Source organism: Zingiber officinale, chromosome 3A (genome assembly GCF_018446385.1).
Source record: "Zingiber officinale cultivar Zhangliang chromosome 3A, Zo_v1.1, whole genome shotgun sequence".
NCBI classification, from domain to species: domain Eukaryota; kingdom Viridiplantae; phylum Streptophyta; class Magnoliopsida; order Zingiberales; family Zingiberaceae; genus Zingiber; species Zingiber officinale.
The window spans coordinates 135,379,296-135,450,754 of record NC_055990.1 but is presented as its reverse complement, the minus strand read 5'-3'; the positions used below and the strand labels follow the sequence as shown (position 1 = coordinate 135,450,754).

Below are 71,459 nucleotides of genomic sequence, written 5' to 3'. Positions count from 1 at the left end.
ACCGCTCAGATCCTCTCCAAGATCTCGAAAGGGCCAATGTACCGCGGAGCTAGCTTACCTCTGAGGCCAAATCTTTTCACCCCTTTCGTGGGTGAAACTCGCATAAATACATGGTCGCTAATAGAGAACTCTAGTGGTCTGCGTCTCCGATCAGCATAACTCTTCTGACGGTCCTGCGCCTCTGACATCCTCCGTCTGATAGTACGGATCAACTCTGCATCATGCTGAGCTCTATGAGGTCCCAACAACTGGGCCTCTCCAACCTCATCCCAAAGGACGGGTGTCCGACAAGGTCTACCATACAACGCTTCAAACGGTGCCATCTGGATAGCCGAATGAAAGTTGTTGTTATAAGCAAACTCTACCAATGGCAGATGGTCCTCCCAACTGCCTCCAAAATCCATAACACATGATCTCAGCAAGTCCTCAAGAGTCTGAATAGTCCGCTCTGACTGTCCATCTGTCTGTGGATGGAAAGCTGTACTAAATCAGAGCTGTGTGCCCAAGGCCTGCTGCAGACTCTGCCAGAAACGAGACGTAAACCGTGGATCTCTATCCGAAATAATACTCAACGGAACACCATGTAGTCTGATGACCTCTCGACAATGCAGATCTGCCAATCGATCCAGGGAATCAGTCCTCCGGATCGCTAAGAAATGCGCGGATTTGGTTAATCGATCAACGATTACCCAAATCGCGTCATGGCCTCATCGTGTCCTCGGCAAACCCACCACAAAGTCCATAGTGATGTGATCCCACTTCCACTCAGGAATAGGAATCCGCTGAAGTAATCCTGCAGGTCTCTAGTGCTCAGCCTTCACCTGCTGACAGATAAGACATCTAGCTACAAAATCCGCGATGTCTTTCTTCATACCGTTCCACCAATAGGAACGTCTCAAATCTCGATACATACGGGTCCCGCCTGGATGGATCGCAAATCGAGAATGGTGAGCCTCCTGAAGTAGCTCCTGTAAGATTGGATGAGACTGAGGTACGCATAATCTGCCTCGGAAGTATATAACACCCTCCTCGTCTCGTGTAAACTCGGTCTGTTGCCCAGAAGCTATCTGACTGCCAATGAACTGACAATGCTGATCACTGGCCTGGGCCTCTCGGATCCTCGTCCTGATCGACGACTGAGCAACCATAGTAACAAGAATACCCTGCTCTGTAGATCCCTGCTCCTCAAGGTCTAACTCAGAAAAACTCTGAATCAAGTCCGTGACTGAAGTCCGGTGGCAAGCCAAAGTCCCTCTGGACTTCCTGCTGAGTGCATCTGCAACCACATTAGCTTTCCCCGGGTGGTAGCTAATGGTACAATCATAGTCCTTCAGGAACTCCATCCATCTCCTCTGTCGGAGATTAAGCTCCTTCTGAGTGAAAATGTATTTGAGACTCTTATGATCAGTGAGAATCTCAAATGTAACACCGTATAAATGATGCCGCCAAAGCTTCAGAGCAAAGATGATGGCAGCTAACTCCAAGTCATGAACTGGGTAGTTCTTCTCATGCTCCTTCAGCTGACGTGAAGCATAAGAGACTACTCTACCGTGCTGCATCATAACAGCACCCAAACCCTGAAGAGAAGCATCGGTGTAGAGTACAAATCCGTCCTCTCCAGAAGGTAGAACAAAAACTGGAGCCGACACTAATCTCCGCTTCAGCTCCTGAAAGCTGGTCTCGCAATCCTCGGACCATGTGAACTTCACGCCTTTCCTGGTAAGGCGTGTCAGTGGCATCGCAATACGCGAGAAACCCTCGACAAAACGTCGGTAATATCCGGCCAATCCCAGAAAACTGCGGATCTCCTGAACTGACTTCGGTTGCTCCCAACTGGTGACAGCCTCGATCTTCTGAGGATCAACTGAAATACCTCTGCTAGAAACCACGTGTCCTAGAAAACCGACTGAGGATAGCCAGAATGCACACTTGCTGAACTTCGCGTACAGCTGATGTCGTCGAAGAATCTCCAAGACTATACGAAGATGCTGTGTATGCTCCTCCTCGGAATGCGAATAGACTAATATGTCATCAATGAAAACGATAACAAACTGATCTAGATACTCCAGAAAGATGCGGTTCATCAAGTCCATAAACACCGCTGGAGCATTGGTAAGCCCAAATGACATTACCAAAAACTCATAATGACCGTGTATTGCGGAAAGTCGTCTTGAATATCCGAGTCTCGACTCTCGGTGATGATATCCGGATCGCGGATCAATCTTAGAATACACTGATGTACCTCGAGGTGATCAAACAAATCCTCGATCCGTGGTAAAGGATATTTATTTCGACGGTCACCGCACATTCAGTGTCCGTAGTCAATACATAACCTCATGGTGCCGTCCTTTTTCTTGACAAATAATACCGGAGAACCCCATGGAGAAACACTAGGGCGAATAAACCCCTATCCAAAGCTCATGGAGTTGAACCTTCACTCGTTCAACTCTTTTGGTGCCATACGATACGGAGCTTTTGATGCTGGTTCCGGAATCAACTCAATAGCGAACTCCACCGCCTTCGGGAGGCAAACCTGGCAGTCCTCCGGAAATACATCCGGGTACTCCGGACTACAGGGAACGCTTGAGGTCTGAATCGTCATTGTCCTCGATCGATCAAAGATAACGAAAACCGACAGCGCATGTGGCAATGACACGGCTGTATCGAAATGATCGATAAGCCATCGTCTCTGATGCCAGTGAAATCCCACGAGGGTTGGTTCGGAGGCCGAAATGTGACCACCCTCGTCTGACAATCAACTGTGGCATGATATGCTGACAAAAAGTCCATGCCAAGAATAATATCAAAATCGACCATTTCTAATACTAAAAGATCCACTATAAGTATTAGGTTGCCAAAATCTAACGGGCAACCTCTGACCTCCTGGGTGACTTCTAAAGTATCACCGGACGGTAGGGAGACGGTCAATCGCTGGGGTCTGAAAGTGGGTAATCTACCAACCTCCCGCATAAAAGTACGAGATATAAATGAATGCGAGCTACCAGTATCTATCAGTATATCTGCAGATAAGGCATAAATAGAAATCATATCGCGGAAAACGGATCCATCGGCTCGCTGCGCATCCTCTCTGGTTATCGCATGAACACGTCCAGTCTCTGGCGGAGGAGGAGGTAACGCTGGCAGCGGCTGCTGCGGCTGGGCAGAAGCCTGCCACTGAGGCGATGCTGGATACTGCGCCAGAGAAGGCTATACGGTGCAGCTGGCTGGGACTGAGTCTGGTATTGGCCTAAAGGCTGAGGCTGCATCTGATACTGCCCCTGCGTCGGATAATAAAGTCCCGAAACAGAACTCTGAGGTGCTATGGAAGCACTGGAGTACTCCTGTCTAAGCATGACATATGCCGCTGCTGCAGGTGAAGTACTCCGCTGCTGGCCATGCGAAGGTTGGGCTCTTCGCCCTCCTCGATAAGTTCCGGATTGACCGGACTGTCCTCCATGATCAGACCCTCCGGAAGTCATATGCTGAGTCTTCTGCGGACAATCTCGACTCTGGTGCCCAGGCAGTTTGCAATGAAAGCAAACTGATTGTCCCAGAGCACAGGCTGAAGTGACATGATCTCTGGACCCACATATGAAACAGCGAATGTCGCTGGCGGGTTGTTCCGGCTCTGCTGGGAAGACCGGAAACGTCCTGAAGAAGACTGCCCTGATTTCTGAGGTTTACGTGATACTCCAGATGTACCCTGATCTGACCGACTACGCCTGCTCTGCTGTGGTGTATCCTGTGACTACTGGATCTGTCCAGATGTCTGACTCGGCTGCTTCCTTTTCCTATCCGGAAAAACTCTCTGCTGAGCTGACTCAATAATGAGGGCTCTATCCAACATCTCCGCATAAGATGTGATACCAAGACCGACAAGTCTTAGTTGCAAATGTCCATCCAGCCCCTGAATGAACTGCTGCATACGTGAACTGTCCTCAGCAACAAGCTCTGGACAAAATCTGGCCAATCTATCAAAATCTGTATTATACTCTGTCACCGACCGGTTGTTCTGTCGCAAACTCAGAAAATCCTGCCGGCGAGCTATCTGATAAGCTCGTGGAAAGAAACGGCTCTCAAAAGCCTCTCTGAATCTGGCCCAAGTGATGTTCTGCTCACCGATGATGGAACGCTGGGTAAGCCACCAAGTGTCGGCCTCATCCCGTAAGTGAAAAGCAGCCAGCTCTGCTTTCTCCCACTCGGAGCAAGCAATATAAAAGAAAGTCCGCTCTATAGTCTCAATCCAAAACAAGGCCACACTCGGATCTCTGTCTCCTCGGAAGAGTGTGAATCGACTCTTCATCGATTCTGCCAACACTGGAATCCTGGCTCGTGCCGCGGCAATGTTAGTGAGGTGTGTCGAAACGGCTGTCGGAACTGGCGGAACCACTGGAGCTGGTGCTACAGGTGGTACTGCTGCATAACCTGGAGGAGGTACTCCCGGTGTTGCTGGGTAAACTGGAGCATATGCTGTCGGTGGCACTGTAGGGTGAGCATAGGTGGCCGCGACTGGAGGTACAGTAGGTAATGGTACCGGATAAGGAGTAGCCGGTATCCCTAATGCAGGTGCTGCTGGGTACACCGTATGTACTGGGAGCACAGGTGTCGCTGGTGTCGGGTACACTGTAGGCCCAGGTGGCGGTGGTGCCACGTATGCTATAGGCTGGGCTGGAGCTGGTGTTGGGAATGTCAACGGTACCCTTGATGATACCGGAAATACAGTAGGAGTAGATACTGTCGATGCAACTGAGGTAGGTACCTCTAAGGAAGCCATCAGGGTCTGAGAGCCCGACGCGCCCGCAGCATGCTGAGTCTGTCCCTGGCTGATAGGCTCATCAACAGAAGGCATCTCTGGCGTATCCAGAGATCTCGCGGTCCTCGTACGTGGTCATCCAGCACCACGTCTCACAGCAATACGTGTAGATCGCCTCATATATGTTAAATTATATTACAGATATTACTACCAGTATAACCAACTACCAAAATGACATCATACCAAATTGCTGTCTGGAGATGTTCCGTCGCTGTCCAGTCCCTAATTTGACCTCAAAATCCCGAACGAGAAAATCATCGGAAATCCATAATAAAATCGGAAACGAAAGTCCAAAATATATACGTAATGGAAAATCCGTACAACCAAAAATAACTACCCAGTTTGACTCGCAAACTTGGGCTAGCACAATATATCCAAAATACTAAAAGCAGGTATCACACCCTGCTCTGATACCAATAAATTGGTATCAGATAAATCTCAAAAATCCAACACACAGAAACCCAACAAATATCGCCAAACTTTGGCGCTCTGATACCATATAAATTGGTATCAGGTTATCCCAAATATCCAAAATACGAAAACAATGATCGCAAAACTTCGCTCTGATACCAAATAAATTGTCACGCCCCAGAGGAGTCCCTGTCCGAAGAAATTTCGGCAGCATCTCCCCTGTACGGTGGACAATCTGAAACTTCTAAATAACACATATACCTCAGCCACAGGCGGCTGGAATTATAACAATAAGTAAAAACAATCACCACGCAATTTATATAGATATTCAGCCTCTGGCTGTCACAACCACACAGTTAATAATAGTAATCACAAACAATAGTACTCTGACTCGAAATCCACCCTACTCAACTACACTCGTAAAGCTCAAATTCGACGAACTCATCTCTTCTGCCGTCCAGGCAAGCATGTAGTAGAATAAAATCCAAATCATTCCAAAAGTCCATCAAACGGAAGGATTCCATACAATATCCATATGAAAAATCCAAAACAAGACTAAAACAAAGTTTGATAGAGAAAAGCTAAAATAAAATAAACAACTCAAAACTAGCAGAGGACTAGCACTACGTGCTGTGGGAACCAGCGACTGGAATTGCTCCTGACAGCCTCAACCTGAAAATATATCAACAATGGAAGCGGGGTGAGTCCAACACTCAGTAGGTACAACTGATATGCATAATAAAACAAATAACAGACAACACTAATCATGCGTACAGTCTCCTGAATACGAGAAGGATAAATGCAACTGAAACGAAATCAGGAGATAACTGTACTAACCCGAATCAAAGTACAAAGGTAACAGGGTCGTCAGACCGAGAAAGTCATAATCCTGTATGCATGTCAATCATATGCATCCATATAAATGCAGCAAGTAAATGCAGCAATCACAAACAATAAATGCAATAAATGCATATGGTGACCGTGCACTCTGACATCACTGCTCCTGATGAGCGACCGAGTGGACGGGATGTTGTCGGAGTACTCCTGTCCTCTGACCCCAAATCATAAATGGGGGAGCTCAATGCTCTCATCTCCCGATACACGATGACGGGGAGGATATCTCTGTCGGCTACCACGCTGAGTCATCTGACCAACGGAGCCAAATAGAGTCCACCATCTGCCGGCTACCACGCTGCTACACTAAATGCCAATGGAGCCAAACAGAGCGGAACTGACTGCCGGCTACCACGCTGAGTAAACAGCAGAACCGCCACACACCTGCCTGATATACCACTAATCCATGGGTGGTGGTGTGTGCAGTACATGTAACTGGCGATGCGCTCACAATAATGGAGCAGACAACCGCATAGCATGCAATCATGCAAGATGATACATGACTCTAAACATGGCAATATCATGAATAGCATAGCAAGATCCATACATAAATAAAAGGTGTACCACAAGTCAATGTATCAGATGGAAGGTACACAAACAGATAGGGTATCATATAAACCCTAGGTCCTGATCATGATGTATCACATGGTTGGGTCACTACCGAAAGCATGTATGGTCAGATAAATAATAACATGCAGTGCATAATAAATAAACAAACAACATGTAACAGATCATGTAGTGACCAACCGAATCAAATGGAAAACACAATCATTTCTATATGTTAAACACTTTATTATGCATATCAAAAGACATAAGTCAAAGTACCCGCCTCCAATGAGAGGATCGTATCCGAATAAATCCTCGTCGAGACACCGTCTCGAATCAAAGTCATGTAATAACCATATTTAATTTAGCTACATACATACCATATAGCTAAAAATAATTTCTTATTTACTAGAATCCTAATTCGTTCCACTATATAATTTGATTTAGGTCTAAACCTAAATCAACTTGAACTCTTCCAAATATGAACCTAATACCAAAACAAATTTATACACCTTACCTCTATTCACAGCCTTGATTGTTGATCCACACAAGGTTTTGTTGCTGCCAGCAAAGGTTAATTGCTGTTGGAAACCAAGAAACACCACAATAACCAATTAACTCACTAAGCACAAAAATTGGAAATCATATTTCTACCTGTATCCTCTTCGACAGTAGATAATAACAACCGATTGGAACCAAAAACCTGTGGCCAACAACCAAGGCACCAAACTCTCTGTCCTTGAATCAGTCTTCCCTGTGGAGAAGGCAAAGCACATCAGGTGTGACCACAGTGAGGTGATCGGCGGCATTCCGACCAGTGTTGGCCGTTGCAACCGGGACGACGCGAGGGGAAGGAAAGGTATGCGATGCTGTAACAGAAGAAAGGAGGAGATAGGGTAGCAGAACCTTGGTCGGCGTCGCGAGAAGTGACGCTAGGACTGAGGAAAAGGACTGTGGTGGCACCGGCTAGGGCAGATTAGGAGAGAGCTCGGTACTCCCTCTTCCGGCCAAAGCTTGCTGACGAAAGGGGCGGCGATTTGAGTCCTCCACGGCGAGAGGCGACAACAGAGGAGAGGAAGAACCGGCGCTAGGGCTGAGTAGGAACGGTAGTGGCGTCGGTGTGCGGCTCAGGAGGAAGAAGGAGAAATGTCGGCACGGCTTTGTGCACTCGGGGAAGAAGGAAACCGCCGTGGCAGGCGGTTAGGGCTCGGAGGAGAAGATGGTGTCGGCACCGAGTGAGGCTCGGGAGAGAAGGAAGTTTAGGCACGGGGAAAAAGAAAATAAATGAAAAAGAAAAGGAATAAGGAATTTATAAAAGAAACAATTCCTCGCTTAAATGGGTCGCCTAAACAGGCTTTTTCCCGGCCCGGTTCTTGTCCCCGTTAACTCGTCCATACGAGCTCCGAAAAATTCTCAAAAAATTTCCAAAAATTCTGGAAAATTCCCTTATTAATATTCGTATATTTTCGGTATTTTACACTTCCCCTATTCTTCTTATTAAGTGGCCGGAGGCATCATCTTCTTGGAGAGATATTGGTGGCCGGATGTTGCTTAGAGAGGAAGAAGAGATAGGAGACATTGTTTCTTTGCATCCCTTGGAGCTTGGTTGGTGGCCGAAGTTCTTCATCTCAAGGAGTTTGTTGATTGGCCGAAACTTGCTTGAAGAAGAAGGAAGTTTGGGTGGATTCTCGTCTCGGTAGATCGTCTCGGACAGCTCCGGGCGCCCCAGAGGGAAAAGTCAACCCTATTGACCTTTTCTAGCCCGGGTCTTCTGCTCCAGCTCCGTTCGCCTCAGACCGAGTCTTCCGCTCGCTTGGGTGATCTCTGTTATCTGGAATAGGGCTCACCCTAACCCAACTTCCGGTCTTCTCGAGCAGGCTTCCACTCCGACTTCTCGTCCCTCGGAATCGCCGCGTGCTTCCTTCTATTCCGTCAGCGTACTCATCCACAGTCTTCATCCCTCGGTCGCACCCCGTGGCGACCTTCTCGCTAGCTGCGCCTCTTGCTCCTCGAGCAGTCTTCCGCTCCAGCTTCTCGTCCCTCGGAACCACCGCACGCTTCCTTCTCATTCGTCGGCGTACTCTTCCGCAGTGCCTCATCCCTCGGATGCACCGCGTGCCGTCCTTCTCGCTAGCTGCGTCTTCCGCTCGACTACCTGTGCTCCTAAGCTCCTGCACACTTAGACACAAGGTTAAAAATACACAAGACCTAACTTAACTTGTTGATCACATCAAAACAACCTTGGGGTTCCTACAAGGAGCACAGAAAGTCGAGCGGAAGACGCAACTAGCGAGAAAGATGACACGAGAGAGAGCCAACGGGCTCGGTGCGTTTGAGGGACGAGGCGCTGCGGATGAGTACACCGGCGGACGAGAAGGAAGCATGCGGACTTTCCGATGGACGAGAAGCCAGAGTGGAAGATTGCTCGGGGAGTAAGAGACGCAGCTAACGAGAATGTCAGCACGGGAGAGAGCCGACGGGCTCGGTGTGTCCAAGGGACGAAGAGCTACAGATGAGTACGCTGGCGGACAAGAAGGAAGCACGCGACGATTCCGAGGGACGAGAAGTCGGAACGGAAGTCTGCTCGAGAATGTCGGAAGTTGGGTTCGGATGAGTCCTATTCCGGATGGCCGAGATCACCCAAGTAAGCGGAGTCGAAGCAAAAGACCCGGCCCAAGGCGAGCTGAACCAGAGCAGAGGGATCAGACCAAAAATAATCAACTCTGTTGACTTTCTTGGTCCAAGCGCCTGGAACCATTCCGGGCGCCCGGACTTGGATGTTGTCCAGATCGTAGTCATGCGCGATCTATGCGAGAAGGGATAAAGTTTTATCCCCTCCCAGGCGCCTGTAACCCTTCCAGGCACCCCGACCAAGACTATAAATATAGCCTTGGTCCAAGAAGATCAACAAGACAAGCGATTCTGATCACAACACTTGTATGCCTTCATTGTTAGTTTAGCTTCTTATTTTCTATGTGCTTGAATGCTGTAAGAGGTTTCTCCGCCCAAAAGGAGATATCTATTGCGCTTCATTCTCCTTAGATTAACAACCTCTCCGGTTGTAACCAAGTCAAATCTGGCGCCTCTTCTTTTTGTAATTTTTTGTTTATTTTATATATGCAAGTGTTTCTTTGAAAGTCCAAGAAGGGTAGTTTTCTTTTGTTTTTGTGCAGGCTATTCAACCCCCCTTCTAGCCGGCCAACGCGGTCTATCAGAGGCTAGGGGTTCTATGTAGGAAGAAGGGCTGATGCAAAGAAGGGGAAGGAGAAGACTGAAGAGGAAGAGGCTAGGGTTGTAGGTTGGATCGTTGGAGAAGGGGAGGGAGAAGAAGGTTTAGGGTTTAGGCATTTACAGCTGAAACTGAAAGTGAAAATTCAAAATCAGGATTAAAAATTTAAAAGACATCTTTTTGTGGCCTTGAATCGATCAACCAATTGATTCAAGGGTTGAATCGATAAGCTGATCAATTTGGAAGGATTCTGTTAATCTGTTCGGAAATAGAACCCTCTCGAATCTATCACCTGATCGATTCAACACTCTAAATCGATCGGGTGATTGATTCGGGCGGGTTTTCACGAAAAAATCAAACAGAATCCTCCCGAATTAATTACCTAATTGATTCAACATACCAAATCGATCAGCTGATCTATTTGGATGAGTTTTTGCAACAAAAAAATTTAGGCGCCGTCGAGAAGGCGACGCCCGATGGTATCCTAGGTGGCGCCCAGCCGCCTAAGCAGCCGACTTATTCAACACCGCCTAGCCTCTTTGCCTTGGTGAAAGGTGGGGTGGTGGGCTGCCACCAACCGCCTAGGAGGCCCTAGGTTGGTATTTTTTGAACACTAGACTTTTTTAGTGATCGATCTTTAATCCGACACAAACTCACCCGAATTCCCCTAGTTACTGATGATCTTCGGAGCAAGAGTGTGTTATCGCATTCATCGACTGGTAGCTTGACCATCCATGGTACTTAGCTGGAGAAAATTGATGTCGTCTGTGGGAACTTTGAGCCAAGATGTTGGTGTAGGAAGCACTAGACAATCGAACCTAAGTTTTGATAATGACAAAGAGTTCAAAAGTTAAGATGTTTTATGATCTAATAAGTGTGACTGAGCTTGCAGGAAAGTCCTAAGTGTTCTTAGGCAAAAGTCCTAGTGGATTCTAGGCAGGTAGAAAACCCTAGAGGGAGGTAACCCTAGGTCATAGGGAGAGGTAACCCTAGGTTATGAAAAGTCCTAACTGTGGTTAGACAATGAAATCCTAGTCTGGGTGACTGGGCGAAGTCTTGGCGGGTCAAGGACGTTAGGCGAAATCCTAGAATCGATGACTTTAGGTGAAAATCCTGGGGGTCGCAGACACCAAGTGGAAGATTGGACGGGTCGAAATCAGACATTCAACATGAAGTCCTGACGTCTCGGACGTTGAGTAAAAGTCCAGACGGTATGAAAGACTAGTCTAACAAAAGGTAATTTCTCCTAAAAGGAATAGGTAAAGACGTGTTCCTAGAAGAGGGAACAGTACCGGACAACCAGAGGTTGTTAAAAAGTTAATTTTTATATATTGTTTGCATATTATTCTAACTCTGTCTCGTAGGAAGACTAACATTTTGCATGGTCAGAATTTACCTTATTCGGTCGACTGAATGTTGAGATCAGTCGATCGAACCCTAGAGATCAGATCAGCTCACAGTGAAGCTTCAACCAAGGGATCGGTCAATCAAACCTCGGGTTCAGTCGACCGAACAGTGGATACACTGCAGGCTAATTGAACACGGTTGATCGGACCAGATAAGCCGAAGAGCGTCGAAGGTTCGGTCGACCGAAAGGCTGGATCGGTCGACCGAACGAAGACTTCTATCCGAAGCGACAACATTTAGATGGAAAGCTAGGTGGATTCAGAAAGATCAATCGATCGATCATAGAGGATCAGTCCACCGATCAGCATCGAGTCAAACCTGATCTCGAGATCAGTGGATCTGGATCTAGATCAAGCTCAACTTGGCTATAAAAGGAGGCCTCGACCAAGCACTTCAATAACGAACTCTGACGATCTTCCTAGTGCACGCTGCTCCTAAGATAAGTCCACGAAGCCGTAACACCGCTTCGACGACCGAAAGCTCGCATCTCCAACTCTCCAAAGTCGTCGGTATAATTGTTCATAGTACTTTAATTACATTATCATTATACTTCATCTCTATATTTAAATTTCCAAAACTATAATAATTACCCAATGAAAGCACTCTCAAGTGTGAGCCTCGGAGTAGGAGTCACCATAGGCTCCGAACCAAGTAAATCTTGACATATTTGTGATTATCTATTTATTTATTTCCACTGTGTATTCTATATTTTTCAAAAAATGAACCTGAAAGCTACAAGTGTTATTCCCCCCCCCCCCCCCCCTAAGCACGTCTCGATCCTACACAAGATGCTACGATAGTTAACACTAGAAGAACCACTGACAGTCGTGACTCCGTCAAGGAGAGAAGCTACAAGAAGGCATGAAAGGCTCAAAGAGGAGAGGTCTATTCCTTACAAGAAACATCTGTTACTCAACAAACCTTAGAAAAACATGAAAGACTCAGAAGCACTCAGAGGAAGATGATCCACTCCTTATCGATCATACTGGTTTTTCAATTGGTCCATGAGAAGAAGAAAACTTCCAATGACCTTTAAATACATTGTTGTATCCTTTTTTCTACACTTGTTGTCATTTCTCCTTGTAAATATTCACATTTTATTAAGAGGAATTGTAGTTTTTTCCTTGTCTATCTCTTCTTAACATAAAAATAAATGTTGAACTTGTGTGATATAATGGACTTGGATTTTTTTTGTACCTTTTCCCACAGACAGTTCCAATTTGATAGTGTCACTTTTAACTCACTCGGGCTCTTCATTCCCTTCCTTCTCTTGGGTTGCAATTGCAAGGATCTTCTAGGAAGCAAGCATATGGTTCGGCAAGTGTTAGTTAGGGGCCGACGTTGTCGGCGTGGCCACTCTAACGGTCAAATCAGCGAGGGGAACAAAAGGAGCATAAAGAGCTCAAAAGAGAAAGAAGAAAAGAGATAGCCTTTGCAAGTGTCCATAAAAGCCATACTTTTCACTTACCATCTCCTGACCGTATATAGACGAGAGAAGAGGACGTCTTGGTAGATCTCTACACGAGTCGGAAACCACAAGTTGGCTAGCTAGGTGGATATAAGTCGAGCGACGGAGGGGACAATGGTGGAGTTGTACCCCTGCTATGGTTAAGCTATTGACTAGGAGTCACCTTTGGTGCAAAATACCTTGCCAGGGGTGGCTGTCTCACAGTGTACGATGACTGTAGTCGTAAGGAATCGTCGAAGGTTTGAGGGCGAATAAGGTGGATGTAGTATGTGATTTGAAGTCGCCGAGCTACCTTTTGCTGCCAATTAATTTTCACACATGATTTCTTTTCATTTAATTAGAGATTAAAAAATAGTTAAAAAAAAACGGACTCCATCGAAGGTGGGGCCATCTACACCGGCCTGCAACTGCAACCCTAGAGAAGAAAGGGAAGGAGGAGCTCAAGCGCGCGAGTGAAAAGAGACACCATCAAATTGGAGGTGTCTATGATAAAAGATATGAAAAATCCATGTTCATCATTATATGACATAGGTTCAACGTTTATTTTCATCTTAAGAAGATATAGACAAGCAAAAAGTTGTGATTCCTCTTGATAAAGTGCGAATATTTACAAGGAGAAATGAAGCAAGTGTGGAAAAAATATACAATAAGGTATTCCAAGTTCACTGGAGTTTTCTTATTTCTTATGGACCGCCTGAAAAACCAATATGACTGATAAGGAGTGGACCATCTTCCTCTGAGTTCTTTTGAGTCTTTCGTGCTTTTCTGAGGTTGATTGAGTAATGGATGTTTCCTGTAAGGAGTGAACCTCTCATCATTGAGTCTTTCGTGCCTTCTTGTAGCTTCTCTCCTCGACGAAGTCACGACTGTCAGTGGTTCTTCTAGTGTTAACCATCACAATGTCTTGGTTCAGACTTCCCATAGACAATGCCAATTTGCTCTTGTAAAATTCCATGGATGGTCAAGCCACCAGTCAATGCACATGGTGACACGTGCTTTCTTAGAAGATCGTCGATGACTAGGGGTGTCAATTTGTGGATTGGAAAGATTCGGATCGGGTTGAAGATCAGTTACTAAAAAAAATTCAATTTGAACTCGAACTCATGGTTATGCTAATAGATTTTGCCTTTAGGATTTAAGGGTTGGATTATTGGTAGGAAAAATTTGCATGCACTCTCCAATCATAATTTAAACTTTGCATTCAGTCCCCATTTCCAAAAAAAAAACTTTGTTTCCACTTTCTAACTAAAAATAATGGATACCAATTTACTTAATTGCCCCTCATATATTTTAGGTATAAAAAGTCTAAAATTGAGTATAATTCTCTTAAATTTAGCATATTAAACTAGAATCTAGTATATTTTCTATTAAATTGAGTAGGACTCTTTTTCTATCTCAATTGGATGGAAAATATACTAGATTCTCTTTAAATGATGTTGAATTTAGGAAGAATTCTATTAAGCGGGGAAAAAACTGTGCTCAATTTTCCACTCCTTAACCAAACATAATAGATATCAATTTGTCTAATTGCCCCTCTTATTTTTTTAGGTATAAAAGTCTAAAAATGAGTATAATTCCTCTTAAATTTAGTACATTAAACTAGAATCTAGTATATTTTCTATTAAATTGAGTACAACTCTTTTTTCATCTCAATTGAATAAAAATATACTAGATTTTTTTTAAATCATGCTGAATTTAAGAGAAATTATATTAAGAGGAAAAAAAAACATATTCAATTTGATACAAAATATACTTAATGTTAATTTAAAGTACTGAATTTAAGAAAAATTATACTTATTTTTAGATTTTTTATACCTAAAAAATATGAGAGGTAATTAGATAATAATATTTATATAAGAGAGTTGAAATAAATAAAATTTTATACGAAGGGAATGAAAATAATTTTTTTTTAAAGATATAGATTACATGCAAAATTGAAATTATATTTAGAGATTTTTCTATAATTTACTCAAATAGGAACGGGTATGCATGGAATTATAAAAACTAAAGCATATCTATTATTTTATTTATTATACAACTGTTCTCTAACAGGGGAAGTAGATGCTCAAACAAAAGTCACGTTATCAAGAAAATCATCTCCTCAGAAACTCCCATGGCCCCCTTGCTGCTCCCATCCTGCACAAAGATGAAAAAGAAGAAACAAAGTGCCGATTTCATTTCCTTTTTTTTTTTTTTTTTTTGGTTTTTCTGCAATAAAAACAATCTCAATTTTAATCTTTTATACCTCCAGGTAGATGCAAGCATCCTGATGGCCATGTAGATGGATAGTGCTATCCAGATTCCTATGAACCCATGTCAAGATCATTAATTAGGTAATGATGTTTGTATGAGAGAATTGAAATAAATAAAATTTTATATGCAAGGAGTGAAAATAAATTTTTTTAAAGATGGATATTACATTAAAGTTAAAATTATATTTAGGAAATTTTCTCACATAACAACGGGTATGCATGGAATTATAAAAACTAAAGCATATCTATTATTTTATTTATTATACAACTGTTCTCTAACAGGGAAAGTAAATGCTCAAACAAAAGTCACGTTATCAAGAAAATCATCTCCTCAGAAACTCCCATGGCCCCCTTGCTGCTCCCATCCTGCACAAAGATGAAAAAGAAGAAATAAAGTGCCGATTTCATTTCCTTTTTTGTTTTTTTTTTTTTTTGGTTTTTTCTGCAATAAAAACAATCTCAATTTTAATCTTTTATACCTCCAGGTAGATGCAAGCATCCTGATGGCCATGTAGATGGATAGTGCTATCCAGATTCCCATGAACCCATGAGCTGGAGCAAGGTATATCAGAGAGGGAATACTAACAGCAGCCACACCAACCTGAATTATATGATTTCATCAACATAAAAATTTACACATTGAAAGCATAAATCAAAGGACTTGCCATAGAATAAGCTGCAAATGTGTAATCAGAGGCTCCAAAATTGATGCCATCGAATACAAAGGCCACCGAGTTGATTGTTTGTGTTCCAGCAACAAACTGCACAAGGAGAAACCATGTCAAGATCAATAGCAACAATATGCAGTCAGCTTGTTGTTTCAGATAACGATTCATACTGGAATAGCTTTGTGGATCAGTTTCTGCACTTCGATATCTTTGGTAAATATTCCTGAACCGAATCGTATCCCTACTCCAAGCACTAGCGAGAGAGCTAACCCCAACACTACACTGTGCTGAAGTTTGCAGCAAATTTCTTGATAAGCAGAATTCCCTTCATAAATACTGAACAAATCGACTGGAGAAGATCTTTTTAGGTACCTGCAATACACGAGCTGTCGCAAAAACAACTTTGTGATGATCTGACTTCGTGAATGAAGTGGCTAGTATTGCCTGCAAAGTGCAAAGATCATATATACGATCAATTTCACAGGGACAACAAAAGGTGAATGCCTTAATTATCTCTCTACCCAACCTGCCCGGCAACAGCCAATCCATCGGCGAGCAGAGACGTCGACAGCCAAAGCTGCAAGCAAATCTGGAAGGCGGCCATTGGAGTTGGTCCTTGGCGTGCAGCCAGGGATGCAGCGAGTGTGACGCAGAATGTTACTGCTATTACTCTTGCAAGAAGCAGAAAACCTTGAACCCACAAAACGAAGGACTGCTCTGAATGGATTTACTCATTTAAGCAATCGAGAAGTTGAGTTTAAGATTCTTACCACATCTGAGAAAACGACTAAACTTGAGGGCATTGACACTCGGTGGCACAACATCAACCTTCTGCACTAGTCTACAAAGCAGTATCAGGGTTATGAGGTACCTGCAAGAGGACCAACATTTTGAATATGCCGACAGTAAAAGGGATCGATCAGAACAGGAGATGAGATTGATGGTTACTGAGAAATAACATGGGCAATGGCTGCACCACTGACGTTCATATGGAAAACAAACATCAAAATCGGATCGAGGATGATGTTTGCAGCATCCCCCGCAACTGCAGATAGAAATTGACATGTTGCATGTTAAGTGACTCCTGTGAGATATTTGTGAGATTTAACAACTAACCAGTCGCATAAAGAGGAATTTTTGTGTCCTTGAATCCCCGGAAAACACCTTGCATTGCCAAAGATAAGAGCACAGCAGGAGCACCGAGTGACCTCAGTGTCAAGTACCTCAGAGCAGGAGACAGCATAGGAGACCCCTGTTTCACATAGAGTAGCAATTTCTTGGCATGGTTATGTTTTACTTATTTATTTATGATCTTTGAAGAAGATTTAAGGAGAAAAAAAAAATGTAGGTCTTGGTTTTGATTAAAAGATCTCGAAAGAGTAATCTGAATAATTAAATATATAGCTGAAACAGCTTTCCTGTTCCTTCTCGCCACGTTGAGTGTGAGTGTTTGTCGTCAAAAGCAAATAAATAAGATTTCTTGTCCGGAATGAACTTGGAAGGTACCTCTTTTGTATTTTAATATGAAGCTCATCATTCATGGCCGACGCATGTTCTGATGGCAAACTTTGTCTTAATTAATTAGTATATTATATGTGTGCTCGTCAGTGATGAATCGACTTACAGGTTTTACACCCATGATCCTCAGCACCAATTTTGCTGCAAAAATGAGGAAGATGGCTTGGAAAAGACCGAGCACTCCTCCAACGATCAATGCCGAGGTGACTGATGGAATGTATTTCTTCTTCTTTCCATATCTTTTGCAAGCAGAAGCAGCAGCATGCGATGTGCTGCTGCTCCCTGCGTTCTCTGAATCTGCAACAGGAGGCGGCTTAGTATCTGATCCGGGAGAAGCCTTTTCCGGATCTTGGACCTTCCGTTCCTCCATGCTTTTACTCATGATGGCATCTTCCTCTGCTACGAACGAGGTCGTCACACTGATGAGAGGGTAGATGCAGATCTTGGACGCCTGGTTGAAGATGGCTATAGACACTCCTACCGCAGCAATCTCAACAGAACCTGCAAAATTATATATGCATGAGCGATATGCATCCTGTTACACGTGAATCGATCATAACCCCGCTGGCCCGTACCTAATCGGCCAATGAACGCAGTGTCCACTAGAGAAGCAAGTGGATCAGCCGCCAAAGCCAATGCTGCAGGGACTGCAATGCGCAGAATCTCTGATCCAAGATCATCCAGCTTGAACACACTCCTGTTAATGAATCGTTCACCCGCCATTAACGTAAAGAAATTAGGAAACGCAAGCAGTTGATCGATTACCTTAAATCTAGAAAGAAGATATGAAGCCCAGTTTTCCTTGGTTTGCCTAACGCGGACGGTGTCTCTTCTTCTTCTTCTTCTTCTTCATCCTCCTCAGTTTCTTGATCCTGAGTGCTCGTTGCAACATATAGAACTGTCGCCGTCGCAGCTTCCTCCGGCGCCGGTTGGCCGCTGACGTTGTCTTCCAAGGAAATGCTCTTTTCGGATTCGACGTCGGGGCCTTCGACTGGCTCCATTCCTCTGGCGGTGAGGGGGACTGACAGTTCAAGAAGAGGAAGTAACTATTTATAGCTCTACAGCTCCATGCAGCTTTCCAGGAAAGACGGAGTGTTTAATTTGCGCGCTTGATTAGGCATCTCGCGCGCGTTAGTTAATACCTGGCACAGCACGGTACGGCAAAGGGTTGCAGGCACAGCAGCGTGCCTTCACGGCATGGAGCCTTCCCTGGTTGATGCCACCTCGTGGCGCCACCACATTTTTTGTCGGTGGCGAGGAAGATGAATCTGCAGGTTGCAGCAGCAGCAGAGATCGACGGACGTGAATTCCAAGATTAGTGAGCGATGGCACCAGATACGACCTCAACGTACGTCCCAACCTAAAGTTGATTAATTAGGAGGAGGGTTAAATTAATCAACCACATGGCAATTGCCAAATTGCTGATGGTGATTCGGTTAGGTTTCGATTTGACAGCGTCGCTGTGGCTAAGGCAAGGAAGCGATGGCAGGAACTGGGGTTAATTATTTAATTATTTTGTTTGTCATTTGTTGACCTGTGCGACCTTTTTCTTCAACCATACGACAGCCACCAGCGCTAGCTTTGTCCTTCTCCCAAGTCTTGTTTTCATACGAATGACTTCATTAAGTTTGAACTTTGAAGAAACCGATTTTGAGCCCTGACCAATGGTGTAGCGAAGATGGTCTTCTCAATTTCTCCGGCATTTAAGAATTAATTTTTAACAAATTAAGGCATAAATTTTTCTAAATGCATAGTTAGTTTAAGAATGCTCAATCTACTGTAATCTTTTCTAATTTATTTTAATAATCGATACAAACAATTTTAATGGACCTCATCACCCCAAAATTAATTAGTTCACCTACTGCACGTTAAAATAAATTAATTTAATTCGATTTATATATATATATATATATATATATATATATATATATATATATATATAATAATTTTATATAAAAATTTATTACCATTCGATTAAAAAATACTTATATTTAATTAAAATCATTTTTACATAATCTGATTAAAAATACTTAAATTTATTCCGAAAGATGTGAGAGACTAAAACTTGCACGAAGGTTTTTTTCTCCTTTTCTCTTTGTTGAACCAGATAATATTAAATTTGGGGTGCATGATCCTATTCTCTCAAGATAAATAATTGATTTGCACATGACAGTATTATCATCATAAGATGTAGGGTCAAATTTTGACTAATAATCGGATATCTAATCTTTCTATACGTTATTCAATTGTATAAAGTTAGTAGTCACTAATAATTTATCTCTTTCATGTTGACTTAGAGGTGAGTAATTGTCTTTTATACCATGGGACGATCAATCCTGCTTCAAGAAAATTTTTCATCGGCTATAAATAAATAGAGAAACACTTATAACGAGTGATCCAGAAATTCAATATCTCATGAATATACATTTCATTGAAAAAAAAAATTCTTATAAATATATTGTAGTCAAGGATCGATGGATGAAAACTTGCAATCTGCACATTGTTGTTAATGTATAGATGTTATATCATTTAATTCTTGAATACAGTTAATAAATAAAATTTTAAAAAAAAACATATGTTTAAGTGCACGGATCAGCTTAGGTCAACCGTATCTATAAATAATGAATGGCCGTGAACTCACAAATAATATTAAAATGAATATAAATGTGTTAATAAAAAAATATTAATATAATAGGTAAAAAGATGATTCGTTCCCTTCTAATGCCCAGTCAACCCATCTTTAGCCAACACGGAGAGATAAAAAAAATATTAATATAATAAATATATGATAGGTAAATTCTATATTTTGTTAAGACAGATTAAGAAGCTTTTGTAAAATCAATTTGTTTAATTAGAATTTCAATTTCTCTCGTATATTACATAGATTTTGGATTTTCTTCAAAAAGTAGACTTGCACCTGTAAAATCAATTTGTTATTCTGTGTATTTGTGTCACAGGGAAATATCTTACCCATATGATTATGTAGCGAAGACAATCCCACATTCTATTGGAATTAACATAAGATTTATACGAATATGATTTCAAGTAGGGTCTACCTCCATTTAATTGTATTAGATAAACATCTTGGGTCCCAACACAATTAATTGTATTAGAGCATGTGTAATGCTCTGTTAATAAGGATGTTATAATATCTCGTGATGTTAACATATGTTGCGGAGAGTGTTATAACACCCCTCCACTTAAAAGTGTTCAAAGAATTGAACGCGTTCAAGCAACACACGTTGGCCCACTCCACTCCACGTGTGTGTGGTTTTTTTTTTTTTGAATTTTATTTATTAAAAAATTAAAATTTTAAAAATATTAATAATTTTAGAAAGTAAGATTATTATTAAAAATATTAATAATAATTTCAATATTCTAAAATATATTTATTTAATATAATATAATTTTAAGATAATTGAGTAGATTATGAGACCCATAAATAATTAATGTTAATTGATGCGGTAATAAGGAGGGGTCTCACCCCCGTGGAGGATAGCGACCACGGTGGAGGTCAAAGTCAAGGTGGTCAACGCGCAAATAGCATCGGTCGGTCGGGCGAGCATGCCCGACTGGGGGAAGAAGGTCCCGATCCGATCCCGCCTTCGACACGAGGAGATGTCAAATGATCGACGCTCAATGAATTATTGGGCGTCGGACGGAGGAGGAGACGATGTGCTGAAGTCGGGTTGAACGGCTACCCTGCTCGGCCAACCAGCAGGACTCGATAGGTAGAGTAGAATTTCGGCCAAGTGGACACGACACAAAATAGTGGAGTTCCGGCCAAGCAAACAGGATGCAAGAATAGTGAAGTTCCGACCTAGCGGCCAACTCGCTCGGCCTAGCAGCATACCCTCTCTGATATCCATCAACATCCTTTTAGGAGTTAGTGTCGCTGACACCGGGCATGGACAACCAGAAGATCGTATAGCGAAAGCTTCCACTGTCACTTTAGAGATATGTTTGGCATGTTAAGGTACTTTGTCAATGACACTTTACTGATAATTTTTTTCTGAGAAAACTTTGGGGAGTGTGCTCACCTTGGGGAGCGTGCACGTGTATTACAGGAGTTATATATAAAGGGAGTCCAAGCATTGGCGGAGATACGCAATATGCAAGAGACATTATTCTCACTACTGTTCATTCTTGTTGCTCTGCCTTCTACTTCATCACCGGTGACTAACTTGAGCATCGGAGGGATAACGTCGAGGACCCCTTTCTTGGCTCGACACTAACGTAATCTGTGTTGCAGGTTAGAGCGGAATCTACAGACGATCAACGGGAGCGTCATATCCCCAGCTTTCCATCTTATTGACTTTCGGATAGGATCATTAATGTTAAAAAAATATGGGTGAAAGAGATATGTTATTATAATGAATATGTGACAGTGGACTATATTTTTTAATGAGATAGTGAATATTATAATGATGATAGTGAGTATTATAATGGCGATGCATTGTTAATGCCATTAGTTGAGAGTGATGGAGAAGAAAGATACAGCAAATGATTTGAAAGTAGCCATTTGATTTACATAATTTGCCTTTTTATTAATGTTTTCTAATCCAAACGTTGATGCATTTTTAATGATACAAATATAACATATGATTTGAGAATTAATTATAGTTAGCTTAGTTATCATTTGGGCAGTTTTTCAAACTACATAGAAAAAATGGTACACCATCATATTAGGTCATCTTCTCCGTCCTCTTTTCTACCCAAGTGACAGCTAAGTGAGAATCCATACCGACAAACCTCCATGACTGCCAGCACTTGGCCCAAGCCATCAACCATTTGAGTTGTTATAGAAGTACAACTCTTGTTCTCTTTCAAACCCTTCACATCACTCATAGACTCTCAAAAAGACAATTGGGGTTCAGGACAAAGTTGTCAAAGCGCTAGGCGAGGCCAAGGCGACAAGTTGGAGCCGAGCGCCTGAGTGCCTAGGCGACAAAAACCAATCGCCTGGCCACGAGGTGATAATGCATAGAAAATATATTATATATTTATATTCTTCTAAAAATCAACTATTAACAATAATAAATTATATAAACATCTAAAACAATAAAGTTTCAAGCAAAAATAAAATAAAAAATAACTCAATATTGTCAATAAAACAACACATCTAAATCTTATGCTAGACAATTTTATTTTTCCAAAACAAACTAGACTCAGATCAATCATTTTCAAATTCAATCATTTCATCCTCATCACCATCCTCCACGTTTTCATCAATGTCCGAATAATAATCTTTTAACACGTCATCATCAAACTCTCCGTCGTCAGTAGATTCTTCATCTTCATCCGCTAGTGATTGTAGAGTACGAGTAGTTTGGCTTGTTGCCCTACCTCTTCATCCTCCCCTACCTTTGCCTCTAGAAGTTGAAGTTGAAGCTCCCCTATAAATAGGGGTTGATCCGGTGATAAGGACGGGGGACCCTCGCTGGCGGAAGGTCAACGACACGTGGAGGTCAAAGAGATTCAACCCTGAGACCCGACCGACCGGACTGAGATGGCCGACCGGTCGGGAATCCCCCATGGAATAAAAGACAACCTGACTAGGGGTCGGGTTTCCGATGCTCAGGTAAAATGGTTTCAGGGCCGATCGGGCTGTTCGTTCAGCCAGGGCACAAGGCAACAAAGACAGGCAGAAGCGATCTCATCCAAGCATACGACCGAGACAGAAGTGATATGCCCGTCGAGCGGCCGAACCGCTCGGCCCTGGAACAGACAGGAAGCGCAAGAGGACAAAGGAGATAGGGATAACATCATCCTCGAAACGTCTGCCGCCAACAGGCAGCATGGTTGGCGGGCGAGCCGTACACAGGATCATACGGTGGAAGCTTCTACCGTCACATCCGGGATATGCTCGGACGATTGCGGAATGACGTAGAGGTACTTTTCTGACAGGGGCTCGTTAAGGTATGTTTGGGGAAGCGTGCACGCATAGAGAAGCATGCACGCGCCTTCCCGGGGTCCTATATAAGGACCCCCAGACGTCGACGAAGGTATGAAAAATCTTCACTGTAGCCACAGTTACGCTGTCTCTCTCGTTGCCTGACTTGAGCGTCGGAGGGCCGTCGCCGGGAAACCCCTCCCGGCTTGGCTTCTTTGCAGGTTCGCCGGATATCTACACCACCAGTCGGAGACAGCGGAGTGTGTCATGTCCCCAGCGTCCGTCGACTCAGCGCTCGGACAGGATCAAATTGGCGCCGTCTGTGGGAACGCACTTGAATCCGAGCCAAGAAGATGGAAGAAGCTGGACGTCAACTTCTGGTAACGCTCTCTCCTGAGGAGCTCGAAGCACTCATCCAGGCGCGAGCAGCAAAAATCGTGGAGCAGCAGCAGAAAGCTCAGGCCGAGCGGGCAGCACAGCAGGCGACATCAACCTCGGGGGGCCAAGCGCCACCCGAAGATAGGCAAGAGCAGCTCTCAATATGGGGGCAAAATAAGGGACTGGTCGGTACCCAGATGGGGGCGCCGCCCGCCCCGATACCTTTTCATCGAGCTCTGTTCCAGACGCCCTCGGAGGTAGCGCAAGCTAATCAAGACAAGGGATCTTCATCGGACGAAGCACCCGCCCGGGACGTCAGAAAAGGAAAGGCACCCCGAACGGACGCGTCACCCGAGCGGATCAACCGGCAGTTTTCAGATGCCATCCTACGTGATCCACTGGCGAAGCATTATGTGCCCCCCTGCGATCGGGGAATATAACGGGACAACCGACCCAGACAATCATCTGGGTAAGTTCGACAGCACTACCACTCTGCATCAATACACAGATGGTGTGAAGTGCCGAGTGTTCCTCACCACCCTTTCGGGATCGGCGCATCGGTGGTTCCGGAGGCTGCCAGACGGATCTATCACCAGCTTCAAGGAATTTCGAACGGCGTTCCTCCACCATTTTGCGAGCAGCTGATGTGCATAGATTATATACTCTTTTATGCATGTTTTTACGCACATTTACATACTTTGAGGATGCTTGATCTATGCACTTTTATACTTCCAGCTTTCCTTTTAGCATATTTACTCTTTTGGTTCGGAGATATGCTTTTTGTACATTTTCTGTACACAGAAGTCGAAATTGGTGAAGATTATACGTCCTCGGGCAAGCTTGGAAGGAATTGAAAGGAGAGAGCATCAGGCCGTGTACCACACACGACCGTGTAGTTTTAACAGGAAGGGAAGAGGACATGGCCGTGTGAATCTCACACGACCGTGTCTTGATTTGAAGAAATTAGAGCAGATGCCTTACATGGCCGTATAGATCTACACGGCCGTATGAGGTTTCCCGAGGCTAAGCAGGTGGTGGTCGTGTGCACCACACGGCCGTGTAGCATTTCCAGAGAACAGAAGGGTCCTGGCCGTGTGAGTCACACGGCCGTGCAGCTTTGGCAGAGGAGTGTGAATCTCACACGGCCGTGTCATGGGGCCGTGTGGCACCCGATTTCCTCCTCTATTTAAACCCTCCTTCATGAATTGAAAGGAGATCTCTTCCCCTTTGGGGAGAAGGCAAGATTTGGTGGTTTCCTCCCATTCTTGGGAGGATTTCTGGGCAATTCGAGGGGAGTTCTTGACGATTTCGACTCCGGAGCGAGGATTGGATCCGAAGACGAGGCTTCTTCGTAGATAAGTTTTCTCTTTCCCCCTTTTCTTGGTTTCTTGGATTGGGGATTTAAGAAATGCTTGTAATCTTTATTTCTTCGGGTATTCTTCCTCGATTCATGGAGTAGATATTGTATTCTAGGATTAAGGGAGTATTTGTATGATGGATTGATGTAATCTCTTATGGATTTGCCATTTTCTTGTTTCAATGACATTGTCTTGCTTGTATCAATTAGATCTTGAATGATTAATGGTGATTTGTGCTTAATTCTCATTCTTGATTGATTGTTTGGATTTCTTGTGAACTTTGTAAAGATAAACTCTCACTCGATCATCCGAGGGATCCATGTGACAGGTGCAAGCCCGTGTAAGGACGTTTGAGAGATAATCTTGAAGAGGAAATAGGAATATTCAAGAGAGTAGGATGGATCTTATGATTAGTTTCTTGTATCTTAATAGATTAATAAGTTGTTGGCTTCTATGTTGATATCCGAGGAAGGCATAATAATAGGTGCGCTTCTGTGTAAGGACAACGTAGGTTCACGTCTAATTGATTATATTTAGATACATTTCTCAGTCCTTAGCCGGTTATCTATTGCAAGAGAGAACCGACAACTTTCTACAAGTGTTTGGCAATTGAGGGATAAGAATTGGTGAACCATTTACATTCAAGAAATCTTACAAAGAAACCGAAACTGCTAGAATCTCCCTTTATCATAACCCAAAACACTAAACTCTTGTTTGTTGATCTTTAATATTAGATTTGTTTACCTTCACTTTGCATTTGAAACAATTGGATAGTTATTTAGCTAATTCGCATTGAGACATTTCTAGTGCTTATTCCAGTCCCTATGAATACGATAATCTTTTATATTACTTGCGACATTTCCATACACTTGCGGAGCGTAACAAGTTTTTGGCGCCGTTGCCGGGGACTGCGCTATAACATTAGGAATTATCAATTGAGTTAGACTAAACATAACATTTGTTTTCCTTTCATATTGAATAGTTGTAACTAATCATTAGATTTCTGTTTTTACTTTCTTGTATAACTTTTACTTCTTGTTAATTCTTTTTGTACAAATTCAATTCTGCATTTTTGATTCTTTTATTTTTTTCTTTTTCTGTTGAATTGTCATTTGCTATCTTGTTCTTGTGTATGCGAAGATCTAACTTTGCAGGGGAATTCTTTCCTTTTGACCCTGAGATTGACAGAACTTTCCATAAAAGAAGAATTTTGCAAAGGCAAATAGAAGAACAAGAATATCTAAACATGGTGTGCAAGTCACTAGTAGATTATGGAGCTCCGAAGTCTGCAAAACAAATGGGAGCAATTGTTTACCCTAACATACAAGCAAGAAATTTTATGCTCAAACCATCTTTTGTTTCCATGGTTCAGAAAACTCAGTTTGGAGGATTGGAGATTGAGAACCCTTATTCCCGTTTGATGGAGTTTTATAGATATTGTTATACTTTGAAATATGAAGAAGTTTCATCTGATATTGTTCAGCTGCTTGCTTTTCCATTTAGTCTGAAGGATGCTGCAAAAAGATGGTATAATTCTCTAAAGTCTCAAAGTATCAAAACATGGGATGAGTTAGAGCAAACATTCCTTGACCAATATTTCCCTCTAAGGAAAACTACTTATTTGATAAGTCAAATTTTAAATTTTAAGTAATTGGATGGAGAAAAATTATACCAAACCTGGGAAAGATATTCTTCTCTTCTGCAGTTATGTCCACATCATGGAATTGAGAAATGGTTAATTATGCATTTGTTCTATGTTGGGCTTTCTTTCTCAAATAAGAATCAACTGGATTTAGCATCTGGAGGATCATTTTTGAAAAAAAGTCTAGAAGAAACTTTTGAGATAGTTGGCAGAATTACGCAAAATTCCAATGATTGGACAGAGCAAGATAGCTCATTCTTAACAATGGATATCATTAGAGAAAAGGATGATGTTGAAAAAGGGCTTATCTTGAATCAAAACGATTTCCAAACATTATTTCCTTGGTGCTGTGAATCATTATCAAAAATGTTTGGTGAAAAAGCATTTTCAACAGAAAAGGGGGTATGTCTTGGTGATCATAAGGAGGATGATCTGTCTTTAGATAATGAAGAGTTTTTAGAAGAAAACTTGGCTAAGGAGAAGACTATGTTGATAGAACAAGAGCCAGTTTTACCAGAAACAGTACCACCTCAACTTGAACTTAAACCATTACCACCAAATCTTAAGTATGAATTTCTTGGGCCGAATTCTACTTATCCAGTTATAATTAATGCTCAGTTAAATGAGTTTGAAATAAAGAGACTGTTGGATGAGTTAAGGTTGCATAGAAAGGTCATTGGATATACAATTGATGATATAAAAGGGATTAGTCCATCTCTCTGTATGCATAGAATTTTACTTGAAGGGGGGTACAAGAACTCAATTGAGCATCAAAGGAGACTAAATCCAAATTTAAAAGAGGTAGTAAAGAAGAAAGTGATTAAACTTCTTGATGCAGGGATTATTTACCCAATTTCGGATAGTGAATGAGTGAGTCTAGTCCACGTGGTTCCAAAGAAAGGAGGAATGACTATTATCAAGAATGAAGAAGATAAGCTAATTTCAACACGAACAGTGACGGGGTGGCGAATGTGCATTGATTATCGGAAGTTGAATAAAAAAACAAGGAAGGATCATTCCCTTTACCATTTATTGATGAAATGCTTGAAAGATTAGCTAAACATTCCTACTTTTGTTACTTGGACGGATATTCTGGATTTTTTCAAATTCCAATTCATCCTCAAGACCAGGAGAAGACTACTTTTACTTGTCCTTATGATACCTTTGCTTATCGTCGGATGCCATTTGGGCTTTGTAATGCTCCAGCCACTTTTCAGAGATGCATGATGGCAATTTTTTCAGATTTAATCGAAAAAATTATGGAGGTTTTCATGGATGACTTCTCAGTTTATGGAAATGACTTTGATTCTTGTTTGTCAAATCTTTCTACTGTTCTAAAAAGGTGTGAAGATACAAACCTAGTGTTGAACTAGGGAAAATGTCACTTTATGGTTAAGGAAGGAATAGTTTTGGGGCATAAAATTTCAGAGCATGGTATTGAGGTAGATCAAGCAAAAGTGGAAGTAATAGACAAATTACCCCCACCCATCAATGTAAAAGGAGTTAGGAGTTTTTTAGGACATGCTGGTTTCTATAGACGTTTTATTAAGGACTTTTCAAAGATTTCCAAGCCATTAACTAATCTGTTGATTAAAGATGTTGAGTTTTGTTTTGATAGCGAATGTATTGAAGCCTTCAATAAAATCAAGAGTGCTCTTACAACAGCTCCAGTCATTCAAGCACCTGATTGGGATCTTCCTTTTGAAATAATGTGTGATGCTAGTGATTTTGCTGTAGGAGCAGTTTTGGGACAACGAAGAAATAAGATTTTACATGCGATCCATTATGCAAGTAAAACACTTGATGCAGCCCAAGTAAACTATTCTACTATAGAAAAAGAATTATTGGCAGTGGTATTTGCTATTGATAAATTTAGATCCTATCTAGTAGGATCAAGAGTAATAGTATATACTGATCATGCAGCTATTCGGTATCTACTTGGAAAGAAAGACGCTAAACCTAGGTTAATCAGGTGGATTTTACTTTTGTAAGAGTTCAACCTTGAGATTAGGGATAAGAAAGGAGCTGAAAATGTAGTAGCGGATCATTTGTCTAGAATATCTCAAAAGTCAGAAAATGAGGTGGATTTTGATTTACCTATTGATGACATATTCCCGAATGAACACTTATTAGCTTTATCAAGTGTGAAAACTCCTTGGTACGCAGATTTTGTGAATTTCCTTGCTAGTGGAGTGTTACCTCCGGATTTTTCTCATCAACAAAGGAAAAAGTTTTTTTCAGAAGTTAAGAATTTTGTTTGGGATGAACCTCTCCTATATAAGAAGTGCAATGATGTGATTTATCGAAGATGTATACCTGAAGAAGAAATTAGAGATATCTTGTTTCATTGCCATTCTTCGTCCTATGGAGGACATTTGGGTAGTTCAAAAACGATTACGAAAATTCTTCAAGCAGGATTTTATTGGCCAACCTTATTCAGGGATGCTAAGTTGTTTGTTCAGTTTTGTGATCAATGTCAGAGAACTGGGAATATAACTAAAAGAAATGAAACGATGTTGAATTACATTCTTGAGGTTGAGTTATTTGATGTTTGGGGAATTGATTTCATGGGACCTTTCCCTCTTTCATATGGGAATAGGTATATTCTTGTGGCGGTAGATTATGTGTCCAAATGGGTAGAAGCTGTGGCATCTCCTACGTGCGATGCGAAAACAGTTATCAAATTATTTAGGAGTATTATCTTTCCAAGATTTGGGGTGCCAAAGGCAGTCATTAGTGATGGAGGATCACATTTTATAGAGAAACAGTTTGAAAACTTACTTAGAAGATATGGAGTGAAGCATAAAGTAGCAACACCTTATCATCCTCAAACTAATGGGCAAGCTGAGATATCTAACCGGGAAATTAAGTCCATATTGGAAAAGACTGTATCCACTTCAAGAAAGGATTGAGCATTGAAATTAGATGATGCTTTATGGGCATATCGAACTGCTTATAAAACTCCTATTGGGATGACCCCATTTCGATTAGTTTATGGTAAGTCTTGCCATCTTCCAGTTGAACTAGAACATAAGGCTTATTGGGCAATTGCAAATTTGAATATGGATTTAAAGGAAGCAGGGGAGAAAAGGAAGCTTCAGTTGAACGAACTTGATGAATTAAGGATGGATGCATATGAGCATGCTAAATCTTACAAAGAAAGGACGAAGAAATGACATGATCAGCACATTCTTCGTAAAGACTTTAATGTAGGAGATTTGGTTTTGTTGTTCAATTCAAAATTAAAACTTTTTCCTGGGAAGCTTAAGTCAAGGTGGACGGGTCCATATGAGGTAAAGAAAGTTTATCCTTTTGGAGCTGTAGATATTTGGAACAAAGATTTTGGGATAATTAAGGTAAATGGTCAACGTTTGAAAAAATATATTCATGGTACGAAAATAGAAGAGGTACAAAGGTTGTATTTTTCTGAACCTCGCCCTCCAGATTGAATTCTTTTAGCTAGTATAAATTCATTTTGTTGGTTTTTACTTGTTTTTGATTTTGTTTTCAGGTTAGGTGCAAAACAGAGCCCAGCCGTGTGCTAGACACGGCCAGGCAAAGGTTGTAGAGAAGGGAAGTGCTTGGGCCGTGTCATCCAGAAACGGCCGTGTAGGATCTCCCGAGGAGAAAAAGGTCTAGGCCATGTCTCAAACACGGCCGTGTAAAGAATCCCGAGGAGAAAAAGGTCTAGGCCATGTCTCAAACACGGCCGTGTAAAGAATCCCGAGGAGAAAGATGGAGAGGTCGTGTCCCAGACACAGCCCGTGTCTGGAATCCAGAGAAGAAAGAGAAGGGGGCCGTGTCACAGACACGGTCGTGCGATGAGAAATGAATATGGCCGTGTGATATCACACGGCCTAATCCACATCTTTTTAGGGAATTAGGGCACGGGGTGTGGGCGACACACGACCATGTACCGCCGCTCGTTCCTCTTTCCTATTTTCCCATTTCTAAAGGTTTAAACTACTTCTTCTAATTTTTCTTTCTCATTCTTCTTAAGGAGATTTGATTTTCTTCCATGGAAAACGTGATTGAGAAGATTTTGGCCATAAGAAAAGGGAAGGAGAAGGTGGTTGCAAGAAAGGAGAGGAATGTTTGCTTTAAAGGTATTTCTAATGACTTTGGTATTGTTTTCTCTAGTGATGAGCAACGGTATAGATATTCTTCTTTATGTAAACGACCTCTTTTAGGCACTAGGTTTCTTGATGTTGAAACTTTAGAAACTTTGGGGTTTAAGGATGATTTAGTTTGGTTATTTGAAAGGATAGGATGGAGTGGTTTAGTGAACACAAGAGATTCATAGTTTTATGTTTCAAGAACTTAATTCTGCTTTAAAAAATATTCATAGTGATTTAGATTCAACTAATGAATTTCTTGAGAATAAGAAGCTTATGGAGGAGGAACTATTTAAAAAGCTACAAGATTGTTTTAAGAGTGAAAGAGAATTGTGTGATAAGATTTCTAAAATGATGAATGCTTATAAGGCTAAAATGGAATTTCATGAAGATCTTAGAGGTTTTATGAGATTTGTGCATGATGATATTGATAAATTGTTTGAGTATCATAATTTTTTCAGAAACGAAGTTAAATGGTTTGTTAAAGATTTTGCATTTTTCTTCCCTGATTTTCCTGATTTTCCACCTCCTCCACCATATTGATTTCATCGGGACGATGAAAAGTTTAAGTCTGGGGGAGTGTCATGTACTATTTAGTTTGGTTTTCAGTTTTTAGTTTTTGTTAGTTTTTCATGTTGGTTCTTATTTTCATTGCTTGTTGCTTTATTTTGCTTGTTTTTGAAATAATCATGGCAATTTTGATAACATCAAATCTTCACTTATATGCTTTCTTGGATTCAAGTGAAATGTTAGCACGATTATTGTCTTGATTCATGATATTCGAATGATGCTAGTAGTAAACTTTGTGTAGTTCTTTTTTCTATCTTGGGAAGCATTAATAAGCTAAAAATCTTATGGTGATGAGTTTTAGTTTTGGTTCAACCTTAAGGATTTTATCTTCACTACACTTGTGCTTGATGCTTGAATAGTTGATGTCATTGAAATAGTCATGATTCATCTTGTTTGCTTAGTACTTGGTTTCCATGGTGATTTCTCAACTTTCATTTTGGTTACTGGATGAGGCTCAAATCATTAAAGCTCATTTGGAAAAATCAAAATATCCCAACATGTGTGCTAAAAAGTACATTTGTGAATAAGTTTTGCACAATGCAAACACTTATAAAAAAAAATAAAAAAAAAATAACAGTTGTCATGAGTGGAATCTAGCAAGTCACCCCTTTGAGACCGAGTTAGGTTACTGGGGAAATGACTGCTTAGCTTCCCTTGAGATTGAGCATACCTTTGAGACCTTGGGTTAGTTGAGAAATATGAACCAAGTGAATGGTGAGTAAGTGCCTATCACTGGTTACTTGTCTTTCACTGGAAACACTAGAAATTCAAATTTGATGACGACTTGACTAGGACATGGATTGAAACTTGAAGGGTGTTGAGTTACTTTTACACTGTGCACAAGATTCTTATGCTTGAACCATACTTTACTTGTTTCCATGATCACGCTTGTTAATGAAACTTTTTGATAGAGTTAGGAAAGTGCACTAGGTTTTATGAATGTGTTGTAGAACATATGAATTTAGACTGCAGCATTTTGCTTGAGGACAAGCAAAGGTTTAAGTCTGGGGGTGTGATGTGCGTAGATTATATACTCTTTTATGCATGTTTTTACGCACATTTACATACTTTGAGCATGCTTGATCTATGCACTTTTATACTTCCAGCTTTCCTTTTAGCATATTTACTCTTTTGGTTCGGAGATCTGCTTTTTGTGCATTTTCTGTACACAGGAGTCGAAATTGGTGAAGATTATGCGTCCTCGGGCAAGCTTGGAAGGAATTGAAGGGAGAGAGCATCAGGCCGTGTACCACACACGGCCGTGTAGTTTTAACAGGAAGGGAAGAGGACATGGCCGTGTGAATCTCACACGGCCGTGTCTTGATTTGAAGAAATTAGACATGGCCGTGTAGATCTACACGGCCGTGTGAGATTTCCAGAGGCCAAGCAAGTGGTGGCCGTGTGCACCACACGGCCGTGTAGCATTTCCAGAGAACAGAAGGGTCCTGGCCGTGTGAGTCACACAGCCGTGCAGCTTTGGCAGAGAAGGAACTGGACATGGCCGTGTGAATCTCACACGGCCGTGTCATGGGGCCGTGTGGCGCCCGATTTCCTCCTCTATTTAAACCCTCCTTCATGAATTGAAAGGGGATCTCTTCCCCTTTGGGGAGAAGGCAAGATTTGGTGGTTTCCTCCCATTCTTGGGAGGATTTCTGGGCGATTCGAGGGGAGTTCTTGACGATTTCGACTCCGGAGCGAGGATTGGATCCGAAGACGAGGCTTCTTCGTAGATAAGTTTTCTCTTTTCCCCTTTTCTTGGTTTCTTGGATTGGGGATTTAAGAAATGCTTGTAATCTTTATTTCTTCGGGTATTCTTCCTCGATTCATGGAGTAGATCTTGTATTCTAGGATTAAGGGAGTATTTGTATGATGGATTGATGTAATCTCTTATGGATTTGCCATTTTCTTGTTTCAATGACATTGTCTTGCTTGTATCAATTAGATCTTGAATGATTAATGGTGATTTGTGCTTAATTCTCATTCTTGATTGATTGTTTGGATTTCTTGTGGACTTTGTAAAGATAAACTCTCACTCGATCATCCGAGGGATCCACGTGACAGGTGCAAGCCCGTGTAAGGACGTTTGAGAGATAATCTTGAAGAGGAAATAGGAATATTCAAGAGAGTATGATGGATCTTATGATTAGTTTCTTGTATCTTGATAGATTAATAAGTTGTGGGTTTCTATGTTGATATCCGAGGAAGGCATAGTAATAGGTGCGCTTCTGTATAAGGACAACGTAGGTTCACGTCTAATTGATCATATTTAGATACATTTCTTAGTCCTTAGCCGGTTATCTATTGCAAGAGAGAACCGGCAACTTTCTACAAGTGTTTGGCAATTGAGGGATAAGAATTGGTGAACCATTTACATTCAAGAAATCTTAAAAAGAAACCGAAACTCCTAGAATCTCCCTTTATCATAACCCAAAACACTAAACTCTTGTTTGTTGATCTTTAATATTAGATTTGTTTACCTTCACTTTGCATTTGAAACAATTGGATAGTTGTTTAGCTAATTCGCATTGAGACATTTCTAGTGCTTATTCCAGTCCCTGTGGATACGATAATCTTTTATATTACTTGCGACATTTCCGTACACTTGCGGAGCGTAACAGCAGCAGGCGCCACCAAAAGACCAGCGTCAATCTGTTCGCCATCAAGCAAGGCGCGAGAGAGCCGCTCCGAGCTTACATCCAACGCTTCAATCAGGTGGCCATGGACATTCCAACGGTCACCTCGGAAACAATGATGAACGCGTTCACACAAGGGCTCGTGGACGGTGACTTCTTCCGCTCGCTTATCCGGAAGCCGCCCCGGGACTACGACCATATGTTACATAAGGCCAACGAATACATCAATGTGGAGGAAGCTCAGGCGCCAAGAATAAAGGAAGCCCAGACGGACCAACTAGCTTCCACCGAGCGGAAGCAGCCCGTCAGTCACCAGTCCCCCAGAGGACCGCGAGCCAAAGCCACCCGTCCTCATCAGCACACTCGGTCGCACGTCGTCCAGCAAGTCATGGTTGATCGATCCAAGCCCAAGGGGAAGGTATGGACCCCAATGTTTTGTTCGCTCCATCAGTCAGCTACTCACAACACCCGCGACTGTCGGAGCCTCCCCCCCATCGCTCATCCTGCGCCAAGGAGCTACTGCCGCCGATCACCTTCACCATATCGGCGACATCGACAATGGAGCCCCGTTCAAAGGATAGAAAGGAGATCCCCTGAGCGGCATCATCATCAGTAGCCCGGAGCCCACCATCGGGCGTCCCATGAACGACCTCGATCATCCGCTCGGGAGGAGGAGAACAGGGGCAACGCATCCAAAGGCGAGATCAACATCATTGCCGGAGGCCCGACTGGGGGAGACTCCAATAGAACTAGAAAGGCACACGCAAGACAGTTGAGGATACACGCGGTCGGCTGCAGCCAGGAGAGAGCGAGCGGACCCGAGATCAGCTTCGGCCCTAGGGACCTCGAGGGGGTCGAAGTCCCACACGATGACGCCCTAATCATTCGAGCGGTAATAGCCAACTATACTATTCACCGTATTTTTATTGACACAGGCAACTCGGTAAATATAATATTCAAGAAGGTCTTCGACCAACTACAAATCGACCGAGCTGAGCTACTGCCAATGACAACCCTCTCTATGGGTTCACTGGGAACGAAGTCCTGCCGGTCGGCCAGGTCCGGCTGGCTATTTCGTTGGGAGAGGAGCCGCTCAGAAGGACAAGGACCACCAGCTTCATCGTTGTTGATGCTCCTTCTGCGTACAACGTTATCTTGGGGCGACCGGCTCTTAACGAGTTTCGGGCGGTCGTCTCTACCTTCTGCCAGAAGATCAAGTTCCCGGTGGAAGATCAAGTAGAGGAGGTACAAGGAGACCAGCTGGCAGCTCGAAGATGCTATGTGGAGATGGTCCGAGCCGAGGCCAAGTCTGCTCGGAAAGTGCCGCGAGTCGAGGTAAATGTTATAACCAAAAAACCACCTTATTTGGTTTACGAAGAAAAGGAGGAGGTGCAGATTGACTCTTCCCGACCGGAGGCCACCACCTTCATAGCGTCCGACCTGGGGGAGAAGCAGAAGGAAAAGCGGATCACATGCCTCTCCCTCAAGTCTAGTCGAAGGAGGCGCTAAGTCCGACTGACTGGACTGCAGGTCGGCCTGAGTGACATCGCCCCACAGGCTCGATGTCGAAGACCCCGTGCCGTTCGGCCGGGTGTATATTATTCAAGGCACAGGCTCGATGGCGAAGACCCCGTGCCGTTCGACTGGGTGTATATTATTCGAGGCACAGGCTCGATGGCGAAGACCCCGTGTCGTTCGGCCGGGTGTATATTAGTCGAGCCACAGGCTCGATGGCGAAGACCCCGTGTCGTTCGACCGAGTGTATATTATCCGAGCCATAAGCTCGATGGCGAAGACCCCGTGCCGTTCGGCCGGGTGTATATTATCCGAGCCACAGGCTCGATGGCGAAGACCCCATGCCATTCAGGCGGGTGTATATTATCCGAGCCACAGGCTCGATGGCGAAAACCCCGTGTCGTTCGGCCGAGCATATACTATCCGAGCTGTAAGCTCATTGTAGAAGACCGTCGAGCAGCGACGTTAAATCTTAGAGTCGGACCGGCGACTATAAACCCCCCGGCCTAAAGATCGTCGAGCAGCGACGTTAAATCTTAGAGTCGAACCGGCGACTATAAACACCCCGGCCTGAACACCGTCGAGCAGCGACGTTAAATCTTAGAGTCGAACCGGCGACTAAAAACCCTCCGGCCTGAATACCGTCGAGCAGCGGCATTAAATCTTAGAGTCAGACCGGCGACTATAAACCCCCCGGCCTGAAGACCGTCGAGCAACGACTTTAAATCTTAGAGTCGGACCGGCGACTATAAACCCCCCGGCCTGAAGACCGTCGAGCAGCAACGTTAAATCTTAGAGTCGGACCGGCGACTATAAACCCCCCGGCCTGAAGACCGTCGAGCAGCAACATTAAATCTTAGAGTCGAATCGGCGACTATAAACCCTCCGGCCTGAAGATCGTCAAGCAGCGACATTAAATCTTAGAGTCGGACCGACGACTATAAACCCCCCGGCCTGAAGATCGTCGAGCAGCGACGTTAAATCTTAGAGTCAAACCGGGGACTATAAACCCTCCGGTCGGAAGACCGTCGAGCGGCAACGTTAAACTCTAGAGTCGGACTGGCGACTATAAACCCCCCAGATGAGGCAACGTCGCGTTGAAGCACTTCAGCGAGACACTAGCAGAAAGTCATGAAAAATGGAAAGTCGTTTAACCGATTGGCGAAGTGAAAAAAAACACTAAGCAAAAAGATCATAGAAATCCAAAGAAGTGGGAGGTCGGTTAACCGATCGACGAATTTGAGAAACTCCCTGCGGGAAAAAGGTTGAGAGACCAGTCGGCACAGTTAAAGGACACTCGAAATGAAAAGCTAACGTAGCAAGAGTGGGCATTCATTTAAAGATAGCATTTAAAAGTCACAGATGACATATTGAAATTAAAGTCCAGTTGATTGGTAGAATTACAGAAGATACTTCATTCAAGGTAGTTGAAAATGTGTTTTGGAATGGCAGTGAGAAGCGTCGCGTGCTCTGTCGCAGGGATGACCACGGACTCGGGGAGCTGACCCTTGGACTTCAAATAATCCGCCGTGGCGGCGATGGCCAACTCGAAGGCGATGACTAGCCGGTCGCACACCTTCTCCACGAACTCCGCTGAGCGGATGTAGGTTTGCCTCAAGGAGGCAACGCGGCCCGGCTCCGCCTCTTGGTACTCCTTGAAGGCAGCACGGGAAGCATCGAGAGCCCCCTGCAGGTCCTTCAAATCGTCCTTCAGCTTGGTCATGTCCTCCGAGTGACCTTTCTGCTCCCCTTCTAGCAGCTCGGCCAGCTCATTTACATGCTATTGCAGAGCTCAGGCTTCCACATTCTTCTTTTCCAAATCAGCTATGGCGGTGTTCTTCCGAGTGGTGGCCAGATCAATCTTGCGGTCATAGGATTTGACCTTTTTGTCTAGCTGGTCCAACATGTAAGCCTGGTCGACTGTCTTCTTCCTCTCGGCCTCTAACAGATCCTTGGTTTTGTCGAGCTCCTTCTACAGCTCAACATAAGAAGGGCCTCGGGAAGACGATGGGTCGCCCTGACTCTTTAGCCTCTTCAGCTCATCCTCCACCATCGCCAAGCGGTTGGAGACAGCAATCTCTTCTACCCATCGCTGATGTACACTGAAAGGTTAAGAAGCCGATCGGGAAAACTACATAAAGAAGAAGTAAACCTTACCCCTGTTCACTGCTGCATATGGCTGTCAGCCAGCTTGTCGAGCGGTATCATGGCCACACGGGCCCGAGCGTCCGCCCACATCTCGGCGAGGGGCCCCTTCATAGTGATCATATGCTCCAGGGTCGTAGGCCGATCGGACTCGGCCATGAACGCCTTGGTAGGTAGGTGCAGAGTGGCCCTAACAGTGCGGCGTTGGCCCGGAGTCGTCTGAGCGGACGCCAAAGGATCAGATGCCGGGCCGGAGAATGTAGACAAAATGCCCGAGCGAAGGGCTCAGCGCGGTGCAGGAGGAAGGGAGGTAACCGACACCGCTTCGATGGGGGCCGCCGCCGCATCCAGCTGAGAGGGAGTCCGGTCGGAGGATAGAGCTTCGACCGATGGTGCTTTGCCGCATTGAGAGGCGGTGCCCGTCCGCTCGGACGCTTGCACGGCGGAGGTTGCCGAACGGAGGGGCTTCTCAACTCGCCGTCTTTTCCTGTCGAGCGGGAGCTCGTCCTCCGGTTCGAAATCTTCCTCCCGAACGGACGGTTCTTTGCTGCCAATTGCACCGCCAGCCACATCCATAGGTGATGCCTGAGCGGCCGACTCTCCAGCTTGCGCTTCACTCTCTTCCTCATGAGAGCCGACTGGAGCAATGCCAAGTTGCTCCATTTCCTTGGCCGCTACTGCTTCGAGCGCGACCGCTCTCTTCTTCAAAATTCTGAACAACACGGACTCCATTACGATATTTGCTGCAAAGAAAAGAGAAGGAAATTAGTTAGAACTCAAGGCAAATGTACAAGTGAAGTTCTTACCAAAGCTGCTCGGAAGGGGGGTCCGACTCGAACTCAAACCAAATATGTACATCACTCCTTCGAGTAGGAGCTTGTTGATGTCGAGCTTCAGACCGGCTAGCAGATTCGCTGCTTGAAGATAGTCCGGTCGGGTCTTAAATTTCTTCAGCTCGGGAGAGACGGGCGGTCCGACCTGCCATTTCCTACGGAATGGGAGCCGCCCAGGAACACGAAGGTAGAAAAAGTTCTCTTTCCAATGTTTGTTGGAAGAGGGCAGCTTATCAAAAAAGACCAAGCCGGGCCGAGCTTGAAACAGATAAATGCCCGGCTCGGATTGTTTGGGATAATAAAAATAATAGAAGACCTTCGGACGGAGGAAAATATTGTGTATCTTAAATAAGACCACAACTCCGCACAGGAGGCGGAAAGTGTTGGGAACCAATTGGGCGAGCGGGATACCAAAAAAGTTGTAAACTTCAACAATGAAGGGGTGAAGGGGAAACCGCAGACCGGCTACAAATTGGTGGCGAAAAAGACAAAAGGCGCCGCTCGGTGGTCTGTGAGGCCGAGCGGAAGGTGAAGGTAAAATTAGTTCAAAATCAGAAGGGATATCAAAGGCGTTAAACAAGCTCTCGGCATCGCGCCGATCGAACCGCGACTCCACGGTGGTATACCATGGGCCGAGAGCCGGGTCTGCAGGATGAGAGGAGCTTGCCATCGCCAGAACAATGGAGGAAGCAGAAATCGAAAGGGAAAGCAAATGAGCAAGCGAAAAGAGGAGCGAAGCAGTACCCAAAAGACGGAACGCGGCCAAAAGCACGAAGAAAACACAGGAATCAAAGGAAGAAGGGTGGAAGAACCTTACAAGGAGGTGGAGAATCGTCGGAACACGGGGAATCAGAATCGCCGGAACGTTGAAGCTGCGGGACACGCAAAGGCAAAAATGTGGCGGACGAAGAAGGTGAAGGTTTTATAAGGTCGGGCCCGATCGGCCTCGATCGTCGGATGCAGGTCACAGGAATCGAAGTCCCCATCAGGTCGTTCATTTCAAACCGCCGATGTCCCATCGGACACATCGCCGAGCCGTACGATGACTTATGGCAGGGCGCCACGTGGCACCCTGCCATAAGGGCACATTTAATGAGCACCATTACGGCGCGTAGTGCGCGTGCTCGGCCTTAATAGAGAGGATTTGCATGAATCCCGAGGAGATCCGAAGAGCGTCAGCGTTGACCGTCGACACGGTAGCAAAGCCAACGGCAGTAAGAGGCCGAGTGGCCATGAGGAGGAACATTTCAGAAAGTGACGAAGCGGTGTCACTCCGGTCGACCGGCAGTCCAGTCAGTCGGACTTTGCGCCTCCTTCGACTAGACTTGAGGGGGAGGCATGTGATCCGGTGATAAGGACGGGGGACCCTCGCTGGCGGAAGGTCAACGACATGTGGAGGTCAAAGAGATTCAACCCTGAGACCCGACCGACCGGACTGAGAGGGCCGACCGGCCACCCAACCGACCGGATTGAGATGGTCGACCGGCCGGGAATCCCCCGTGGAATAAAAGACAACCCGACTAGGGGTCGAGTTTCCGATGCTCAGGTAAAATGGTTTCAGGGCTTATCGGGTTGTTCGTTCGGCCGGGGCACAAGGCAACAAAGACAGGCAGGAGCGATCTCATCCGAGCATACTACCGAGACAGAAGTGATATGCCCGCCGAGCGGCCGAACCGCTCGGCCCTGGAACAGACAAGAAGCGCAAGAGGACAAAGGAGACAGGGATAACATCATCCTCGAAACGTCTGCCACCGACAGGCAGCATGGTTGGTGGCCGAACCGTACACAGGATCATACGGTGAAAGCTTCTACCGTCACATCCGGGATATGCTTGGACGATTGCGGAATGGCGCCAGAGGTACTTTTCTGACAGGGGCTAGTTAAGATATGTTTGGGAAAGCATGCACGCATAGAGAAACGTGCCCGCGCCTCCCCGGGGTCCTATATAAGGACCCCCAGACATCGACGAAGGTATGAAAAATGTTCACTGTAGCCACAGTTACGGTGTATCTCTCGTTGCCTGACTTGAGCGTCGGAGTGTCGTTACCGGGAAACCCCTCCAAGCTCGGCTTCTTTGCAGGTTCGCCGGAGATCTACACCATCAGTCGGAGATAGCGGAGCGTGTCACGTCCCCAGCGTCCGTCGACTCAGCGCTCGGACAGGATCAGGGGTTGAGGTCTGTTGTTGCCTAGTATGTCTTGTCACTTCTTCTACTCCAGTAGCCTCTGCTACAATGTTCCATGTTAAAGTGTCATCATCATCATCAAAAATAGGTTCCTCACCATCTTCTATCATTCCAGTCAACCACTCATTATTGCAATCATCAATATTCCTCAAAACTATAGGATCTCCTTTATCCTTCTTAACCGCACGAGCCTTGAGTGTTTGATTGTACTTCACGTACACCAAATCTTGTCGTTTCTTGTGATCGAGTCTATTCCTTTTCTTTGAATGTATCTGTGCCACATATGACGGAACCATCATACTTTTAGAGTGAGTAAGCAAACTATAAATTGAAAAGAAAAGTGAAAGAAGTCATGTACTGGCATTTACTCACATGCTCAAATATGCTCCAATTCCTTTCACAACCCGAAGCACTGCATGTGAGACTAAGAACTTTGATAGCAAATTCTTTCAAATTTGGAGTACCATTGCCAAACATTTTCCACCAGTTCGCTGAAAAAACAATGTATTTCACTATTTTCATTTGATATTTAAGTTTAACTATTTAACTTTTTTGAAACAAAATATATACTAGGTGTCATTGGTTGGTCTTTATTATTCATTGCTCTAATGGCAAATTCATTGCCAAACAATAACTCTGAGTTCTTATATACCGGCAACTCCTCTATAATAATCTTATCCCTCAGTTCAGGACTTGGAATCAATCTTTGTATGCATGCAAACAATCCATTTGTTACTTCTGTATCCGTCTCAACTTTCGGATTGTGATAGTAAAAATACGGGTTTAAGTAGTATCCCGCTGCATGCAAAGGATGATGAAGCTGATGATCCCATCTACTATCAATAATGTCCAACACATTTTTACATTTCTCTCTATTGTTATCAAAGGGCTTCAGAATTGTTTCTTTTGCTCTATCCATAGCTTCATAAATATAACCCATCACTGGCCTTGTTTCATTGTTAGCAATGCAAAGAACCATCACTAGAGGACACATCACTTTAAGTGTGTATGTCACATTATTCCAAAAAGAAGGCATGAAAACAATATCATTTGCCCTCTTACCCTTAGCATCATTAGCCCACTTACTCTCTACAGTGGATATAGATAAGAGCATTCTCTTTAAAGCCTTTTGTCGTTTGTGGAGGCTTTGCAAAGTGAGAAATGCAGTAGCAAAGCGGGTGACTCCATGTCTTGCCAGCTCCTTATTTTCAGTGCATTCTCTCATCATGTGCAAAACACTTCCATGATTGTAAATGAAGCCAACAAGAGCAATTGCTCTAGAAATAATCTTTCGAACCACCTCAATTTTGCCAATATCCTCTAGCATCAAATCAATGCAATGAGCAGCACATGGAGTCCAAAACAAATTCGGTCTTTTTGTCTGTAAAAGCTTGCCTACAAAAAAATAAAAAGTAAAAGAAGGTCGACGTAAACATATTCATTTATCAGTGAGGAAAAAATGAATGAACATTCACCAATCAAATAAATATTAAATAGTAGAGTTCGTTAACTTTACATACCAGCTAAAACATAATTGCTGCCATTATCTGAAATCACTTGCACAACATTTTTCTCCCCCGCGCGTTCTACAAATCTATCAAGCAACTCATATAGTAGGGTTCCAGTCTTGACATGGGTGGATGCATCCACAGATTTCAAGAACATTGTTCCTTTGGGTGAATTAACCAAAAAGTTGATCAATGCCCTCTGTTTCCTATCAGTCCATCCATCAAACATAATTGAGCAACCATATTTCTCACATTCATCTCTGTTTTCTTTTAACAACTCATTTGTGTAGACAATTTCCTTCTGTAAAAGAGGTACCCTCAATTCATGATAACTTGGTGGTTTCAAATTCGGCCCATACTGACCTATGGTTTCAATCATTTCCTTGAAGCTATCTAAATGGGTAGCATTGAAAGAAATCGCAGCTTGATACATGAAACGGGCTATCTTTTGAACTGTTCGATTTCTAAGCTCGTTGTCACATGCATCATTTATGCTTGTTTGCCTCAATTTCCCACCTTTGGTTTTCTTCTTCGTAATAAAGAGGTCCATTGGCCCTTTAACACTACCATTCTCAATCTCCTCTGTCGAAGTCCAATTTTGCTTTTTTACTTTCTTTAGAACTTAGTTGTACTACCTGTGCATCTTCTTCATCTTCATCGACATCAAGAAAGCAAAAATCTTGCTTCATTCCACCACAAGCTCGCAACGTTTGTTTCTTCTTTTCATTCATATAGTTCAACAGTTCATCACAGACACTTTGTGGGCATTCTTTGCATTTTCTAACATTTTTTGAATTTCCAGCAATATGTTGTTTGGCTCGAAAAATTCCTCCATTGGAAGTGAACCCACAAAACCTACATGTCACACTATTAGAATCTTTCGGGTTTTTCAAATAACAATGCTTCCAATCAAGGCCTCTTTTATTATCATCGTCTGATTGTGTGTTTTGATTTTCTGATTGCTGTTGAGAAGTCATACCTAATTGACAAGAACAACTTAACAAGGGGACCGATTAATATTGATAAGAACAAAACTTAACAAGGGAGTCGATTAGTAATATACTAATAATATATGATAGTAAATAAGTATTGGACAATTTGGATAGGATCAAAGGAACTTACATCTTGCAGGCAGCCTGCATGAAACTTCAGAGTATGAGGAAAAATTCCACGAGCAGAGGAGAAACTATGGGAAAACGTCGCTGAAGCGCCGCTGAAGCAGTGAAGCTTCGAATCAATTTCAAAGGAAATAGGGAAGAGGAGACGTACTGTCGTGCATGTAGAGAATTTGTATCACCTCTTGTCCATAGAGAAGAGGAAATTAATCATGAGTTGGACTTCTATGGGCTTTGGGTGATTAGATCATTTAAAAAAAAAAACCCTCGTACCCTAGTGGAAAGGCATCGCCTTTCCACCGCTTTGCGCCTCAAGCAAAGGGAGACAAAGGCGCAGCAGGCGCTTGCCTGGCCATCCTCGACACCCGATGGTTCCCTGAGGCGATGTAGCCTCGCCCAATGCCTGAGGCGCGCCTCATGCTCGCCTTTGACAACTTTGGTTCAGAATCAGTCTTATGTTCATAGAAAACATTGCTTCCTCTGAATATAATCAAATAATACATAAACAAATACGGAAAAACCATCAACCATTTTATATCGAGAATTATATTCCAACAGTCATATTACATGAGAAATTAAAGTAAAATTAGAATTCTAACGCACACTTCCCACTGAATTTTTCACGCGGAATGAAGTTCCACACATCTAACACAGCTGGGCACACAAAAAGGAAAAGAAAAGAAAAGAAATAAAATAAACGGCAACTCTTTTAATGAAAATGTTAAAGTGTGGCACTTAATCACTAAACATATATAGCCAGATATACGAAAGACCCTCTGATCAACAAAAAAATGAGTCAAGAGTCCAACGCCGGTGGATTGGACGAAGAACAAAGGTACCAAGGAGTACCATTAGATTAGTCTTGAAAATATAACTTACACCTCGCCTGATTGAAATTTTGGTCAGTTCATGCTGATGCTAAGCTTGGACAAAGTCTCTGATCCTCTAGATTGTTTTAGATCCTCCTGTTCCAAGAAATAGGTACAGAATTTCAGCAGGAGATGCATGTACCCTCCAATAGGATATAAATAAGAAAAGAAACTAACCAAGATAGTTCTGTTCTCAGTTTCCATTCCCTCGCACAACTTCTTGAGATTTTGAAGTTCTAATCTGAGGGCACTGTTTTCATTGCTCAAATCGGTCACTTTCCTTTCCAATTCTTCACATTCTTGCTGGTAAAAAACAGAAAAAAAAGTACTCTCAATTTGGTTGCTGATATTTTTTCAATAAAACTAGTCCAGATGAATATTAAACATACAAATAAGATAGAAAAACAAGTGTGTGCATTTTTCTACTAAAAATGTTAAAGCATACCACGATGCATGCTAATGAAATCCTAAAAGAAGCGGTAAAATATGAGAACTACCAAATGGTGAGATAAGCGGAAAATTGTAAGCAATATCCTATTGTTAATGATACTTTGGAAGAATCGAACATAATCAGAGCCTGAAAATGAGTGATTGTTGTCATGGAACAAATTTGCAACAAAAGAAGCCAAATGTAGCAACTAGTTGGAGTAGCCAATGTGGCCGATATTTTCCATTCTCTCCATTATCCCTAAGACATTTGATGGCCATCTTTGAACGTTCCCATTTTTATCATTTAAACATAAGCCAGGACTTCACCTCATTTTCCCTAGCTTTTCATTTATTTTTTTCTCGTTGTAACTTCACACATGCATTTCTATTTTTATGTTGGATCGATTAATGTTTTAGTTACTATTTCTTTTTATGTCTTATATACCATATGTCTTTACTTTTTAACACTTGGAAAGAATAATTTGTCATGCATGTTCATAGGATTTTTTTTTGTCCTTTTAGCACAAGTGATAGGATAGAAGAAGATCACAAATAGAATACCAAATAACATCAGATAATAATAAACTAACTAGGCCATTTAGGTAGATTCTTTTCCAACAAAAAAGCACCTTCCAAACCATATGGACTACCAGGCATTGTAATTGATTGCACATTCATAGATGCACTCTATACAAACGGATCAAATTAAAAGAATCGGAATGTGTAAGGTTTAAACTAGAAAGTTGGGACAATAAATCAATTTATGATTTATGCATATAAGGTCACCTGTATGATAGTTAATTTCCCATGCATAGTCCCATATCCGAACAGTTCTTATGGCACAAATGCCACCTTAATCTTCTTCAATTTGTAATGTAAAAGATTAAGTTCTGAAATTATTGAATTTATCTTTTATGAATATTATTAGTGATATAGTAAGATCAATGTAGGGGTAAGCCTCATGTAGCGAATCCCAAATAGTTGAAATAAACACAACATGATGATCATAATATCCAGTTCAAAAATTATAAAATTTGTATTTGGAATTTTAGTTTCTACACGTATAAAAATAATACTCTCATATTGTAAAGAAACTGAGAACAGAGAAAGTCCTACAAGTACCATAGCATTTATATAAAATAAATGCAAGGTGTATAACAATGAAGGAAAGTTTCATAAACAGTTCTAGAACAAGAAAATTAGAAAAAGACCCCATCTGTCTGGAACTGTGATTAGCTGGTGTCACCTATAAATAAGTTTGAAAACACAAGACTGACATATTAAAACAACCATCACATCTGAACGAAAGATGTGAGAAGAGATGCATCAATAAAGCCATGAACAACAGATACTGTGCAGGTAATTATTTGAATCTCCATGATAGCAATATTAGCCATATAATTATGTTTTCTTATGATTTTAAGAAGCAAGGGAACCCTTATAAAACTTAAAATTAAAGATGGACCAGTTTAGATCATTAAACTATATTCACAAAAAGATATCCTTCTCTTAATTGATCATCACCTTTAGCAGCTGAGAGCACATTAAAGCAATCCAGATCATTGCACTTTCAAGTCTAGTTATGCACATAATATCAAATTAAGTGATACATCATGTTATATTTTCAAACTTAACAATATCTAAAAGGCTAGTTAATTGGACATAGTGTTAATTTCTGATTAAGCAAATCAATTCTACAAACCTCCATTCCTTTTTAGCACAAATTTAAAGCAAGATATAACAGGGTACCGATAAGCTGAAGAAAATGAACTAAAAAGAAGAAAACTGAGAAGTGCCTTACGCCATAATGTAACAAAGCCAATGTTTCAGTAATCTAAAATTAAAAAAAAAAACCTGCTTCCTCATCCTTGATCTTCTAGCAGATTCTCTGTTAGATTGTTTTCGTTTCTCCCTCCTCTGATCACGTTCATCCTGCAAAATTATTAATATTATTATTTTAAAAGGAAAAGAAAGAAATGAGAAACTTAGATCATGGTTCATCATGCATGTCCTCCTGACATCATACCAATATTGCTCCTGAATTTGTCCCATTAGGCCTAGCATACATGGGGACAGATCCAGCAAGGGAAGAACCCAACAAGTCCATCTCAGTATTCATATTATTTTGAGAACCAGGAAGTGCTGCTCTTCCTGGGGCAGAGACTTGTAGTTTTTTGGCAGTTCGCACCCTTCCACTATAAGATGATTGACCGCTAACGCCATTATGTTCATCATTGCTAAGGGAACGAGAGGTTCCTCCTGAGCAAAACGGTAGAATGAATATGACCAGAAAATTTCAAATTGACCAAGAGATTAATCATTTTTCATATAAAAGATTTACCTTTTGCAACTACAATTTCATGATCTCTCTTTCCAGTCGAGTAATGTACCTAAATAACCAAGAATACTGTGTTAACTAAATTTGAAAAGATTTCTTGTGTTTTTTTTAACAAACAAGAGACTGAGCAGTAACAGCATCAATACTGGTCCCAAAATACAATGGTTTCAACAACACAAAGGTAGATGAGGCACAGACGAATGCCAAAAAGAAAAGAAAAGAAAAATATAGCTCCATCATCTAACCATAAATTGAAGGATTTCATTTTTCTTAAGACTTCCAAAGAAGTGCAAATGGCAGGAACAACTGCAACAAGTAACATAACAAAACCTGAGAAGCAAGGGAAAATGCCCTTGCTTACCTTTGGTTGGCCATCGTCTCCTACAGTATCAGACGACCCCTCTGTTTCGGTATGATCACTGCAGAAGAACAATATCAACAGAAAATTCAACAAGAACGAACAACTTCCATTTATCCATGCCGCAAAGCCAACCTGTGCGAGGCATCCTCCCCAACACTGGAGGCTCCTTTACCGTTATTCTCTCTATTCCTTCGAGATTCCCCTCCAGAAGCTTCCTTGCTTGCTGGATGCTGCTCCTTCAGCTCCGAGGGTCTCCCTTCAGTTTCAGTCGTACGGTAAGCTATGCCCTAGGCAATTACCCACTCACAAACATTATTTGTCTACAATCAAAACCCCAAATCGAAGCTAATTTTTTTTTAAAAAAAAAAACTTGAAGCAAAGGAAAACTAAAAAGATGAATATAATATTTATCTACCACGTTCATCTGCGGTTGAGCATAAAATCCTCCATGGGGGTAGAACGAAGCGTACGGGATCGGACTTCCAAAGGGTGGCGGAATCACTTGCTGGTAGATTCAATTACGAAAAAAAACCATCAACAGAAACCAAAAAGGGGTAAAAAGATCCAGTTTCTTTTAACTCCGATGCAAGCTTTTTCCAATCCCACCAGGAGGAATTTTACAAACCTGAGGTCCCCAGACCATCGGCTGCCCCGCGGCGATCGGAGAAGCGGAATAGAAGGCCTGGGGCATCACGGCCGGGACTCCGTGCCCGTAGAAGGCGTGCATGGGGTGGACGGCGGTCAACGGCGTCGGTTGCGGTTCTAGTGGGCCCTTGGAGGGGGCTTCCGGCGACAATTTGGCGGTGGCGGTCTTCTCCTTGTGGGAACCCATCCGATTTCGCCACAAGTGGAAGCAGCGGCGTAGGACACGGGAGGAGGAGGAGGTGGAGAGGGCGAGAATGAGATGGCAAGCGGAACTCGATCGATTCGGCCACGGAGAGAGATCTGAGCGCTAGGGTTTTATTACCAGCGAGGATTGGATCCGACGCGGCGCTGGGAGAGGAAAAAGGAGCCATCCGACCACGCACATACTTGCACGCGCGAAAGTTACGCGATGAATTTTCATTGGTAGCCTAGAAATGGGACCCGGAGACTGTATCCGTTATCGTAAGGCGGAGCCCTCCAGCGAACGCGTCTCCCGGGTTGATAAGGAATTTATTGAAGAAAACTAGATCGTGGGAAGTGATGAGGTGGCAGCGCGTGAGAGATTGGATTTTCATTCAGCAACGTGCTTAATGGGCTGAAACACTGAATCATGGGCCTATTGCCTTTTGCTTACGAGAAAAACTTTAGTTTTTAGCCCAAACTTTAATTAATCGTCCAAAATGTTCCCAATACTTTCACTATTTGTCTTTCTTTTATAAGTATTGTTTTAAAAATATCTTTATAACTTATTATTGGTAGGGGTTACCCTTATAATTATTTATGGTTTTTTTTATAAAAGAATAAAGGGGCTGAGAGATACTTTATATTCTTTGTAAATATAAAGTATATCAAAAAATTAAAAGAAAATTATATAAAATATTAAGCTGAATATAAGATGAGAGTATGGAAAAAAAATGAGGATGTTAAAATATATATGAACATTATAATAAAAAAAAGAATATTATCGGGGGACTGACCATCTAAGTTTTTGCTCCAATAATATCAAATTATATATGTCAACCATAGAACTATGATTATTGAATAATTTTATTCTTCATTGGCTACCTAAGAAATTATTCATATGATTCTCTTAGTTTTCTCAAAAAATAAATAAATAAATAAATAAATAAATAAATAATATATTCTTTTCAATTTATTTGTTACTTACTTGCGAAGGTATTATTAAAAAGGATTACCGGCCCACGAAGGCCCATTTTTAGGACAAACCGAAGATAAAGGAACCAGACGAAGAAAAGGGGCGAAGTGGTTGAAGAAGCTACTGATGGATCTACAGCTGGAGGAGCTGCAATCCTTGTCGGCGGCGGACGTGCTCCGGGAATCGGTGGCGGTACCGCGCGCCGCCCCGCGCACCTTCGCCGCCCTCACCCTTACCCTCGTCTTCCCCTTCTCCTTCGCGGTCCTCGCTCACTCCCTCTTCACCCACCCCCTCCTCCTCCACCTCCGCCACAACCCCTCCTCCGCCGCCGCCGACTGGATCCTCCTCCTCCTATACCTCTTCCTCTATCTCCTCTTCCTCTTCACCTTCTCTCTGCTCTCCACCGCTGCAGTCGTCTTCACCGTCGCCTCCCTCTACGCTGCCAAGCCCGTTTCCTTCGCCTCCTCCCTCTCCGCCGTCCGCCCCATCTTCCCTCGCCTCTTCCGCACCTTCCTATGGGTCGCCCTCCTCATGCTCGTCTACAATCTCGCACTCGTCCTCGCCCTCCTCCCTCTTCTCCTCGCCCCCTCCTCCCCCCTGGTTATCATCCTCATCGCCCTCGTCCTCCTCGTATTCCTCGCCGCCCACGTCTACATCTCCGCACTGTGGCACCTCGCCAGCGTCGTCTCCGTCCTCGAGCCCCTCTGCGGCCTCGCGGCCATGGCCAAGAGCCGCGACCTCCTCCGCGGCCGTGTCCGCATGGCGGCCGTCCTTGTCGTCGCCTACCTCACCGCGTGCGGTCTGGTCGGAATTATCTTCCGTGCTGTCGTTGTGAAGGGCCCCCGCGAGGAGGGCAGCCTTGGCGTCACTAGCGTCTCCACCAAGGTTCTTATCGGCGGCGCCCTTGTGGCCGTGCTTGTTGTTGTGAACCTCGTCGGCCTGCTCGTGCAGAGCGTCTTCTACTATGTCTGCAAGAGTTACCACCACCAGCAGATCGACAAGAGTGCCCTGTATGACCACTTGGGCGAGTATCTCGGTGAGTACGTGCCGCTCAAAAGCTCCATCCAATTGGAAAACCTGTGAAAACCAGATGAGTTGCTATGTACTTTTAATCTTCATCTTTCTCATTCCATCGTTTTGCCTGTTCTCACTCTTGAAAAATAATGTAGAGACATGGTATTCCTGATAATGTATCTATTGGGTTGCTATTTAACTTCTAGCTGTAAATTTCTTATCGTCCATAGATTTTTCTAGTTGTTTTCTACTGAGAATGTCCATTTAGCAATGTTTCTGTACTTATCTGATTGATACCTTCACTCAGCAATTCAATGCGACATTCTACTGCTAATTCTTTAAGCTCTCTTAGTTCAATGATGTTAATGAGACATGTTCAATCTCTGGAGGCATTCTCTTGACTCAGGCCAAGCAATTTTTTCCATTGTGCTCTTTTACGGATTTACTTGTTTTTTAGTTTGCTGAAGGTCTGACATTTTCCATGATTTGACAGTTTATCTGAGGTGCTATCCACTTGAGAAACATTATTATTAATTTATTGAGGTTGCTTTCATGCTCTTGATTCTTTTCTTCAATATCCATTTTGCAACTCCAAATTGGATGCTGTCGTAAGTCTTGGATCACAGATTAGTTATTTCAAACATATCAATCTACTAAAAAAAGTTCCCTGTTGACACTGTTGTTTCCCTCTCTAAACTATTGGTTGATCAATATGGTCAAAATGCCAACGAGTTATATAACTCGTTCGTATAGTATAAACTCATCATGGCGCTTGGTTCTTGCCATCCAAAATGGGCTTCTTATTGCATACTTCAAGTTTGCTGTTTGACATTTCAACCTGAAACACACTAGTCCTTGCTGAAAAGTGAACCTGAACTAGGTCTCAAACCATTTTGTCCAAGTAATATAAATGTCTGAACCTAACTGGAATTCAACAATCGAACTTGACTTTTGCTGGTCTAGAGGGGTTGAGAATGAGTCATGATCAACTTTGCTAAGTTGACACCATGCCATTAAGATTACTTAGTTTACTCATGATGAATACTTTAAACTAGGGTTAATTAGTAAGTATATGTCTCTCAACCTTAATCATTTTTAATAAATTTATTTTCATCTTTCAGTAATCAATTTAAACTTCTATCAATTCTATCTATGCTGAATTTATTTTTCATTTATTATTAAATCTTGACATAATACCTTAAAATGCAATAAACTCTATCAATATAAAAATTTGAAATAACTTTTTTTTATAAAGAGATTAAAGACAAAATGGGAGTGGTAAATGAAATTTACCTTTTAAATATAACATTTAACATTTTTAATGTCACTTTTTAATTCTTTTAAATAAACATTAATATTTTAAAAACATTGGCACATACAAGACTACTGATACAACCTTTTGTATATATGATCTCAATGAAGAGAGAGATTGAGCCAGAGAGCACTCATACCTGTTGTCTTCAATAATCGATTCAGATCTAGATGGATCTTTCCTGTTTCTAATTTTATCCTTAATCTCACACGCGAGACACAGCTGAGTGAATGATAATGACCGAATTAAAGACTAATTGTTGGATGCTTCACAGTGTCATCCACTAAGATTGATGAACTCCTTCCTTGAAATTGAATTAACTTTGATATGAGCTTTACTCTTCACTACATCTTCATGCCATCAACAAGGTTCCACAGGTGAAAGTTCTTTGGAAGCAAAGCAGAGGGAGAGATGCAAGGAAGAACAGCACAGGGTTTGATAAGGAGAGCTGATGGAGTCAGCAACGTTGGGTTGTGGAGTACTTGTGGATGGAAGTTTGATGGAGAATCGTCACAAGGTAACATTTTTGTGCATAGGGAGAGCTGATGACTCCAGTATTTGTGCACCAGGTAACATTTTTGAAGTCACAAACTTACATTAAATGTTGTGTTAAAGTTGGGAATTAAAAAGTTTTATCCATCAACGGCATCTCCAATGCAAGATTTTTAAAGAGGTTTGAAAAATGAAAAAGTTGAATAAAAAAGTTTTAACTATTGTGGATGCTTAAGATTTGAGTTTTGTATTTTAAGAGTCGTAGTGAAATTTCAAAGCTGTGTTTTTCTTTGAAATTTATGTAATATGCATGTAGTCATGCAATTATATGTTATTAATTAGACCACTTAAAAATTATTTAGAACTTTTTAGAACTCTAACTATTGGAGTTGTTTTAATAGGTTTTTAGAATGTTGATGTGACATATTGGAATCATAAAAAAAAGTTTAACTTTAACCATTGAAAATGCTTTAAGCTTTATAATTGTGTAGGAGAGGTTTGAGATTTTTAATTGAAGAGGAGGTTTGAGTTTTCAAATTTTTTTTTTTTTTCTCTTAAAGATGGAGCTAGTAATTAATGTACATTAACTCTTTCCAAATAATTAAAAAATAAATTATTTGATAAACCATTTAATTATAATATTTTATTTCATAAATAGTTAGATAAGTTAAAAAAATATACAAATAATTATAATTAAATTAAATTTATAAGTAAATTAAATATTAAATAAAAATTATAAATTAAATTAAATTAAAAAGCATAAATAAATTAATTTATTAATTATAAATTATAATTAAATTAAAGATCATAATTAATTAAAATATCAAATGAAAATTATATAAAGATATTAAATAAAAAATAATAAATAAAAATATGTGATTTATAAAGTAGGACACAAAAAATTATAGGGAGGTTTTTAATTGTGAAGAGGATAATAGATTTTTATACTTGTGATATGGTATTGATGTGGCATATTGAAAATTATAAAAAACTTATTGAAAGAGTTAACCATTAAAGATGTCTTAAGAGATTTTTATACTAATGATGTGGTATTGATGTGACATATTGGGAACTATAAAAAAAATTTATTGAGAAATTTAACTATTAGAGATGTCTTTATATGACTATATTCATATGAACTAAAAAATTACTATTTTAATTAAATTTTCTTTCGATTTGAGGATGTCAAATTTCAAGGCACAGCTATTTGTGTCTCATAAATCCAAGATTTTTATTATATTTTTATTGAATCATCATTTATATTTAAATAAATTTATTTTATTTTATTATTGTTAATTAATTAATTTTTTTTAGTTTGATATCATATTTGTTATAGTTTGATTATTTTATTATTGTTAATTAATTTTTTTTTTTAGTTTGATATCGTATTTGTTATAGTTTACTTTATATCACTCAATTTAAGTAAATGTTTATCTCCAAGTATGTCAAAATGTACTTTTGGAACTGGGCATTAACTCAGAATAGATTTTTTGAGGATCTAATTGGCTTGTGTCCAAAATTTAAGATTTCTAATTTTAATAAGGTTGTAACGTGCGTATTTACAAGGCGGAAGATGATTTTACAATCATTTTGCACCTTTAAACTTGTCAATGACTATCATGAGATTTGCAAATTAATTTGTGAATCAATTTATGACAAAATTTGAGAGGCTATGCGTTTTTTAGATTCTTAGCTTTAACATGAGCTTTGAGAGCTTCTAACTCTAAAATGTTAAAATCATAAATTTATTGGGCACAAGTTGATTTATAAATTCGCTTACAACTTCTAAACTTAACATTATGTTGGCACATAATGGTCTCAAAGTGGTTTTCAATTCAGTTTGTCGCCAAATTTTAGTTGCAAATTTGAAAAGACATAAATTTTTTATAGTGTTTTTGAATTTAAAATCAGTCAAGACTAAAAAACAATCAAAATAATCTATAATTTACGAGGCATAAATTGATTTATAAACTAGCATATCTTATAAATAACGGATGAACAATCAAATAATATTTCATGTACTTGTTTAAACTACACTTTGTCATTGCACCATTCACCCTTCAAATATGTTGAAGTCTTCATGTTTTCTTGTCTTGATGCCCATATTGTTTTGACCTTAAAGTTTTCTATTGTCTCACGATAAGATCATCATGTAGGAAATGGGAACGTGGGACATGTCTATATTCTCCACTATTTTTAATGAAAAAGTCCATTATACTCTTGGATTATTTCCCTTTATAAGGGGTGCACCCAAGGATCATGAGGAATGATTCACGGTGTAGAGAAACAGATGAGAGAGTGAGAAAAACATCTGAGACGGTGAGATTTGGTTCATGGAATTGTGGAGAGCTTTCCGATCATGTGATCGCTCGTCCGATAGCAAGACCAATCGTTGCCAATTGTAGATATGTGGGAGATCATTGTAAGCGTTCACCGTTTTAATTCGTTTTGATTCATATATTTAGAATATCAACAATGGTATCAGAGCGTATATTAGTTCTACATGCATGACAAATTTCTTGTTTAAAATCATTGTCGATTTCTATTGGAGTATGTTGCCTGCTGTCAACACAGGGCAAGATCGCGTGCATGTCGTGATTTGCCCCAATGGCCTACGCCGTAAGCTTTGATGGAACGGAGTTTTTGTTGTCTCCGATGGTTGTCAACAATAAGGTCACAGGGAGACCTGTGACGGGGTTGCAGGTCGGCAATCGAGGCATTCGCCAACGTTAGCATCGCTGCCGAGTAGATCGTGATTTCCATCAGAGCCGGACTCAGGCCGCATGGATATGCGAGCGAAGGAATTTTGTGGCTGGCGATGGCATCCTCGATGGCCGGCGATGCGTTGGTGGCTGGGACGGTCAAATCAAGCTCCTGTGACCTCGTTGTGTTAAAAATGACTAGATTCTAGTGCTGGAAAGGACCGGCAACCACCTTGTAAGGTCGGCAGAAGGCTGACAAGGCTAGCGACCGAGTCCGTTGCGATTGCAATCGAGTCCGTCGTGGTTGCTTAGCGTGCGGCGGGCATCGTGTAGAAAACGGCGAAACGCGTGAAATGGTGAAGCACGATGAAGGAAAAGTTTGATTTTAGAAAATCAAATAGAAAAAACGTTTCATTACTACATGCATTCGAAATGAAATGAAGAAACATAATTATGCTTTTTGTCTTAATTAAGTAAAGCATATTTTTTTTTTGCCAACTAATGCATTAGTAGCATTAATTTTTGCATTCAGTAATTAATTGTCAAATGGATTTAATTAATGGACTAGATCAGTTTGGTCCAGTTAGACACGGTTCAGATTTAAACCATTAATTAGTTTATTTGAACCAATATGATCCAAACTCGAATAATTTTAGGTTAATTAATTGGGTTTAGACCCAATATAATTAAATGATTAGATTTCTTATAATTGGTCAGATTTAAACCAATGAGCATTGATTTGATCAAACGGACCTGAGTTTGATCAATAAATCTAAAATTAACTGAAATGAACTTATATCAAATAGTAATAAAATATAGATACAAAGATCTCTATCCAATTAGATCAGTTATAATTGTGGATAATGGACCAAGCTTAGAATTTAGATTCTTAATCAACTGATCCAATGGGTCAGTCGACTTAGACTCCTGAAAATCGAGAAGATTTGTTTTTCTTAATTTATTATGTTAGCACTATGCCTCTATCAATTAAATTAAGCCGGTTTTGTACTGGTTAGTCGGTTTTGTACTGACTTATTTAATTTTAATTTTTCAGGTGGTACGAACGATTACCACATTGACTCGTCGCGAAGTGCGACAAAAATAGCTCAAGGAGGAAATTCAGAAGATAGAGTATAACTCTACTTGTGGAGTCGATGGACACGTTGGACGGTTTGATGATCTATTTTGGAAACTTGAGCGAGAAGAGTTTCCAGTTTTGAACAGTTATAGGATTTGGGTTTTGATGCGTTCATTGCCAGAAAATCCTAGGATGATAGCAGACTATGTTTGGGGGTGTCATCAAGGGTGCATCACATATTCAGTATTATGTGAGAAATTGCTTCACCATATGGCTGAAAAGGATCCTAAAGAGTTCAAAGAGGGCCCGGAAATGATCGAGGAGAATCCAGAGATAGATCTGATTGTGGATCTAATAGAGAATCCTGAAGCTATCTTGCTTGAGATTACCCCAAATGAGTTCAGGCTAAAAGGGATAATATTGGTCATTGTACTAGTGTCTGTCCTAGTGAGAGTAGTAGTAGCCTATCTAGTTTACTAGAGTTCTGTTCTTGTTATTTTCATTACGTGTGAACAATATTAGTCTATTTCATTTATTACATTTAGTTATATATTAATAATATGCAGCATAATTTCATGTTAATGATATGCTCATTTATTTATGCTGTTTACTCGACATGATGCATGATAGTCTATTTTTATTAAATGATCAGTTTATTTAATTAAAGTAATCATGATTTATTAAATAATCAGTTCATTTAATTAAAGAAATTATAATATTATAGATGATTAGTTCTTTTTTTGGGATGTATATAATAGAATTGATCAATATTGATTTGATTGGTCATATGAATGATGAGTGAAAACACTGTTGTCACTTGATTTTGTAAACCAACGCAAATTAATATTGAGTCAATCATAAATTGCATGCATATGAATTACACTGAATACAAAATAATGTATTTATTTATGATAGATTATGACAACCAAAAACATTACAACTGAACTCAACAAGGGTGAAAAATTTAATAGAGATAACTATAAGATCCGGCACTTCAAGATACAGTATGTACTTGAGGAATAAGAAGTTCTAGAGGCTGTAAATCAGGTTATGGTAGAACCTATAGATGGTCCCACTACACAACACATACGAGATCTTGATGCCTATAAGGCATGGAAGAAAAATGACTCCACTTCAAAGGGCATATTGATTTGATCAATGGTAAACGACTTAGCTTTTGAATATGAGTCGTATCTTTCGACTCATACAGTTTGGGTAGCCCTTAAAGAAACATATAGTGGAGTAAATCTGAGTAAGCTTTGATAACTGACAATCAAGTAGAGCCGTCAATTTGGGTTAGGTCCGTCGGGTTGGCCCGCCCCGCCAAACAATTTAAGTGGGTTGGGTTGGAATTTTATCAACCCAAGTCCGCCGTGGGCCGACCCGCCTAGGCCCGCGACCCGCGCGGGTCGGCCCGCTCGGGCTTGGGTTGGCCCGTGGGTTGAAAAACACATGTAAGATAAGTTTTAGGCCAATTTATTATCTTTCTTTGTTATAATTTTGAAATAAAAATAGTACTTTTCATCCAACATAAGTACTCGTTTGTGTTCATTTATATTTAAAATACATGTTTATGTATACATTTAATTGTAGAAAACTTTTTCGAAGTAAATTATTGAAGATATGAAATATTTTTTAATTTTTTTAAAATTTTTTTACGGGCCCGTGGGTTGGCCCGCCAAACCCGCAACCCGCCTTAGAATGTGTTGGGTTGGAAATTTCCCAACCCGCCAAGTTGACGGGTTGACCTGCCCCGCCCCGCCAAATGGTTAGCCCGCCGTGGGCCGACTCGCCTTGCCACGGGTTGGCCCGTCTGACAGCTCTATAATCAAGTTTGACAGCTACAAGAAGCGTCCGAATGTATCAATGGTTCAACACCTCAGGGAGATGTCGAACATGATTCGGGAGCTTAAAACTACTGGTCATGAGTTGACCGATGAGCAACAAGTTCAAGCAATTATTCATTCACTTCTAGATTCTTGGGGGACCATGAAGTAGACCCTAACTCACATTGAGAGTATCAAGACTTTCACTGACGTCTCACACCATGTAGAATTGGAGGCGGAGAGAGTTGAATCAGCAAGGATTTCTAGACAAGCCTATGTGGCTGTAGGTTCTGCTAGATCATCTGGATCCATGAAAAAAAAATGGTTCAAGAAAGGGAAGGGAAAGAAGAGAGAAGCTACTGCTATGGGGCAGGGCCCAATCAAGAAGATAGTAAAGAAGACTGGAAAGAAACCTAAAAATAAGTTGACTTGTTTTAACTGTGGCAAGAAGAGTCACTTCACTCGGGAGTGCACTAAGCTGAAAAAGGTAAATCCAAGTGTGTCTTCTTTTCCTAAGCATTTTGTTGCTAGTTCAGTGTTGTTAGCTGATTTTTATCTTTTGTGGATTATAGATTCGAGAGCAACCAATCATGTAACTCAGGAACGAGTTATATTTGTTGAGTACCGTCGGATACCAGCTGACAACAAGTGGATCTATGTGGGAAACAATGCAAGAGTTGAAGTTAAAGGAGTCGACACTTGCAAACTCAACCTTCGTGGTGGTAGTGTTTTGTTTCTACATGATGCCATGTATGCTCCTGAAATTCGACAGAATCTTGTTTCTGTTACGTGTCTTCTTGATTTAGGGTATTGTATTAATTTTTATAGTCGATGTGTTGAACTTAAGATTGACTCAGTGTCAATCGAACATGGTTTTTTAACAAATGGTTTTATGGTTCTTGATGTAGAACTAAATGTCAATTATGCTATTGATGGTTGTTTTTCAAACATTGCTCTAACTAGTGATGCAGATATAATTGATGAGATTTGACATGCTAGATTAGGATACATAGGACAAGAGCGTATGAATTGGCTGACTAGAGAGGGTCTAATGGGCACTCGAGCTAAGATTCATTTGTCCATATGTGAGTATTGTCTTGCTGGAAAAGCAACTAGGAAACCATTTGGTAAGGCTATTAGATCTGAATCAATATTACAGTTAATTCATTCGAATATTTGTGATCCAATGAATGTGAAGGCTAGACATGGAGCTTCCTATTTTATTACATTTATTGATGATTTCTCTCAGTTCGGTCATGTGTATTTGATTTCTCACAAATCTGAAATATTGGATTGTTTCATTCGTTATATGAACGAAGTTGAGAATCAAACAAAACGTAAAGTTAAAGACTTTACGTACTGACCGTGGAGGGGAATATTTGTATGATATGTTCAAGACAATATGCAATGATAGAGGAATTATAAGATAGCTGACAATCCATGGAACTTCACAACAAAATGGGGTAGCTGAAAGAAGAAATAAGACTCTTCTTGAAATGGTTAAGTCTATGATGGCGCAGGATAATTTGCCAATCTCTTATTGGGGAGATACATTATTAACTGTAACCTATATACTTAACAAAGTGCCTTCAAAGTCAGTTCCATCTACCCCATATGAACGTTGGACAAGCAGAAAACCAGATTTGAGTAATCTGAGACCCTGGGGGTCAGCTGCTTATGTTCATGATAGTTCTCACAAGTATGGAAAATTGGAACATAAGGGTAATAAATGTATCTTTATAAGATATCATGAGACCTCCAAAGGTTATATTTTTATAGGTGAGCAACTAGATGGAATCATCTCTGAAATAGACTTGAGAGATGCGACTTTTCTCGAAATAGAGTTCCCAATCATAGGTGATGTTGATAAAAATATTCCTCTATTTGAGGAGGATGAAATATTATCAACAAGAAATGTGTCAAAAGGGATACCCGAGTCTAGTCAACCGAGCGGGAGTGATATGCCGAGTCATGAGTTGACTTCTCAACAGCCTAACTTACGAAGAAGTGTTCGTAAGATCAAACCTAAGAAGAGGTTTGATATTGAGAATGAGGCATTGGTTACACTTCCAATTGACGACGATGAACCTCAATCCATTGAGGACGCATTGGGATTTAGAGCTAGAGAAAAATGGAAAGCTACAATGGTTGAAGATATGGAGTCCATGATTCAGAATCATGTTTAGGATTTAGTCGATCTTCCTCCAGGATGAAGGGCTATTGGGAATAAGTGGATTCTCAAAATAAAGAGGAAAACTAATGGATCGATTAACAGATACAAAGCTCGTTTAGTTGTAAAAGGATATATCCAAATGGAGGGTATTGACTTTGAAGAGACATTTTCTCCCGTAGTGAAATTTGTGTCAATACAAGTTATTTTGGCCTTTGTAGCACATTATGACTTGGAATTACATCAAATGGATGTAAAAATCGCTTTCCTTAACGGTGATCTTAACGAAGAAATCTATATGGTTCAACTAGAAGATTTCAATGCTGAAGGTCAAGAGCAGAAAGTATATAGATTTAGAAACTATATATATGGGCTAAAGCAAGTATCAAGATAATGGAACATAAGATTTAACGAAATCATTTTATCTTCTGGTTTCGAGATGATCAATGAGGATCATTGTGTTTTCCTGAAAAGGGAAAAAGGAAAGTATGTCATTTTATTATTATATGTTGATGATATACTGATAGCTGAAATGACATAGGATATGTGAATGAAGTCAAGAAGTGGATGTCATCACAATTTGATACAACGGATATGGGAGAAGCTGAATACATCTTAGGAGTGAAGATCATAAGAGATTGTCCTAAAAGACTTTTGGGTTTGTCGCAAGAGTTTTATATAAATAAGATGTTACATCATTTCAGCATGTCAAATTACAACGTAGAACATACACCTATTGTGAAAGGTATTATTTTGAGCAAGAGTATGTGCCCTAAAACTCCAGAGAAAATAGTTGAGATGAATAAAAAATCATATGCAGTGCTATTGATAGTTTAATGTACACTATATTGTGTACACGTCCGGATATCAGGTATGTTGTGGGCTTGGTCAGTTGCTTCCAGTCAAACCCAGAACCGAGACATTGGAAGACGGTGAAAAGTATATTCAAATATCTGAAGGCGACAACAGATTATTGTCTCTATTTCAAGAATCAGATATGAGTCTAAAAAGTTATTCAGATGCAGATTGGGTTAGGATATGGATGATAGAAAATTCACATCAGGCTATGCATTCTTGCTGAATGATGGCGCCATCTCTTGGAATAGCAAGAAATAAGCTTGTGTAGCTTTGTCGACTATAGAAGTTGAATATGTGGCATGCTCAATGGCTGTGTAAGAAGCAGTATAGTTGAGAAGATTCCTGAAGCATCTGAAAATTGTTAAGGATAGTGGAAGTCCAATAAATGTCTACTGTGACAGTCAAGCTACAATAGCTTTTTCTAAGGATTCCAAATATCACAGCAAAAGCAAGCATATAGAAATTAAATATAATTTTTTGAGGGATATTGTGGCTAAAAGAAAAGTAATTCTTGAGTATATCCCTACACATGTTATGTTTGCAAATCCTTTTATTAAGCCAATGACTAAAGAGTCATTTAAAGAACATGTAAAATCTTTGGGACTTCGTATAATGTAACAATATTAAAATAACAATCAGACTTTGTGATTTGATTGTGTCATTTGCCATAATTTATTCACTGTATATGTTGTATTTGTTACATTCATATAAGATCTCGGTGAGCATGTTGCCAGGTTGAGATTGGTCCACTTACATGGACAATCATCTCTGTTTGTTAAGTACAAATAGAAGTAAGATCGTTACTTATGGAATGACTTATGTAGTTGAAATTAGAGACAGATCCATAAGTTGACGTCGTCTTGATAATTATATCAAGATGAGATCATTTATGTGTTAATAATGATCGAAATAAATGAAACCACCATTTACTGAACTTGTTGAAAACTAGATTAGAATTCATATGTTGGATTCAGGGTTAGACATTAGATATGTCTAGATCAAAATCTATACAATGTTAAATTTGAAGACAACATGTGTTTTTTTAGTAAGGAGAATAACATCGTAACATGTGATTCATATCACATGTGCTATTGCGACAATAAAGGTAGTAAGAAAATAGATCTCTGTTTCTCTACTATGTGAGACATTTAAGATTATAAGTTAATCTCAGTTTTTTGCCTTAGTGACTATTTAGCTGTTTACTTGAAGTTCTAATCAGTGTCTGCTACTTTAGCATGTATCCTATGGCTATGTATGATTCAGTCTATAGAACATAACTAGGAAAACGACTGATTAGTATGAATAGATTCCAGTTAAAAAAGAAAATTAAACATATTTACATCATTAGATGTTATTCACTGGTGGACCCATTTCTGTTATGTATAGTGATCCTGTACGAATGCTGAATCAACGGATGCTGGGCACGGGGCGCTCTCCGACTGCTGACGTGGATCTTCGACTGGTGGCACGAAGCTCCGGCGAACCTGCACAGAAGTCGGGCCGGGAAGGGGTTCCCAGCGGCGACCCTCCGACGCTCAAGTCAGGCAAGCAAGCAGTGGAAAAAAGTGGCTCCAAAGGTGTTCCACGCGTACCTCCGGCGAAGTATGCGACTCTTTATATAGAGCAGTGAAAGAGCTCCTACATGTCCACCGAGGCGCGTACGTGTCCGCAGCCCACACCTCGGTATGTGTCTGTTAGAAAGCTTACCTGACGCCATACTGCTACAGTCCAATCATGTCTTCGATGGGACAACAGAACACCTCGTTGTCAGACTTGGAGTATGGCCTAGCCATAGGATACCCACCACCGGCCGGGACGTCTGTCCGGCCGGCTGGACGAAGAGCGTCGTCCGGACGGCCCTCATCCCCTGCGCCGGCCGGGCGGCACGCCCATCACGTCCCGCCTGTCATTTGCCTTGATATGCTGGGGAGACTTCCGGGCGGGTGCTACGTAAGGACTGTTAGCAGTATGTCACCTTCTCTTAGGCCTTCCGCTCGGCTCTTAGCTATTGTTTCAACTGAGCGTCGGAACCCCGATCCCTGTCAGGGCGTCTTTTTATTATCGGATGTTCATCGGTCGGCCGGTCGGGAGGCCGACTCATCCATCTCCGATCGGCCGGTCGGTCTGCCCTTCTCTCATGAGTCCGGTCGGCTCACCCTTCTCCGATGGACCACCTGGCCCTTTGACTTTCACGTGGCGTTGACCCCTCGCTATGGGGTCCCGTGTTCTAACCGCCGGATCACTTGCCTTCCCCTCAAGTCTAGTCGAAGGAGGCGAAGTCCGACTGACTAGACTGCCGATCTGACCGAGTAACGATTGATACATTAGTCCGCTCGGCCAGGATCAGGGATGCTCATCCGTTCGGCGGTACTTTGCCCATGCCTTAAGGGGCCCTTGGAATCCATGCCCCAAGTACATTTTATAAAGGAGCCGCTCGGTCATACAATGTTACGGCGGGCCTGACCGAGGTTTACGCAGGAAATCATTCGTCTAGCGGCCTTATAGGCTCCGGTCACCCGTCAAATTTTACCGTCGGAACTAGACTACCTTCCGATCGGTGGGTTTATAGACGTCGATTCGTCTCTTGATTTTTAACGTCGGAGTTCGACGGTCTTCCGCTCAGAGCGTTTATAGACGCCGGCTCGTCTCTCGATATTTAACGTCGGAGCTCGACGGTCTTCCGCTCGGAGCATTTAGAGACGCCGGCTCGTCTCTCGATATTTAACGTCGGAGCTCGACGGTCTTCAGCTCGGACATTTATAGACGCCGGCTCGTCTCTCGATATTTAACGTCGGAGTTCGACGGTCTTCCGCTCGGACGTTTATAGATGCCGGCTCGTCTCTCGATATTTAACGTCGGAGCTCGACGGTCTTCCGCTCGGATGTTTATCGGCTCGTGTCTCGATATTTAACGTCGGAGCTCGGCGGTCTTCCGCTTCGGAGGGTTTATAAACGTCGGCTCGTCTCGATATTTAACGTCGGAGCTCGGCGGTTTTCCGCTCGGGCGTTTATAGGCGCCGCTCTCGATATTTAACGTCGAGGCTCGACGGTCTTCCACTCGGACGTTTATAGATGCCGGCTCGTCTCGATATTTAACGCCGGAGCTCGGCGGTCTTCCGCTCGAGCGTTTATAGACGCCGGCTCTCTCGATATTTAACGTCCGGGCTCTTCCTCTCGGAGGGTTTATAGACGCCGCTCGTCTCTCGATATTTAACGTCGAGCTCGGCGGTCTTCCGCTCGGACGCTTATAGACGCCGGCTCGTCTCGATATTTAACGTCGGAGCTCGACGGTCTTCCGCTCGGACGTTTATAGACGTCGGCTCTTCTCTCGATTTTTAACGCCGGAGCTCGACGGTCTTCCGCTTCGACGTTTATAGACACCGGCTCGTCTCGATATTTAACGTCGGCTCGACGGTCTTCCGCTTCGGCTTTAGACGCCGCTCGTCTCTCGATATTTAACGTCGGAGCTCGGCGGTCTTCCGCTCGGAGGGTTTATACGCCGGCTCGTCTCGATATTTAACGTCGGAGCTCGGCGGTCTTCCGCCGGACGTTTATAGACACCGGCTCGTCTCGATATTTAACGTCGGAGCTCGGCGGTCTTCCGCCGGGCGTTTATAGACGCCGGCTCGTCTCGATATTTAACGTCGGAGCTCGACGGTCTTCCACTCGGACGCTTATAGACGCCGGCTCATCTCGCGTTAACGACGGAGCTCGATGATCTTCCGCCGGAGGGTTTATACGCCGCTCGTCTCTCGATATTTAACGTCGGAGCTCGACGGTCTTCCGCTCGGACGTTTATAGACGCCGGCTCGTCTCTCGATATTTAACGTCGGAGCTCAACGGTCTTCCGCTCGGACGTTTATAGACGTCGGCTCTTCTCTCGATTTTTAACGTCGGAGCTCGACGGTCTTCCGCTCGGACGTTTATAGACGCCGGCTCGTCTCTCGATATTTAACGTCGGAGCTCGATGGTCTTCCGCTCGGAGGGTTTATAGACGCCGGCTCGTCTCTCGATATTTAACGTCGGAGCTCGACGGTCTTCCGCTCGGAGGGTTTATAGACGCCGGCTCGTCTCTCGATATTTAACATCGGAGCTCGACGGTCTTCCGCTCGGACGTTTATAGACGCCGGCTCGTCTCTCGATATTTAACGTCGGAGCTCGACGGTCTTCCGCTCGGACGTTTATAGACGCCGACTCGTCTCTCGATATTTAACGTCGGAGCTCGACGGTCTTCCGCTCGGGCGTTTATAGACGCCGGCTCATCTCTCGATATTTAACGTCGGAGCTCGACGGTCTTCCGTTCGGAGGGTTTATAGACGCCGGCTCGTCTCTCGATATTTAACGTCGGAGCTCGACGGTCTTCCGCTCGGACGTTTATAGACGCCGGCTCGTCTCTCGATATTTAACGTCGGAGCTCGACGGTCTTCCGCTCGGACGTTTATAGACGCCGGCTCGTCTCTCGATATTTAACGTCGGAGCTCGACGGTCTTCCGCTCGGACGTTTATAGACGCCGGCTCATCTCTTGATATTTAACGTCGGAGCTCGACGGTCTTGCGCTCGGACGTTTATAGACGCCGGCTCGTCTCTCGATATTTAACGTCGGAGCTCGACGACCTTTAAGGCTACTTTTAACACAGCCGATCGGCGAAGATATTTGCCCTCTTTATAATTTTGCTTCCTGCATTACAAGGATATAGGCGACCGAAATGTATATAAATTTACATTTAGCGCACCTTTCACCCAGCTCGGATAACGTACTCCCGACCGAACGGCTCGGGGTCTTCTTTGTCGAGCGCTTGGCTCAGATAACATACTCCCGGCCGAACGGCTCGGGGTCTTCTTTGTCGAGCGCTGGGCTCAGATACTGTACTCCTGGCCGAACGACGCGGGGTCTTCCTCGTCAAGCATTTGGCTCGAATATTATACCTCTGGCCGAACGACTCGGGGCCTTCGGCATCGAGCGCTTGGCTCGGATATTATACCTCCGGCCGAATGGCTCGGGGCCTTCGTCATCGAGCGCTTGGCTCGGATATTATACCTCCGGCCGAATGGCTCGGGGCCTTCGTCGTCGAGCGCTTGGCTCGGATATTATACCTCCGGCCGAATGGCTCGGGGCCTTCGTCGTCGAGCGCTTGGCTCGGATATTATACCTCTGGCCGAACGGCTTGGGGCCTTCGTTATCGAGCGCTTTGGCTCCGATGATATACGCCTGGCCGATCGGCATGGGCCTTCTTTCGGAAAATTACGATGAATTCTATGCCCGAAAGAAACTATATCTGAAAGACTAACCTGCCGATCAGCATAAGATCTGACTCAATTTTTCAACTCTCGAATACCCGTGGAGTGAGGTGGATACAATGTACTCGTCGAAATTTATCAAGGCCAGGAGGATGGCGAAACTTCCTGGTCGGTCCTCCATGGCTGCTCGGCCCCCCAGAGGTGGAGGCGGCCTGCTGCGTTATCCTTTTACTTGAGCCTTCTTCTCCTGTTGCTCCACGAGCCTAGCTACTCTTGCCTCTATCAGAGCGTCAAGTTTCTCCACGGAGAGCATCACCATGTGTGGTCGTCCAGCTTTATCCGTCTCTTCCGATCGGATGCAGGAGCGTTCTCACAGATGGCGCCAAATTGATCCTGTCCGAATGCTGAATCAACGGACGCTGGGCACGGGGCGCTCTCCGACTGCTGACGTGGATCTTCGACTGGTGGCACGAAGCTCCGGCGAACCTGCACAGAAGTCGGGCCGGGAAGGGGTTCCCGGCGGCGACCTTCCGACGCTCAAGTCAGGCAAGCAAGCAGTGGAAAAAAGTGGCTCCAAAGGTGTTCCACGCGTACCTCCGGCGAAGTATGCGGCTCTTTATATAGAGCGGTGAAAGAGCTCCTACACGTCCACCGAGGCGCGTACGTGTCCGCAGCCCACACCTCGGTATGTGTCTGTCAGAAAGCTTACCTGACGCCATACTGCTACAGTCCAATCATGTCTTCGATGGGACAACAGAACACCTCGTTGTCAGACTTGGAGTATGGCCTAGCCATAGGACTTGACGGCTGTCAGAAGATGTTCCTGTCCTTCTTTACCCACCACCGGTCGGGACGTCCGTCCGGCCGGCTGGACGAAGAGCGTCGTCCGGACGGCCCTCATCCCCTGCGCCGGCCGGGCGGCACGCCCATCACGTCCCGCCTGTCATTTGCATTGATATGCTAGGGAGACTTCCGGGCGGGTGCTACGTAAGGACTGTTAGCAGTATGTCACCTTCTCTTAGGCCTTCCGCTCGGCTCTTAGCTATTGTTTCAACTGAGCGTCGGAACCCCGATCCCTGTCAGGGCGTCTTTTTATTATCGAATGTTCATCGGTCGGCCGGTCGGGAGGCCGACTCATCCATCTCCGGTCGGCCGGTCGGTCTGCCCTTCTCTCTTGAGTCCGGTCGGCTCACCCTTCTCCGATGGACCACCCGGCCCTTTGACTTCCACGTGGAGTTGACCCCTCGCTATGGGGTCCCGTGTTCTAACCGCCGGATCATATAGAAATGAATGTGAATATTGGATATAGAACATGTTCTTGACATAATGGTCATTATATTGGATATGGAACATGTTCTTGACATAATGGTCATTATAAGGGATTAGAGATATTCATATTGATGTAAATGGAAATTATTTAATCTGGATAAATAACAAGACATGTATATCTCCAAGATAATGACTGTGTACTACTGGAAGATTGGATGGATCCTGGATAAAAGCTATGTGCCACCAGTAAAGAAACTATGTGCCATGCAGAGTGTGTTTCTAATTTATTTGAGCGGCTAAGTAAAGTGTAACAACTTTGTTAGCATTGATCGCTCAGAGAGCGGCTATATAAGGTGTAACAATCTTCTTAACAACTATCGCTCAGTGTGTTTGTTGTCGCATGAACCATTTTCTCTAAGTATGAATTGGATGTTCTAATATGATCTATGTGACTAAACTCTCAAATAGTCTATGTGACTTATTTAGTGTTTGTGACTAACTGGTCTTAGTGACAAACTTAAATGAACTAGTCTTAGTGACTTATCTTGGACGAGTGAGAGATGTAGGAAATAGGATCGTGAGAATATGCCCACGTTCCCCACTATTCTTAATGGAAAAGTCCATTATACCCCTGGGTTATTTTCCTTTATAAGGGGTGCGTCCAAGGATCATGAGGGATGATCCACAATGTAGAGAAAGAGAAAACGACAGAGTTAGAAGAACATCTGAGACGGTGGGATTTGATTCGTGGAATTATGGAGAGCTTTCCGATCTTGTGATCACTCTTCCGATAGCAAGTCCAATCGTCATCGATTGTAGATCTGCAGGAGATCGCAGTAAGTGTTTACCGTTTTAATTCGTTTTGATTCATGCATTTAGAATATCAACACATCGGGTGACTACTTGTTCTAGGTGGCTAGACACTCGGTAGCCTGGACTAATTGAATCTTGGTGGTACCTAACCACTTTTGTATATCCATAGACTACCACTATGTGAAAATGTGAAATAGACTTCGTCATTGTTTACTTCGGCAATTAGTAATTATGAAGTAATATATGATAATCAACTTCGATAATAAATTTGATGCATTAAATTTGATTTTATACTTTGTAGGTTTAATTTTATTTGATATTTACTTTAAAATATATATTCGATGAAGTAATACGTTATAAAATAAAATTTATATTTCTAAGTGTTGAAGTAATAAGTGAATGGATTAAAATTTATGGGGTAGCTAGGGCTTGAACCGACCGGTTTACTTTTTTTTTTTCCCAACCCCTGCTAAAACCTAATTTTGCAGAAAGCTTCGATCCCATCTCATCTTTCTCCTTTGCGTTTTATCCTCGACGCGCGACGGCCACCCGATGACAACCTCATTTTTTCTCCCATACGCGCGACGACCACTCGTCGACAACCTTCTCTTTCGTGTTCACCCCTGACGACAGCCTTCTCCTTCGACGTTTTCTCCCTGAAGCATGACGGAAGACTTCTCCTTCGGCGTTGTTCCGCCGAAAGAAAACTAAGGTTTTTTCCTTTGCGTTCCCCTCCAACGACGGTAGCCGACGGTAGCTTCTTCTTCCCATCCCCCCTTGACGGTAGCTTCCGCTTCCCCCTTCCCCCCTTCCCCCTGATGAGTTTATTGGTGGGTGAGTAAACTCCATGGTTGGTGCTCGCCTTGTCCTCTCCAAATCCAGTCATGTAATCACCAGAGGCGGGCTTGCCACCATCGTGGAAGGCCACCACCACCAGACTCTTCTTCCTTGCACTATAGATGGGGAAGGAGAAAAGAGAAGAAGATGCTTACTACTTCAAGAACTTCATGCTTGCTCCTTTACCCACTTTTAACTTGTGATAAAGATTGGTATTATTGACTTAGCTACTAACTTAAACATTAGTCCAATTTTCAATATTGATGACTTGCTACCTTTTCGAGGAACATTCGAGTCTTTTTATTTATTTGTTAATTTGTCTAAAGGTCATATAATACCAGCTCTTGTACTCTCACCTGTGGCACCACCCACCTTCAGTTCCAACTCATTATGGATGCAAATGATAATAGCACCTTATGGAAACACCCAAAGGTACTTAGTGCATTGGTAAGGATTTCCAGAGATCAACAACACTTAGATCACTGAACACGAGTTTTGACATTGTGCTTCCAAGTTACTTGAAGCTATGAAGCAGTAACCGTTTGCTCTGCCTACAGAGGTGTCTCCACTTTGCACCTATGTTGATATCAAAAGCCTGATTCAACGAGTGTTTTCTTCTCACTTGATAGAGCTACTTCTTTTTGCACTGAAGAAAGATGCAGAAAAGTGGGGGCGACAATTTCAATTTTAAAATTTCAATTTTAAATTGTAATAATTTCAATTTGATTTGTTATTTTTTCAAGTAGTTTGATATTTTAATTGGTAGTAAAATTAATAGGGGCAATTGTTTAATTAATCTTTAGATCAAGTGAATATAAAGGTCTTATCTTTTGAGAAAATAATATCTAACTTTTTCTCACTTTGTGTGATGTTAGGATTTTTGCCGCATGCTATGCCATCTAAAGTTGTCAAATTATTGGATCTATATGACTAGTTTGTGTTGGAACAGGGGTGTGAACTTGCAATCTAAATGTTTGTTAAAGAGTGGTTATTTTGATATGTGTTACCCTTTGTATCACATAGTTACTTTGATAAGATGTCATGATAGTAACCCTGTAATGATATTACCTTTTGTGACATGTTTTCTAATTCCATATGAAGTCATCACATGATTTGAATACATTAATGATGACTTTTATGCTGCTTGTTTTGTGGAAGCTAGTATGTTTCTTTTGCAGTAACCAGATAGATTTAATATCAATTCATTGAAATTGTTATTTAAATTAGAGGGAGTTTGAAAGAAGGGCAGCTATAATGGGAGGTGGAAATTTTGTGGTCCTTGTGCAAACTGTCCCTGATTTTCTTGCCAATAACTTGTCAGTTAACAATAAAGTTTTACATTTTTGTTATTTGTAACTTTTGTAGCTGATTTGGCTCTTTCCAGAAACATCTCTACCACCATCAAGCTACCGCATGGGTGTTTGTGCATCAAACCTTCATGAGCTCTTCCCATCTCACATCACAGAAGCTTTGCAGCATTCAATACTAATGTTTAATAAAGAGGTTTCCATTGCTAATCTACTTTTTGTGATCATGGTGGTGATTGTCGAAGCAACTATTTCAATTCTTTTCTCCTTCGGATATTCATGGTCATTATCAGGACAAGTACATGGAAATTGAAAAAATATTACCGATGGCATGCAAGTATATCTACTCGTATGCTATCAAATTGATACATGAAGATGAGAGTATACATATAGAATTCGATGAAGCTATGTTTGGACGTCCTAAAAATGTATGGTTGCTAAGAGAAGATATCTTACATTTTATGGAGATGAAAGAGATAGGTGCAAGACAAATTTTGATTTACATGGGGTATGTTATGTGTTAAATACAATATTTGTTCATATGGTTTGCTTTGTTCACAATATTAGTTCACATGCTTTTGCTTTGGTTTACATGGGGGTATATTTATATTTTTCATCACTTTGTCATTACCTTGCAATTACTTGCAGTTACCTTTACAAATACTTGAAGAAAGAAAAAAGAGCTGAGTATATGTCATTTGTGAATCCTGGTCACATACCTACATGCGGTGTGGGTGAAGAAGGTAGTAAATTGTCACAACATATTGCTTCTCAGTTGAGAGCATCGAACAAAGATAACATTTGCTTCATCTCATATAATACTGGGTAAGATTTTAATTATTTATCAATTCCTACTACATGCTAGTCAATGTTATATTTTCATTTGTACAGGTACCATTGGATCTTGACTATAATTAATGAAGATAAGAATATGATATATTTATTGGACTTTTTGAGTAACAGGAACCGAGAGTATGCTTGACAAACTATTGTGACCAAGTAAGTAATAGATTATACTGATTTTGAATGCATTCAATTCATTATAGGTTGTAAAAATAAATTTCTATTGTTTACAATGTAGTGGGGTCAAGATATATAATGCATCAAGGGGTATTTCAAAAGGACCAAGTTTTAAACAATTGACAGTATGTATTGTGACTATGTATTTAGACAACAATTAATAATTTTTATTATTTGGATTATGACTTCTTGCATGACATTTTCAATTTCATTAGGGTAATCTTAAACAAAATGGTGGTGTTGAATGTGGATATTGAGTGATGCGGTACATGAAAGAGATAGTCTTGGATGAAGATCCACAATTGGAGAGAAAGGTGAATTTCTTCTTTATGAAATATTTTCTTTATAAACTATTGAGTCATTTTTTATTGATCCTCAAACTTCTATTAATGTTTCAGTTTGCAGCATCAAAAAATAAAGAGTACTACAATCAATCTCAGTATGATGAAGTCTGAAGTGAATGGAGCGAATTCGTCTACTTCTATGTGGGTGCCTAAGTGTATGCTATGATATAAATTTTAGACATGTATTTAGAGATTTTTGGATACAAAAGTTTTTGGGTTATGGTTAAATATGTCTTTTATGAATACACTTTTGGATTGTACTTGATACACATTTGTGATATATTT

General features: G+C 42.0%; 4 protein-coding genes and 1 long non-coding RNA gene across 6 annotated transcripts; 2 read left to right on the top strand and 3 right to left on the bottom strand.

The window, feature by feature from the left end:
- Positions 1 to 15,245: 15,245 nt before the first annotated feature.
- LOC122052510 (protein DETOXIFICATION 42-like) lies at positions 15,246 to 18,314 on the bottom strand. The gene is made up of 12 exons (XM_042614057.1): positions 17,972 to 18,314; positions 17,782 to 17,903; positions 17,313 to 17,707; positions 16,805 to 16,940; positions 16,637 to 16,733; positions 16,459 to 16,559; positions 16,215 to 16,378; positions 16,061 to 16,132; positions 15,859 to 15,975; positions 15,686 to 15,781; positions 15,500 to 15,621; positions 15,246 to 15,386 (listed from the first exon to the last, which is right to left on the bottom strand). The coding sequence occupies exons 1-12, from the start codon at positions 18,205 to 18,207 to the stop codon at positions 15,344 to 15,346; spliced, it is 1,701 nt and encodes a 566-aa protein (XP_042469991.1). The 5' UTR covers positions 18,208 to 18,314; the 3' UTR covers positions 15,246 to 15,343.
- Positions 18,315 to 40,981: 22,667 nt separating this feature from the next.
- On the bottom strand, positions 40,982 to 43,463 carry LOC122052508. The gene is made up of 2 exons (XM_042614054.1): positions 41,994 to 43,463; positions 40,982 to 41,868 (listed from the first exon to the last, which is right to left on the bottom strand). Exons 1-2 carry the CDS (start codon positions 42,529 to 42,531, stop codon positions 41,009 to 41,011), a joined length of 1,398 nt encoding a protein of 465 aa, XP_042469988.1. The 5' UTR covers positions 42,532 to 43,463; the 3' UTR covers positions 40,982 to 41,008.
- Positions 43,464 to 43,606: 143 nt separating this feature from the next.
- LOC122052509 (G-box-binding factor 1-like) lies at positions 43,607 to 48,060 on the bottom strand. The gene is made up of 9 exons (XM_042614056.1): positions 47,719 to 48,060; positions 47,509 to 47,598; positions 47,226 to 47,380; positions 47,094 to 47,151; positions 46,736 to 46,784; positions 46,421 to 46,653; positions 46,249 to 46,326; positions 44,143 to 44,268; positions 43,607 to 44,061 (listed from the first exon to the last, which is right to left on the bottom strand). Exons 1-9 carry the CDS (start codon positions 47,923 to 47,925, stop codon positions 43,999 to 44,001), a joined length of 1,059 nt encoding a protein of 352 aa, XP_042469990.1. The 5' UTR covers positions 47,926 to 48,060; the 3' UTR covers positions 43,607 to 43,998.
- Positions 48,061 to 48,962: 902 nt separating this feature from the next.
- Positions 48,963 to 50,107, top strand: LOC122052507. Its single transcript, XM_042614053.1, has one exon. It carries the CDS (start codon positions 49,021 to 49,023, stop codon positions 49,975 to 49,977), a length of 957 nt encoding a protein of 318 aa, XP_042469987.1. The 5' UTR covers positions 48,963 to 49,020; the 3' UTR covers positions 49,978 to 50,107.
- Positions 50,108 to 68,168: 18,061 nt separating this feature from the next.
- Positions 68,169 to 70,947, top strand: LOC122052506. 2 transcript variants are annotated; one of them, XR_006132040.1, is made up of 5 exons: positions 68,169 to 69,819; positions 69,888 to 70,318; positions 70,459 to 70,635; positions 70,702 to 70,809; positions 70,892 to 70,947. It is a non-coding gene; the product is annotated as an uncharacterized LOC122052506 (long non-coding RNA). The 2 variants fall into 2 exon arrangements; XR_006132039.1 differs by having other exon boundaries at positions 68,169 to 70,318.
- The last annotated feature ends 512 nt before the right edge of the window (positions 70,948 to 71,459 follow it).

What these genes read in the sequence shown, in the direction of transcription:
- LOC122052509 (XM_042614056.1), bottom strand. Translation starts at nt 47,925, where the DNA reads ATGGGTTCCCACAAGGAGAAGACCGCCACCGCCAAATTGTCGCCGGAA. An exon ending in TGAAATTGTAGTTGCAAAAG is followed by an intron (nt 46,654 to 46,735) that starts GTAAATCTTTTA and finishes CGTTTTGCTCAG; the next exon opens with GAGGAACCTCTCGTTCCCTT. An exon ending in CAAATTCAGGAGCAATATTG is followed by an intron (nt 46,327 to 46,420) that starts GTATGATGTCAG and finishes ATAATTTTGCAG; the next exon opens with GATGAACGTGATCAGAGGAG.
- LOC122052507 (XM_042614053.1), top strand. Translation starts at nt 49,021, where the DNA reads ATGGATCTACAGCTGGAGGAGCTGCAATCCTTGTCGGCGGCGGACGTG.
- LOC122052508 (XM_042614054.1), bottom strand. Translation starts at nt 42,531, where the DNA reads ATGGACCTCTTTATTACGAAGAAGAAAACCAAAGGTGGGAAATTGAGG. An exon ending in CAGCAATTATGTTTTAGCTG is followed by an intron (nt 41,869 to 41,993) that starts GTATGTAAAGTT and finishes ATTTTTTTGTAG; the next exon opens with GCAAGCTTTTACAGACAAAA.
- LOC122052510 (XM_042614057.1), bottom strand. Translation starts at nt 18,207, where the DNA reads ATGGAGCCAGTCGAAGGCCCCGACGTCGAATCCGAAAAGAGCATTTCC. An exon ending in TGCGTTCATTGGCCGATTAG is followed by an intron (nt 17,708 to 17,781) that starts GTACGGGCCAGC and finishes ATAATTTTGCAG; the next exon opens with GTTCTGTTGAGATTGCTGCG. An exon ending in ATGCTTGCATCTACCTGGAG is followed by an intron (nt 15,387 to 15,499) that starts GTATAAAAGATT and finishes ATCTTTGTGCAG; the next exon opens with GATGGGAGCAGCAAGGGGGC.